Genomic DNA, 72,089 nt, shown 5'->3' on the forward strand with positions numbered 1-72,089 from the left:
CCATAAACTGAACAGCTCGTGTCCTGCAATACTGTCGACTAACTGATCAATTCTGGGAAGAGGAAAGTTGTCCTTGGGATAGGCCTTGTTCAGGTCTGTGTAATCTATACAGACACACCACTTTCCATTAACTTTCTTAACCAGTATGGCATTAGCTACCTAGTCCGGGTAGTAAATTTCCTCAATGAAGCTTACTTTGAAGAGTTTGTCGACGTCTTCTCCAATCACTGCATATCTTTCCGGGCCAAGGGCACGCCGCTTCTGTCGAATGGCCAGTAGGATGGGTCGATGTTTAGTTGGTGCGTGATGATGATGGGATTGATGCCCGGCATGTCCTCATGGGACACTCAAAAATGTAGGCAAAACGTCGAAGGAGGTCGGCTAACCTTTCTCGTAGTGGTGTTGTCAGGGATGACCCTATCTTTATGTCTTGGTTGAACTCATCTAGAGGGATCAGAACAAGGTCTTCCATAGGTCGGCCTCATTCCTGAGATCCCTCTCGCGGATCCAAAGATTTAATCGCCAATGTCTCTCGCAAAGCCCTCAATGTCATTGCATAACACTGTCAAGCTTCCTGTTGGTCACCCTTGACGATTCCCACACCATGCTTGGTTAGAAACTTTATAGCAAGGTGGTAGGTCGACACTGCTGCCCGGAGGAGGTATAACGACGATCGACTAAGGATAGCGTTATAGACGGATAATTGATCAACCACGAGGAAGTTGACCATCATGGTGGTCTGATTGTGGTCATCTTTGGCTATAAGTGGGAGATGGATAGCTCCTTCTGGCATGACCTGATCCCCGAAAAACCCAATCAGGGGAGTTTTCACGGCTCGGAGTGAAGCTCGACCGACACCGATCTTATCGAAAGCTTGGAGGAAAAGAACGTCTGCTAACGATCCCATGTTGACGAGAATTTGAAAGACCCTTCTGTTAGCTATGGTAACAATAATTACTAGCGCATCATCATGAGGGTGGTGGACACCTCAAGCGTCTTCGTCAGTGAAGGCGACATTGTACCTCTCTAACTTTCTCTCCTTCGAGGGTCAGTCGAAGACCATGATTTCCGCCCCGAGGTGACTGATGCTCCTTGTGTGTACCTTTCAGGCATTGTTTGAATCACCCCCGCCTTTATGGCCTCCAAAAATTATTCGGATCTCTCCGGTCAGTAGCTGTGGCCTGGCTCGCCCCTTGATCTATGTGCTTTCTGAGGTGACCTTCCCTGATAAGCCTTTCGATCTCCTACTTGAGGTGGTAACAGTCGCTTGTGCCGTGCCCATGATCCCAATGAAACTAGAAATATTTGTTCTTGCTTCAGGATTGCCTCGCAGCTTATTTGGCCATTGAACAAAGTGTTCATCTTTTATTTCCATCAAGACCTATTCTCGAGGTTTGTTGAGCGAGATGTAAGTAGTGAACTTACTGTCAGGTCGTTTGCTCGACCTACAGTCATCCTGTGACCAATCATCCTTTCGCTTTTTGCTCGTGTTCGTTGAGTCTAGCTCTTTCTTCGCCTATTCTTTGGCCACGAAATTTTTGTTTTGGACAGCGTCTCACAAGATCCGGGACTCCTTGACATTAACATACTTTTGTGATTGGTTCAGGAAATTTGCCAACATGGTAAGAGGGTTTTTATCCAAAGAGAAGAGGAACAATTTGTCTCTCAGCCCAGTCATGATGGCGTTTAGGGCAGTTTCATCCGAGTGTTTTTGCACTTACAGTGCTTCCAGATCAAAAATGTAATCTTTTAAAAGATTGCCATCTCTCTGAACTATGTTCATAAGGTGGTTTGGTGCTTTGAGTCTCTTCTTTCCTCCGATGAAATTAGTAACGAAGGCCTTACTAAGCTCGGAAAATGATTTGATGGATCTTGGTTTTAATTGTTTAAACTAGAGTCGAGTAGTCTCGGCTAGAGTTAGAGAGAATGCTCGGCCTATGACTGCATCAGAAGCATTGTGGAGCTCCATATAAGTTCAGAAAGATTCCATGTGCTCCATTGGGTCAATATTCCTTGTGTAGGGGGTTATTTGAGGCAGTCAAAACCTATCCGACAATCATGCCTGCATAATGTCGACTGTGAACGGGGATTCTATCTCCTCTGGGGCAGTCATATTGCCTCAGTAGGTTTGCTTCATGTCGGCGATAGACTCTGCAACTCGGTCTTCCAAGGTTCCTCACTATTGGCGATGGCCTCAATCCAGGCCCTGTTGTGCCTCCTCCGAACTATTTCATGCCATAGGTCAGACACATGCAATGGAATAGTTCCAGAAACATGGGATGGAGCGGGTTTGGCAGGAGTGCACTGCAGGCTCGGTTGGGAGGCGACCTGCACGATAGAGGGTTGTGGAGGATTAGCGCATGGTCGAACAGAGCTTGATTGTCCCTCTCTTTGGCGATCAGTCTCATGAACATGTTGGGGCTACATGCTTTCCATCGTTCGCTTTAGATAACCTATATTGGCCCTGATATCTCTGACTTCTCTTTTGAGAGCACCTCGCCAGCCGTTTCTACCGTGCCTTTGCTGACTGCGTCGACTCGATCCCTAAGTGGCCTGTCGTTGAGGAGAGCCCAGCGGCTCTCCTCTCGTTTAGGGCGTTCGACGGGGGGCGAAGCCTGGGCAGGCACAGTAGCGATCAGGATAGCCACTGGAGGGGATTGAGCTCTCTTCTTTCCCTTCGCCATTGTTAGACGTGGAATGTTCACTGGTAAGAGTGGAACGACTTAACTTATGTCGATTCCCACAGACGGCACCAAACTATTGATGTAGTTTTCCGATAGACGCTCAGTGGTGCACCTTCCTGATCCTGCAGGAAGGAAGGTGAGAGATAAGGGAGGCCCTAGCTTGTATAAGGGACTCTTCGATGCCAAAGTTAGGCTCGTGGTCTTATAAAATGGGGGAAGATCTCCAGAAAAGAGATCAAACGTAGATTAGGGTTTTTGTGAATGTACCTCTAATGTTGGGAGAAGCTCACTTATTTATAAGGAAGAGAGGATCCTGTTATGGAGAGGGATATCCCCTAATATCTTGGAGATTTGACGTGATCTAGGAGTTCCCTAGCATTGCGAAATCCCGAGATCGTCGGGATCCGCCCTTATCTCTCGAAGATCTCGAGGAGGATTTTTAAGCCTTCGCGAGGACTCCTTAGGCCCATAGTTCAGCTTTAGGTCAAGTCCCAATGTGGTCGCAGAGTTGGAACTGAATGACACTGTCCTGACCGACAGATCATCATTCACCTCTATTCATCAGGTATGCCGGAAGGACAATGTTTCCTTCATCTGGGCACTAGGATTTCTTGACTTCACCAGAGGCGTCATTTAATTTATGGACGATTTATAACCGAGCTATGGCCGGTCTATGATCATCTTGTAACAGATCTGTGATCGATATATGACCAATCTATAACCGAGCTACGATCAGTCTATGATCGTCTTGTGATTGATTTATAGTTAGTCTATGACTGAACTATGGACAGTCTATGATCGATCTGTGACCAAGCTATGGTCGACCCGTGATCGACATGTGGCTGATTTATAGGCGATCCGTAACCGTCCTTTAGCTGACCTATAAATTAAGTCATCCTTTCAACCACTTGTGTGAGCTCTTCAGGTGTCTTTGCATTTGCATCACCCTTCTCAAAGGTCATCCTCCGTTCAGATGTAGAAGCATTATCTGGTTTGGGTCTTCATTGGCTCAGGCTGGTTCAGTAGAGTTGGTCCATTCTATAAGCCTACTCATGGACTTTAGATTTTTCCCCAACAAAGTTAAACCCTTCTCCTTCGTTTTTCCTCAAATCCACCCGCCTATCTAGCTCTTGGAGAGAGGCTCGACACCTCTCTTGATGCTACACACCCTAGCGGATCAGACCTCAACCCCAGCCAGCCCATCCATAAATAGGCCGATCATATCAACGGTTCGAATCAATGAATAATGGCCCCGCTTGTACAAAGTTCTTGACATTGCTGAATCAAGATCCAGCAGATCATTGTACTATACTCCTATAAAATTTTGAGAGCAGATTTGCTGTGTGGAGCCCATAGAGATGTCCGTGACAAATCCAGTCCATCCATCTGTTTCTTAAGACCACAATAGGACGATATTCTCTAAAAATCAAGCACATCCAAAAATCATGTGAGTATACCATATGAAACTGTGGGGATTGAACGCCTAGCGGTGACAGAAGTATTGTATCAGGATGATATTTCTTCATATAGTTTATCTAAGTGGTATTAATTCTATGAACGGTTTGGATGGCATATAAACATCATGGTCAGCTCCAGGAAGGCGGACGTTGTGTTTCCGTTGTTTTGTTGGTATGGTCCACCTGATTGTTGGGCCTGACTGATTTTTAAAATCTTTTTTTTTTCTTTTTTTAAAATTACGCACACAGACCCCCACACACTCACACCGTAGTGGAATTTCACCACCTATGGGTACTCGAACCCATGACCCAGTGTTAAAACTTGGAGTCAACTCAATTATGGTATTTCAAAATAGATGAAGAGAGTAAATTTGTCACGGACATCTCTGTGGACCCCACAACCCTACTTTCAAAAATTTTGTGTCACAAGCTATTAACTCAAAAGAGGAGTATTCCAGAAAGTGTGTGCTCTGATTTTGAGTATTTTTTTAGATATGATCCACCAATTCTACAGTTTATCATGATGAGCAATTTGACTACAATGGCTCAATACAGTTGCTATTGGACATCCAAGATCATCTAATTAGTGTAATTTTCAGCAAGTGGCCCACCCTCTTAATACACTAGCAGTGAACAAACACATTAACATTGGAGAGTATCCACCCACCAAATCATGTCGTCATGTGAACTTTTAAAATGAAACTCTCTTATTCAAATTTGAGAAAGAGCACACCTCTCTAAGACTTTTGCCATCTCTTCTGTATGGAATAATCCCAAATCGAGTATTGAAAAATCTATTTATGACTTGCAAAAGAAACGAATATGAAATATGAGCGAGCAATGATACGATTTGCATGGATGTGGAATTGGGTCTACACACCATCTGATTGCCAGATGATACAAGTTATATTGAGCTCAATGTTGATATATATTTTTTATTATTTGGACGGATTGGCCCTTTTTTTTTAATGGGCCAAAATTGATGGCTGATTGACCATAATTTGTGAATGGAGTAAAATTGATGGCTGGTTGGCCTTAATTTTTAAATGGGCCACGATCACCATACAGAAGTGGCTGCCCCATGACTCAGTCAAGTCCAATCTAGTTTGAAAATAAGGGCTAACTCAACCAATTCACCACTCAATTCAGAACTGAATGAGTCAGGACAAGTCAGTAGGTCTGGAGTCTGCTAAAAGAAGGTTCACAAGCAATAAAACATGGTACACAAGGCATGGATCTTGCTGTAACTGACATGTCACATTCTTAGAAATCTGATCTGGTGTGACACTGAGTCAGTAATATAAATAAGGGTGACTCAGCTGAGTCAAGACACAGCTTGACTTAGAACTGAATGAATTGGTGAAGTCACTGAGTCTTAAAACACTAAAAGATGGTCCACAGATGATAAATCCAGCCAAGACTACACGTGGATATTTTTACCCCTGCAATTAGTCTACTAGAGAATTTAAAAACCTTGCTTATATTTGATGCGTGTCCCTTCAATTATGGGTATTTTAGTCATTTTCATTCTTTTTCTTGAGAGTAGACTGCACCCATCTGTTCTCTTGCGCACACAAATTCTGTCCAACACAAAAGTACATGGGCCCACAATGACGTCTATGTTAAATCCATCCTGTTCATCAGTTGTAGTATCTCATATTAAGATGTGAGCTAAAAACCTAGGCAAATTGCCTACTGTTGAAACTACTTTAGCTGTTCTCTTTTTCTCTATTTGTGTGTGGCCCGCAGTAATAGCACCATCTCCCTCCAATCTCTCTTGACCTTCCTCTCTCTATGTAAAGCTGTACAAGAACCTAAGTTAGCATGGTTAGCTTGCTCGACTCGACTTGAAAAAGTTTGATTCAACTCGGTTCGAAACCGAGTTCAAGCCAAGTCGAGCTGATATTTTGAGCTCGAAAAAATTTTGAGCCAAGATCGAGCATGCCTGAGCTGGACTCAACTCGGATCGAACCTCGACTTGAATCGACTAGGTGGTTCGGTTATTTTGGTGTTTGACGAAATGACTCAATGAAGTGCTATTTCGTGCGCATACATTCTCCGCAGGATTGACAAATGGTGAGGAAGGAATGGATATGAAACAAATCACTACCAAAAAAATATAATAATAATAATAATAACTTCACATTATAAAACTGCCCTCAAATCATGATTTTGATGTTGCCCGCCCAGTGTTTGATGAAATTTATGTATGCTGCTGTTACTGTTTTTCATTCTGTGAAAAATTAAAAATGCGATGTAGGTGTTTGAGAAAATGCCTCATTGAACTCAGGTCAAACTCACCCGAGCTGTTGACCAGACTGAGTCGAGTTGGCCAATCAGGCTCGAGGACCGAGTCAAGTCGAGTTTGAGCTAGGATTAGCTACTGGCCGAGCCGAGTCGAGTCGAGTTTGAGCTGGGACTAGCTACTGGCCAAGCCGAGCTGTGCCAAGCTCGACTCGGTTTGACTCGTGCACAGCTCTATCTCTATGTGTGCCACACAACCCCTTAATACAAATGGGGTGAAATGCTAAGGGGATTCAGGTGAGAAGAGATTGAAGTTGCAAGCTGCGTATATATGCAAATGTGGTAGGTGAAGCATCCATGCCAATTGGGAGGTGGGTCCCACCACAAACATTCCTCATGAAATTAGTTAGGTCCACAATCATAGGTGTGTGTGAAAACATGGAGAATTAATGAAAATAATACGGATGGTTGAGCTTGAATTTTGGACCAAGATAAGACCTGACAAACGGCCAGAATCTCCCAAGTGCTAACTTATCATGTGGAACCATAGTTCCCTGTGAGCATGCCACTGGTGTAGGATATCTGTATCATACAAATGGTAGTTAGAAAACATTCAGTGTTTAAATGAAAAAAAATTACTTTTTAAAAAACAAAAAAAAAAAATCAGCCGCAAAAGTTTATTATATATAGTTTAAAACTTCTCATTAAACGCAGTAAGTCATTTCTTTTTAAAAATTTTGCTGAATTTTGATCGAAATATTTCTGCCAACTTTCAAAAATGATAAAATTACACTTTAGATAGAGTGACGTTGCTTCTCATTGGACGTTCAATGACTCATCTCAACGGGAAAGTTCATGCGCAAGGATGCTAGACGGGCCTACTGTGATGTTTGTGAGAAATCTACCTTGTCTATCCATTTTACTAGCTCATTTTAAGACATGCGGCCGAAGATAAGGTGCATCTAGAACTCAAGTGGCTAGCATGAGTGGAAAAAGTGGGGATTTAGTTACTACTGTCAAAACATTTTTATAGTCACAAAAGTTCCGTACCAGGCTAAGTTTTTTGTGTTTTCACTTCATCCCAGTAGGAATGACCTTATAAAAGGTTTAAGTGGCATATAAACATCAAGGTGCAGCCTGGGAAGTTTTCAACGGTAAGAAACTCTTTCCCTAGGTTTTCCTCAAGTATGGCTTGCTTGGGCTTTGGATCCACCTCACTTTCAGCACATGTACTAAAATAATCTTGCGAAATGGATGGATAGAATAATCTTGTGAAATGGATGGATAGGTTGAATTTCTCATAAACATCATAGTAGGCCAACCTAGCATTCAAGCACAAGAACTTTCTATGAAACTACCTTTCAAGTTTTTGTAAATGCCAAAATCATGGTAAAAACGAATAAAATCAACTTCTCACTAGTAAAATTCATCACTTTTATTTTCTCACCTAATTTGAAAGTTTCTTTTTCACAATTTTCTTCAATTGGATTGTTGAAAGTTTTTTTTTTTTTTCCTACACACACACATACCCCCACACACTCATGCCATAGTGGAATTTCACCACCTATGGGTACTCAAACCCTTGACCAGGTGTTGAAACTCCTAAGAGTCTCCTACCGGATTGTTTGGATTAACTTATTGCCACAGAAAGCTAAGTGGGGCCCACCAAGATGTTTATGAGAATCCACATTTTTTATCTGTCTTTCCAGTCATGTGTTAGGACATGGGCCATGGGCACAATATGAGGCAGATCCAAAACTAAGTGCAGCATGACAGAAAAAAAAAAAATGTATAAGGAAATGCCCACAGTTGAGACTTCCCTGGGTCCACCATGATGTTTATATATCATCCATACCATTCATATGGTTATGTCTACTTTGATGAACTGAAAATTATATATATATATATATATATATATATATATATATTAGCCTAATCCAAAACTTATGGGCCCCACAAATGTTTCAATGGTGCACTTTCAATCCTTACTGTTTCAAGTCATGTAGTCCACTTGAGCCTTATTTTTGGACCCATCTCTTAAACCTGATCCACCAAAATGGATGGACAGAGTAGATATCTGGTAAACATCATGGTGGACCACCTTTCCTACCGCAAGTTCCTGCACCTTGGGGTACCAATGTAGGTGCGGGTCAGTGTTTCACACCTCTCACCTATTTTGCCAACTCTATTTAGGGCATGATACCAAAAATGAGGCAAATCCAAATATCAAGGAAACAATGTGATGTAGAGCGGGTCAGGGTCAGTGTTTCACACCTCTCACCTATTTTGCCAACTCTATTTAGGGCATGATACCAAAAATGAGGCAAATCTAAATATCAAGGAAACAATGTGATGTAGAGCGGGTCACGGACACTTTCATGACCAAGATGGACTAGAGAAGACCTGATCAAAGGAGGAAGTCATCAAGACCGTCAGAACCTTAAAACAAGCATATCTCACAAACCGGAATGAGTTACTAGATGTGCCATATATGATTTTGGGGTAGGACGAGCTACTTTAGCCAACCAACTAGGCTATGCCGGGTTCCCCATGCCGAATTTGTGAGATTCCATCAGATCGACGGTCGAATTCCATGTTTATTTCCATTTTTACTATAAATAGTAAGTTTTAATTTGATTGTAACTCTTCATCCATTGGGCTTTAGGAGTTGTGTCCAACATGAAAAGTTCTTAGAATAATTAGGAGAATAATGTGGTTAAGCCAAAAAGGATACTTACTAGAAAAAGTAAATTTACTATTTATAGTAAGTTACGAATTTCTAGGAGTTTTAGTTTTAGTTTGCTTCTGATTTCTCTTCTATTACTTGGTATCCCTATTTAAAGGGTTGTGAACTTGTTTATTTCATGAATGAATTAAAGTTTGAATTTATTAAAATTTATTTTTATTTTTTTTACTTTCTTTCCTCGTGGATTCGAGAAGTCTCTGTGAGGAGTCCAGAGAAGCTCCGTGGATTTAGAGTAATTATCCTTGAGGAAGACGGTGATCGACCTCATTACGTTCATCTCTACGTCAATTGGTATCAGAGTGAGGACTCTCCTCGAGCCGATGGCAAACAACGAAGGTATGAACAAAAATCATATAGATGGCGATCTAGGAATTCGTTATCTTTCGGAAAGAATGAAATCTTTCCACCAGGAGAGTCAGTTGACCATGCAAGAACTGCAGGCAACCCTCACCCATATTACGGATGCGCTAATTCCACCCCAATCTCAAAGTAATGCTCAACTGCCTGTGTCGCTATATGACACAACCCTGATTTTTGCAAACCACCATCAGATGATGGCAAATTGCAGGCCACCACTTTGATCATTAGGAAACCGTTATACATGCCAAAGATAGAAATAGAATTACAGCGAGACAACATCTTTCGAACGAGGTGCACTATAAGCCAAAAAGTCTATAATGTGATCATCGATTTAAGGAGCAGTGAGAATCTTATGTCGAAAATAATGGTGGAAAAGCTGCAACCGAAAATAGAAAAGTATCCATCTCCATACACAATTAGATGGATCAAGGAGGTCAACAAAATAGAGGTAACCAAACAATGTACTGTCTCGTTTTCAATTGGTAAAAATTATAATGATCAAGTACTTTATGACATAGTCGACATGGAAGTTTGTCATATATTACTTGGTCGACTATGGCAAAATAATATTAATGCTATTGATACGCATAGAGGTCAGGATAACATATTAAAATTTACTAAAGATGGTAGAAAGATTGGCCTCATCTCTACGAGAATGGAGAACCAACCTAAGACTTCTAAAGTTGAGGAACAGTCTCTCACAACTGTACAGGCTTTTGTTAAACAATCTGAGAAAACAAGAGATATATATATATGCATTAGTTAAAAAGAAAGAATATATGGAGCCTGTGATCACCCCAAGAGATTTGAAACTAGTATTGCAGGAGTTCAAGGCGATTGTGCTCGATGAACTCCCTAATGAATTACCTCCCATACGAGATATACAAAACCACATTGATCTTGTCACTGGGATAAGTCTGCCTAATTGCCTACATTATTAGAAGGAATGTGAGATATTGAAGGTAGGAGTGAAGGATCTGATCGATACTAATCAAGTCAAGGAAAGCAAGAGTACATGTATTGTGACAGCTTAAGAGCCTAATGCCAAGTATCACGAACCAAGTCCCTTGAGTAACTCGAGGATGAGTTTTTTCCAAGCAGAGGGGTCTGATGTAGAATGTGTCACAGATACATTCGTAGCATGGTTGGACCAAAAGAAGGTGGACTGTAAATTGATCATAACTTTTGATCCGGGTATCGTTACGGCGCACAAGACAGAATATCATGAACCGAAGCAACACGAGAACTCAAGGAAGGGTTCTTTTGAAGTGGAGGGGAGTGATGTAGAGTGGGTCATAGACACTTTCATGACCAAGATGGACCAGAGAAGACCCGATCAAAGGAGGAAGTCATCAAGACCGTCAGAACCTTAAAATAGGCATATCTCGCAAACCGGAACGAGAAACTCGACGTACCATATATGATTTTGTGGTAGGACGAGCTACTTTAGCCAACCAACCCGGATGTTCCGGGTTGCCCACACTGAATTTGTGAGATTTCATCAGATCGACGGTCGAATTCCATGTTTATTTCCGTTTTTACTATAAATAGTAAGTTTTAGTTTAATTAAAACTCTTCATCTGTTGGGCTTTAAGAGTTATGTCCAGCATGAAAAGCACTTAGAATAATTAGGAGAATAATGTGATTGAGCCACATAGGAAACTTATTATAAAAATTAAATTACTATTTATAGTAAGTTATGAATATCTAGGAGTTTTAGTTTTAGTTTGCTTCTGATTTCTCTTCTATTGCTTAGTATTCCTATTTAAAGGATTGTGAACTCATTTATTTCATGAATCAATTAAATTTCAAATTTATTAAAATTTATTTCTATTTTCTTGCTTTCTTTCCCCGTGGATTCGAGAAGTCTCTATGAGGAGTCCAGAGAAGCTTGATGGATTCAGAGTAATTATGCTTGAGGAAGACGGTGATCAACCTTATCACGTTCATCTCTATGTCACAATGGTGATTGAATGCCCACAGTTTAAAACTTCTTTAGGGTCACAAAAGTTTTTGATCAAGCTGAAATTTTTATTTTCCATTCACAAAGGTCTATGTGACCTAACCTATAGGTTGGATGGAAACTAAACATTACAATAGGCCTAATAAATTTTTTAATGGTCAACTTTCAATCACCACTCGCATGAAAGGAAAAAGAGGGGATTCAGTGACTACCGTCAGAACATTTTTATAGTCACAAAAGTTTCATACGAGGCTAAGTTTTTTTGTGTTTTCACTTCATCCTAGTAGGAATGACCTTATAAAAGGTTGAAGTGGCATATGAACATCAAGGTGCAGCCTGAGAAGGTTTCAATGGTAAGAAACTCTTTCCCTAGGTTTTTCTCTAGTATGGCCTACTTAGGCTTTGGATCCACCTTATTTTTAGTGGCATGTACTAAGATAATCTCGTAAAATGGATGGACAGGTTGAATTTCTCATAAACATCATAGCAGGCCAACCTAGCATTCAAGCACACGAACTTTCTACGAAACTACCTTTCAAGTTTTTGTAAATACCAAAATCATTGTAAAAGTGAATAAAATCAACTTCTCACTAGTAAAATTTATCACTTTTATTTTCTCACCTAATTTGAAAGTTTCTTTTTCACAATTTTCTCCAATTGGATTGTTGAAAGTTTTTTTTTCACACGCACACATACCCACACACACTCACGCCATAGTGGAATTTCGCCACCTATGGAGGTGTTGAAACTCCTAAGAGTCTCCTACTGGGATTGTTTGGATTAACTTATTGCCACGGAAAGCTAAGTGGGGTGTTGGGTTTTTTCAAAATAAGAAGAAAAGAAAATTGGAAAAGAAGGGTTATGGCTTTGGTGATTGTTGGTGTGAATGGTGATGCCTCTTGGTAAAGGGAGCATCTTTTGAATTTGAAATGGAGGGATGCTATTGTTGGAAAGACACCACCATTGATGAAAAGACACCATGGAAGAAGATGTCTTTTCATGAAAGGGCCTTAAGCATCTCTTGTGATTCTATATAAACTTATCTTTGGGTCAATCCAAATTCACAATTTTCCAACAATCTCTTCTCCATCTATTTCTTCTTCTCCATTTTTGTTTTTGGATGTTCTTTGTAAAAATACTGTTTTCAGGCGCTAAACTGCAAATATTTTTTCAAGCAGTAAATTGCAAACAGTTTTCAGGGGGTAAATTATAACAACACAGAAGTCAGGCTTGTACGTTGTAAAAGTGTGTTCGGGGTGTGATTTTTCAGTTTTGCAGGCCGAAACTCACATTTCTCCGGTCTTGGAGAAGAGGCTTATTGTATCCTGGAGGTGGATTTGCTGTAACCCTTTTACAAATTGATTTAATCACAAGTAGGGTGCGAATATCACCTTAAAGATAGCGACATCGTAGCGCGCCTTAAGCCTATCTTTAAGTGATTCATTTTCTATTTTTCTTCCTCAACAATAACAATTTTAAGATGATATTATGGCCTCTTCTATGGGTCATCCTGACTTTGTTCAAATTACGCCGTTCGATGGCTCAAATTTTCTTCGATGGCAATCGAGGGTCCATTTCTTCCTCACATCATTTAAGTTGGATCACATGCTCACTCAAGATCCTCCTTTACCACCATCTGACAATGATACGCTAGAACAAGTTCAAAAAAGACAAAGTTGGGAGCGTAATGACTACCTATGCAAAGGTCATATCTTCAATGCTCTTTCTGATTCGTTATACGTTGTTTACTGTCAAAAGAAGATTGCTAAGGATTTGTGACAGGCGTTGCTCACCAAATACACATCAGAGGACGAAGGCAACAAAAAATTCCTTGTAAGTAAGTTTTTAGGATTCAAAATGTTAGATGAAAAATATGTCCTTAATCAAGTACATAAGTTACAGGTCATCATCCAACAAATTATTGCCAATGGCACTAATCTCGACGAATCCTTCCAAGTATCCACCATTATTGCTAAACTTCCACCTAAATGGAAGGATACTAGAAAATCATTGAAACCGAAAAAAGAGAAAATGTCCTTAGAGGACCTCCTAATGTTTCTTCGAATAGAAGAAGAATATAGGCTCCGTGACAAAAAGGAAGAACAACAAGAGGCCCTAAGTAATGCTAATGTAGTCGAGAATAATGTGAATCAGGAATTAGAGAAGCTACCTTTCAAGAAAGAAGATAAGTTTAAATCTAATAATCAAGGGTTTAAAAAAAAAAACACATCCAAGAAGGGTCCATGCTTCTTTTGCAAAATCTCTGGTCACTTTAAGAAAGACTGCCAAAAATACATAACGAAAATATAAGAAAAGAAACGGCAAGTCAATATGACAGAAGACATGAATCTAGCAACTGTCGTCTCTGAAGTTCATATGGTGAATGAGGATGTTGAATGGTGGGTAGATTCTGGCGTTACCAGACATGTTTGTAAAAATTATAACATGTTCAACTCCTACGAATTAGTGGGGGATAATAAAAAACTATATATGGGGAATGCCTCCACATGCAAGGTTGTAGGAAGAGGGAAGGTACATCTTAATCTAACTTCTAGAAAAGTCCTTACTCTAAACGATTTTCTGCATGTACTGGATATTAGGAGAAATCTTATATCAACTAGTCTACTGACTAAGTTTGGATTAAGACTCCTATTTAAATCCGATAAATTGATTGTGTCTAAAAATGGGGTATATGTAGGGAAGGGCTATGTATCCAATGGAATGTTCAAATTAAATCTTATGAATGAAAATTCTTCTTTCGTTTATATGCGTGATTCACATGATGTTTGGCATGTTAGATTAGGACATATTAGTTATCGTATAATGGATAATATGTCTAATCTTAATCTAATTCCTAAGTATATAAAATCTAATGACAAATGTAGTATTTTTGTACAATCTAAAATAACTAGAAAACTGTTTCTGAGGGTGGAACGAGAATCGCAACTCCTAGACCTAGTTCATAGTGACATATGTGAAATGAATGGTTTAATAACAAGAGAGAGAAAGAGGTACTTCATAACCTTTATAGATGATTTCTCCCGTTATACCTTAGTATACCTATTGAAGAATAAAGATGATGCACTACTAAAATTCAAGATATACAAGGCAGAAATTGAGAACCAATTAGACCGAAAGATTAAAATTCTAAGGTTAGAAAGGGGTGGAGAATATCTATCCTTAAAATTCTTGAAGTTTTGTAAAACTCATGATATAATTCACCAAATTACAGTTCCCTATTCACCCCAACAAAAAGGGATAGCTGTAACGTCCTGTCCAACCTGAACAGTGTCATGAGTCGTCCACGTAGGATTTGTCATAGGGCCGTTCATTTAAACTACTCGTGGTGGGGTACCACCAGTAAATTAACCTAGGATTAACCCATTAGAGTAAACCAGTCTGGTCATGATCGGACCAAGTGCGGGCCGTCAAGCCAGATAGTCGTTTGCACGTATTTAGGGAACCGAATATCTCACTGGGCTTGTGGTCCATCGCAGACCACGGACTCAGTGGACACCTAGAAATTAATCATTCATGCCGTTCCAGCGGCACTTGTCAACCGCAACTCACCCAAGGCCAGAATTGAAATCTGGCACTTATAAATAAAAACTAAGATCCCAGGCATTCTAGCCGTTGGACCTCTTTTACATTTATAGTGAAGGTCTAATGTATTTTTCTAGGCCCGTCTACAAAATCTGGGACCCGATCGTGGAACAATGACCGTTAATCGCAAATCGGACCCGTACAATCAAACCCCACATATGATCATTTTCAAATTTTGCATAGCGCTTCATTGGGCCATGGATCACATATTCCATAAGTTTCATGGCCAGAGGGCTACCAGAACCACCCCAACAACCAGAATGGGCTCGTAGGGCCATTTAAAGATTGGAGCTGTGTGATAAAACTCCGTATCCGATTGCCTTCAATTTTTGCATGGCCCCCCATCGGGCCATGAGACACTTACACACCAAATTTAGTGGCTGAGGGGGTGATAGGGCCACCCCAAAGCAAATAGGGAGTCCTAGAAGGCCATTATGGGAATTTGTGAAAATTAAAGGCCAAAGGACCCAAGTCTAGGGAATAAAGCCCTAAGGCCCTTTTTCTCGTAACTCCCCCATTACTCCAATAACCTAAGGGAGGGAGAGAGCAAAGAGAGTAAAGAGAGAAAGAGAGAGTGAATAAGAGTGAAGGTGGATCATAGCTCTAGTGGGGCCCAAAGGAGACCGATTCTTGCAACTCCTCACCTCTTCTTCAACAAATCCTTCACCCATGACCGAAAGAACCCCTCTCCACCAATTGAGTAGGTAAAACCCTCATCTCTTAGAAACCCCTTTCGTTGAGTGAGGATTTGCATGAAATCCTAACATGCAAATGCATTTCCTCAGGATTCCGGCCGATCGACACCAAACTCGATGCTTCAAGGTCGTTTTCCAAGTCTTCAATGATCCATAGGTGCGGACTATTATCCTAAGGTGGCTTAGCACTAATTTTAGTATGAGTCTAATAATTTTAATTGCTTGGATGATGTATTTGGAGGATCTAGAGAAAATCTAGGAAAGACCTTACCTTGATCTTGTCAATCAACATGGAATAATTAGGGAATGTTCATTGTTGCTCACATGATTGGGTATGAATTGTTGATTGCATGTCCATGTCTTGTTTGATTCGTATATCCTCTCACTCGACATAGAATAGTTATGGAACGTTTGTTGTCTCTCACATGATTAGGCATAAATGTGATGTTTGCATGTTCATGACTTGTTGATTCGTGTAAGATGTTTCAGTATAGCATGTATGATTCATTAACACTTGTGCATTTTGTTCCTATGACATATATATGAAATGCTTAGTTTCCTCACTAACCGACACAACACATATGCACCGTTATTTCATAACATTGATAGCTTTGCTTGGTAGAAAAATTTGAGTTTTATGTTGAGAAGTATGAATGCATGACATTGCATATGATAGTTGATAACCCTGATTGTTGGCATGTTACGAATTACCACCAGGACCCTTGGGTTGGTCAGGAATATGAGGAGGGTAAAGATAGTCTCAACAGTAGGACTATCCTGAGGCTAAACCCGTAGATTTGGGCAGATGCGTGTGGGCGATAGTAGTTAGACTGCATGGGTTGCTTGTACCCGATGTCGTCCATCACGTGTTCGCGTGAACTCGTGTGGTCTAACCTACTTACTGACTAACTTGTTTGCTAACCCTGTCTGCTTACACAAGTATGGAACCTGGAACACCCTTCAACCGTTGTAGCCCATTGATAACCAATTGAGGTCAATCAACCGACTCATGAGCCGGACATAGTGGAATGGGAGACTGTGCCCGAGCTGTCGGCCGACGCTGGGGTGACGAGCTTCCCCATAGAGACGGCAAGCGATCCCTTTTCTTAACACTCACCATGTGCTTAAAGTTAGGGATGGGGAACCCAACAGGATCAAGGATCGCGGAGCCCTGACCTCGCACGTTGAGGGGCCTAGGCATCGCAACCAGTTGAGGGCATTGATACGTGAGGTGTATCAATCTCCCCAACCTGCTGAATGAATGGAATTAACTAAAAACTCAACTAACATTATCATCGCATCGCACTAGCTAAGTTGGCGACTCGGCAGTCGAGGTTGCAATGAGGGAGTATTGTTCATATACGATCGTTAGACGAAGTCGCTCGAGGGAGTGTTGCTGCGAGGTCATGCATTATGTCATTTATCATGCACCTGCATTAATAAGATTAGTTAGGTGTTTGTGAATGTTTGCCTTTCATTAAATTCATAATATAATTGATGTTTGTTACAACTTAAGAATAATAGCACCCACTAAGTTGATCACTCGCTCCCACTCTAGGACGGTGTTTTAAAATACCAACCAGACTCTCCCGTAGATGCAGGTGATGTAGAGTATGAGGAGCCTAGCGGTACAGGTTTTGATGAGGAGGATGAGTTGTCTTACTTCCAGCTGATGGGCAGTTCTCTATCGGCTTAGTAGATGGGATGTTAGATCGTTGAGTAGTGGACTCAGCCCTTTTCTTTTGGACATGACATTCTTTTGTGATTTTGTTGGTCAACGCCTTGTGCGACTCATATATATATATATATATATATATATATATATATATATATATATATATATACATATATATATTCTTTTGGACTTGCATATATTTTATCTCTGTCATTTCAGTAGACTAGTTGTAATTATGTTTCATGTTCTAAGAAATTTTATGCTACCCATTTAAACCTGATTAAACGTAAATTAGTAAAAATCAACATAAGTGATACTCGGAAACTTGAGAGTCGAGTGTATGCACGACCCCCAATTTTCAGGACGTTACAAGTTGGTATCAAAGCAATGGTTTGAAATTAATTGGGTCATGGGTCATGAACTCACTAACGCATCCGCTGACTTAGGAAAGGACGTAATAGCGATACTAAAACATTAGGAACTACCCTAGACGCCTGAATAGTCAAATCTTAGAAGGAAGGTAAGACTTCCAACGAGTTAGAATCGAGGAGCGAGAGAGTGTAGCATCGCTAGGAATCGAGTCCGAGAGTCTTGTCGTATATCGGCCCATTCATAGGAACATGCCGGGAACCAAAAGAATTAATGATCGAAGCCAACATCTAAGTTCGAGTGAGCTAGTTCCGGGCCGAACATGATAGTTTCGACCCATTCGGGGATAGAAACTTAGGGGTGGACGAGAAGTTACCGAAATTGGTGAAACGATAGAAAAGTGGGATTTTATCTCCTAACCGGGAGGAATCTCATGAAACAAATAGCCCATTGCGTAAACCGGCTTCTCCTACCCCAAATTCATGTATGGCACGTCCCTAAGGGCCTTACCGGCCCCTGAGAAATCACCAGAGAAGTGGATCTCGCCTGGGGAATAACTAGCGGGCGCTGACCACGCCCGACCAAGTCCGAGCAAGCGCAGCCCGCTCCTAACTGTCCAGCGCCTCGGCGCCACCATGCCCGAGCGGGCGCTGCCCCTGCCCAACCTCCAGCACGCCGGCCCCATCGTGCCCAGCTAGCGTTGCCCCCGCCTGAGCTCCAGTGCGCCGGCACCACCACGCCCAGCCAGCACAGCCCCTGTTGGATGTTCAAGTGGGGTTTCCCCCTTCTCTTTCAATGTTCACACAAGTGGGGTCTCTCTCTCTTGCAAATTTAAAGGCACAAACACCCTATTTCTTACCCCACAATACCCTCCACTACTCCTAAACCTTAGAGAAAACTCTCTCCTTCTCCAAGTCTCAAATCCATTTTCAAGGAACCCATCCAAGAGTATTACACTTCCATCATTTCTCTCCTTCTTCTCCAAAGCTAGATCTTATTAAAAAAAAAAAAAGAAGAAGAAGAAGAAGAAGAAAAACCCATCCTTTTTTCTTCATATCCAACCCACATTTCCCATCTCCTAAATCCACCTCACAACCCTCTTAACAATCCATCTTGCATTTCCCAAAACCCACTTACTAAAACCCCATTCCATTCTCTCATTCACTCCAAACTCCATTCCCAAATCCCTTTCTTCATCAAACCCACTCTCAATACCTTCCTCTCCAACTAACTCATCTCAAACCCCATCCTCCAAATTCCACTTCCATCCACAAAACCCATTCACCAAAACTCATTCATAAAACTCAACCTCAACCCTCCTTCTCAAATCCCATTTTCAAACCCATTCCAAATCTTTCTCAAATCTCCTTGCCTCTACTCATTTCTAAATCATTCCTCAACTCCCATTCATCAAATCCATCTTTCTTAAACCCATCCAAAATCCCTTCCCAAATCCCACATAAACTCCCCTCCTATTACCTCAACTTCTTTCTCCAACCTCATGGGGAAGAAGAGACCGACTCCCGCTGAGCCGGGATCGAGCTGAGAAAGGTGAAGCAAGCAAAGAGCCGATCCAAAGGGGAAGGTGGTCTCAGAAGTCCGATCCAAGCGCAAAAACGATTCTTAAAGGGCTCCTACGATTCAAGCCTCCCAACCGCCCGTTGAAGATATGGAAAATTTCTGCGTACGCAACGTCACCTTCGAAGCCTCCATGGAGGAGCATCTGTTCGATGAGTACGCCCTACTCGGTCGGCTTATGGGAAAGGAATGGGGTCCAATATTCTATGGAGATTCCCAAGCAGATGAAGGACAAGCTAGGGCTTTCTACGTGCGGATCAGAAACCCTCAATTCAAGACCCTAGGCTTTGATGTCATAGTGGGTGGCAAGAGGTTCCAATTTGGGGTGGAGGATATTGCCGACGTACTGGGAGTGCCATGAGGCGACAAACAGATTGATGAAGGAAATCTAGATACAAGTCGAGCCCGCGATGAGCGGACGGGCTTTTTGTGTGGAGGGGTTGAGGGGAGCGAGGGCAAGGTTTGAGCTCGACCAACTTGACCCCAGAGTGCTGAGTACTTCACTGCATTTGCACCCATAACATGTACCCGAGACTAATAAACCGCACCGAGTGCTCCCACTATATGGTAGAGTTTTTATATCAGGTGGGACAGGGACCAGACGTGTGCCTCCCTAGTGTAGTGCTCCACCAAATTGTGTGGGCCGCAAGAGCGACGAGGAAGAGTGCATGCCTTCCATTTGGTCGCTTGGTCTGTCGATTGGCCCAACAATACAGAGTGGGCGAATCAGATGAAAATCCTGTACCGACACAGATATTGGGCGATGATATAATAAACAAGATGAGAATAAGCCCTAAGCAACGACAAGCCCACAACTACCAATATGGAGACCCTGACGAAGAAGACAAGGAAAGCGATGGAAGTGACGAGGAAGAAAATGAGGATGAAGATGAAGCTGAAGAGGCGGATAGAGCTGAGGAAATTGAAGCAGTCAGTAGGGAGCCACTTACCATCCTAAATATACGCGAGCGCTTGGATGCGCTCAAGGCGAGGTAGCAGAGATCAAGGAGAACCAAGCCAGGCACCAAGCGAAGCAGGAAAATTAGAATAAGAAAATGTATCGAGCCATAAAGACCCTGATCTGCTGCATCAAGGGGGAGGAAGCACCCCTGTCCTTGTCTGACTCAGAAGAATAGTAGCTTAACTCTACGGATAGCTAGTAGTTTGTTTTAAGTCGGTTAGGTCTAATTGCATGTATTGAAGGATAGTTAGAACTTTTGCTTTACTAGGTTGTATTTTTCCTTGCGTTCAAAATATCTAGTGATGTAGGTAATCTATGCTGTAAGATATAACTGGCCATACGAATGGCATTTTGAAATTGATGTGAATGTATGGATTGCCTTGAAATCTTCTTGTTGCCATGAGAATGCTTGTATGTATAGTTGCTTATGTTCATGAATAGAATATATATGGATTCTGTATATTTACGCATGACCTTGGTATAGGCAATGTTCTAGTACCTAACCTATCAAAGGACGTTTTTCCAGAAAATGCCTCTGCGGGGAGAGGGTCAATATGTCCGCCTACCTCATTGTGGCCTAGTCGAGAGGGACCAAATCCCAGATGACCAGCCAGGCCCCTAAGGGGCGACTGGTTCCCAAAATACGGGTAGTACTACCCAGGAGGTGGTCTCGGATGAGCCGCCACCACAAGTCATGGCACCCGCACCTCCCACCGCGCCAGCTATGGACTAGATAGGCCAGATGTTACTTCTCATGCAACAACAGCAACAAATGATGCCCACTATGATGGTAGCTATGGCCCATAAAATGGGTGTGCAACAGCCAGAACAACCCGGCATGGTCGCCCCCGCAACCAACACAGGCAACTTGTTTGAGCGGTTCCAGAGGTTCAGGCCGCCCACTTTCGCCGGTACCCACCGCCCAGAGGAAGCAGAATACTGGCTCAACCGAGTTACTAAGCTACTTCGGCCTCTCCACTATTCTAAAGCGGAGATTGTCGAGCTCCTCTCGTACCTCTTCGCAAAAGGAGGCAGACCTATGGTGGAAGAGCGTGCTTAGGTCCGTTCCCGAGAACCATGTATGGTCGTAGGAAGCGTTTGAGAGCCACTTCAATTAGAAGTACCTCCCTCAAACATACCTGCACGAGAGGAAAAATGAATTCCTATGCCTCTAACAAGGAGGGATGTCGTTGGCGCAATACGAGAACCGCTTCACCGAGTTGTTACGCTATGCTTCCCAGATAATTACCGATGAGGTGATTAAAATGAGGCGATTCACGGAGGAGTTGAGGAGTGGCATTCGCTCAAAGATGTGTTGTACTATCATCAGGACATATGCCAAGCTCGTTAAGATGTCAATACAGGTGGAACAGGATGAGGAGCAAGTCTCACGGACCCATTCACAGCTAGGGCTATGAAACAGGATGGAGGGACCGTCCTCTTCTTTTGCCAGGAAAAGGCCACGCCCAAATTCCCCTCCTAAACTATCCACCACACCGGCCCCTTCTGCACGACCTACTCAAATATGTAACTATTGTAGGAGGACAGGTCACTCGAAGCCGTATTGTTTTACGAGAATGAGGGACCTCGACTTCACGCCACCTCAGCGCAACAACAGACCCCCATAGTAGGCATGTAGATTCTGCCTCTACGGACGATGGGGCCTAGCCAGCAGTTCTGTCATCCTCCGCTACCTCAAGTTAGTCCGCCATAATGGCCTATGCAGCGACCAAACCTCACACAGCAAGCTCAGGTCCATGCATTAGCGACAGAGGGCCAAGATGCAGTCACCCCCACTCCTACGGCTTTCGAAGTGACAGCCCATATACAAGGTACTCCCATATTTCTCTTAGTGGACACCGGGTCTACTACTTCCCTCATATCACATACGACTGTCAAGCATCTAGGGCTGCACCCTACCCCCTTCATGGGAGTAAAGATCATTACCGCCATTGGTATTTTCTCAGAAGTGACCAAGATATGTCGTGATTGCCCCATAAACTTGGGATGCAAAGTGGTCTTCGTAAATTTAATAGTGACCAAGATCTTCCATTACGACATCATCCCAGGCATGGAATGATTGATAGTGATGAAAGCAGAAATCGATTGTGAAATAATAATAGTGAAAATATATGAGAGCAATGACGTTCCCTTCACCTTCCCAGTCCAGGTCAGCCACGAATGAAGAATTTTGTGTTATGCTTCATTGGAGGAGGATTATGATGGACCCTCACTAACATGCACCCCCGTAGTCCAAGATTTCATCGATGTATTCAAAGCCATACACAGACTTCCCCCTCGACGTGAGATAAACTTCACGATCGATCTGACTCCAGGTACCACACCCATTTCCTTGCCAACTTACCGCATGCCCCATGTGAAATGGAAGAGCTAAGGTCTCAAATTGACAAATTGTTAGAATCAGGCTTCATCCGACCCAACATCTCGCCGTGGGGAGCCCCAGTCCTATTTGTGAAGAAGAAGGACGGCTCATTGCGATTATGCGTAGACTACAGGAGATTGAACCAAGTGACGATTTGAAACAAATACCCGTTGCCCAGAATTGACGACTTGTTCGACCAGCTGAGGGGTGCTCAATACTTCTCAAAAATCGATCTACAATCAGGGTACCATCAGCTGCTAGTTAAGGACGAGGATATACAGAAAAAGGCCTTTAGAACCTTCTTTATCCATTATGAATTCCTAGTTATGTCATTTGGGCTCACCAATGCTCCAGCGATATTCATGGATCTCATGAACAGAGTCTTCAGGCCGCTCTTATATAAATTTGTCATTGTATTCATCAACGACATATTGATTTATTCAAAGAGTTATGAAGAGCATGAAGGACATTTAAAAGCAATCCTTGAGACCCTTAAGAAGAATCAACTGTTTGCGCAATTTTGGAAATGTGACTTCTGGAAGGAGGAGGTCAAATTTTTGGGACATGTAGTGTCTAAGGAAGGAATATCTGTGGATCTCGCCAAGGTGGCAGCCGTGCAAGATTGGAAGCAGCTGAATTCTATTACAGAAGTGAGAAGTTTCTTCGGTCTCGCCAGCTATTATCGAAGATTCATTAGAGACTTTTCAAAAATAGCCCGGCTACTATCCCAGCTTACACAGAAGGACCTCAAATTTTCCTGGAATGAGAAGGCGAAGGCGGCCTTCTAAGAGTTGAAAGATAAACTGACGTCAGCACCTGTACTCGTGTTACCTGAGCATGGGGTCAAGTACACTATCTATACTAATGCCTCTCGTGTGGGCTTGAGTTGTGTACTCATACAAAAGGACAGGGCAATTGTTTACGCATCTCAACATCTAAGGAAGCACGAGGAGAACTACCCTACCCATGACCTCGAATTCATGGCAGTAGTATTTACATTAAAGATATGGAGACATTATCTCTATGGTGAGGAGTTTGAGCTCTTTTGTGATCATAAGAGCCTTAAATATATCTTCACTCAAAAGGATCTGAATATGAGACAGCGTCGCTAGACGGAGACGTTGAAGGACTTCAAGTTCGATGTCTCATACCACCCTGGCAAGGCCAATTTGGTGGCGGACTCCTTGAGCCGCAAAAGGGCGCTCGAATTTGGGGCCCCGCTAATGGTGAGAGAGTGGGACATAGTGGAATTTGTACAGGACTTTGATATGAAGCTAACCGTGGAGGATCCGTATGAGGTGATAGCCAACATTCATGCCCAGCCAATGATTAACAGTAAAATCATTGAAGCCCAGTAGGGCGATGAGCTATTGGGAAAGATGAGAGAAAGAGTAAAGAATGATGTGGAGTCCGAGTGGAGAGTCGGCACTAATGGGGGATTATGGTACTAAGGCCACCTTTGTGTCCCAAATCTTCAGAGACTACAAGAAGAAGTCCTAAATGCCGCTCACAACTCCAAGTTGGTGATGCATCCTGGTAGTACCAAGATGTACCGGGATCTGAGGCGAAACTATTGGTGGGACAACATAAAGAAGGAAATAACGGAGTATGTGTCTCGATGCCTCACGTGTCAACAGGTCAAAGCCGAGCACCGCCGACCACTGGGCCTTTTGCAACCCATGCCCACAGCAGAATGGAAATAGGACTTCATATCAATGGATTTTATTTCCGGTTTGCCCAAGACTAGGAAGGGTCATGACTCAATATGGGTGATTGTGGACCGATTAACCAAATCAGCCCATTTTCTGCCGATAAGGACTTCTAACTCCACTGATGATTTATCCAAGTTATATATCAAGGAGAAAGTGTGACTCCATGGCGTTCCGATGAAAATTATGTCGGACTGGGACACTTGGTTCACGTCGATCTTCTGGACGCGAATCCAAAAAGCCATGGGAGTAAAGTTGAAATTTAGCACCGCATTCCACCCGCAGACAAATGGGCAAATCGAGCGAGTGAATCAGGTATTGGAAGACAATAGCTTGTGTGTTGGACTTTCAGGAAAGTTGGGATGACTGCCTCCCGTACGCCGAGTTCGCTTATAACAATAGCTTCCACGCTAGCATCGGTATAACACCTTACGAGGCTTTTTATGGGCGTCCGTGTCGAGCCCCACATTGTTGGGAAAAAATTGGCAAGAAAAGTTTGGTAGGGCCGAACTTGGTACGAATTAGGACCGAGAAAATTGGGATTATCCGGCGCCGCCTCTTGACAGCCTAAAGCAGGCAGAAAAGCTAGGCCGACAGTAGATGGAGGGACTTGGAATTTGAAGCTGGGGACCACGTATTTCTCAAAATCTCTCCGATAAAGGGGGTTGTATGCTTTGGTAAGAAGGGAAAGCTCACGCCATGATTCATTGAGCCCTTCTAGATTTTGGACTACGTAGGTACAATTGCTTATTAATTGGCCCTGCCTACGCTGCTCGCCGGGATGCAAAACGTTTTCCATGTATCAATGTTGAAGAAGTACGTCCTCGATCCTTCACATATCATCAAGTAAGAACTCGTGGAGCTCAAGGAAAATGCCACATATATTCTCCGACCCACTCGAATACTTGATAGGAAGGAGCAAGTCTTACGCAACAAGGTCACCCCATTGGTCAAGGTACTATGGACCCACCACGACGAAGAAGAGGCCACTTGGGAGACGAAAGCAGAAGTCCGTAAGCATTACCCAAGCCTACTTCAGCAATACGAATAGGTACAAATTTCGAGGATGAAATTTATTTATAAGGGGGTAGATTGTAATGTCCTATCTGACCAGAACAATATCTTAAGTCGTCTACGTAAGATTTGCCACAGGACCGTTCGTTTAAACTACTCTTGGTGGGGTACCAAAAGTAAATTAACCTAGGATTAGCCCATTAGAGTGGACCAATCTGGTCATGATCAGACCAAGTGCGGGCCGTCAAGCCAAATAGCCATTTGCACTTAGTGATAGCCCTATGGGCCATGCAACGAATAGGGGAGGTTAGAAAAATATAAAAATTTAGGGAACTGAAGATCTCACTGGGCTTATGGTTCATCACAGACCACGGACTCAGTGGACACCCAGAAATTAATCATCTACGCCGTTCCAGCGACACTTGCCAACCGCAACTCACCCAAGGCTAGAATTGAAATCTGATACTTGTAAATAAAAATTAAAATCTCAAGCTTTCTAGCCGTCGGACCTCTTCTACATTTACGGTGAAGGTCTAACGTATTTTTCTACGCCCGTCCACAAAATCTGGGACCCGATCGTGGAACATTGACCATTGATCACAAATCGGACTCGTACGATCAAATCCCACATCCGATCGTTCTCAAATTTTGCATGGCCCTTCATCGGACCATGGACCACCTATCCCATAAGTTTCATGGCCAGACGGCGACCATGGACCACCTATCCCATATATATCGTGATAAACTATATATATATATATATATATATATATATATATATATGGGAAATGGTACTATGCGTTCAACCTCACGATAAGCTCCCGTGAGGTGTGGGCCCCAACGTGATGCGTGTCGACCATCAACACCATGCATTTGATGGGTCCCCTCTAAATTATGGGATATCCCAAAAATCAGCCGTATACGGAACTCAGGTGGGCCATACCATCTAAAATCATGTGAAGACATGCTAAAAACATATAAAAGCACTTGGTGGGGCCCACCTGAGTTTTGAATGCTGCAGAAACTTGGTCTGAACCCTCATCCAAGTGGGACACACATAATGGATGGGCTGGATTGGCAAACCACATCTCGGTGGGCCCAAAAAATGATTATGAATGTTTTAATGGTGCACGGTCCCTCCCCACTTCTGTATGTGGTGTGGCCCACACAAATCACGGATTGACTTGATTTTTGAGAACTAGGCCCACGATGGAATGGTGCATCTGACTAATGGGTAGATGTTCGATTCACGCCACCTCAGCGCAACAACAGACCCCCACAGCAGGCATTGCAGATTCCGCCTCTACGGACGATGGGGCCTAGCCAGCAGTTCTGTCGTCCTCCACTACCTCAAGTTAGGCCGCCACAACGGCCTATGCAGCGACCGAACCTCACATAGCAAGCTCGGGTCCATGCATTAGCGGCAGAGGGCTAAGATGCAGTCACCCCCACTCCTACGGCTTTCAAAGTGACAACCCATATACAAGGTATTCCCATATTTCTCTTAGTGGACATCGGGTCTACTACTTCCCTCATATCACATACGACTGTCAAGCATCTAGGGTTGCACCCTACCCCCTTCGTGGGAGTAAAGATTATTGCCGCCACTGGTATTTTCTTAGAAGCAACCAAGATATGTCGTGATTGCCCCATAGACTTGGGATGCAAAGTGGTCTTCATAGATTTGATAGTGACCAAGATCTTCCATTACGATGTCATCCTAGGCATGGAATGGTTGATAGTGATGAAGGCAGAAATCGATTATGAAATAATGACAGTGAAAATATACGAGGGCGACGACGTTCCCTTCACCTTCCCAGTCCAGGTCAGCCACGAACGAAGAATTTTGTGTTATGCTTCATTGGAGGAGGGTTATGATGGACCCTCACTAACATGCACCCCCGTAGTCCAAGATTTCGTCAATGTATTCAAAGCCAAACGCGGACTTCCCCCTCGACGTGAGATAGACTTCACGATTGATCTGACTCCAGGTGCCACACCCATTTTCTTGCCAACTTACCACATGCCCCATGTAAAATGGAAGAGCTAAGGTCTCAAATTGACAAATTGTTAGAATCAAGCTTCATCCGACCCAGTATCTCGCCGTGGGGAGCCCCAGTCCTATTTGTGAAGAAGAAGGACGGCTCATTGCGATTGTGCGTAGACTACAAGAGATTGAACCAAGTGACGGTTCAGAACAAATACCCGTTGCCCAGAATTGACGACTTGTTCGACCAGCTAAGGGGTGCTCAATACTTCTCAAAAATTGATCTACAATTAGGGTACCATCAGATGCGAGTTAAGGACGAGGATATACAGAAAACGGCCTTTAAAACCTACTTTGTCCATTATGAATTCCTAGTTATATTGTTTGGGCTCACCAATGCTCCAGCGATATTCATGGATCTCATGAACAGAGTCTTCAGGCCGTTCTTATATAAATTTGTAATCGTATTCATCGACAACATATTGATTTATTCAAAGAGCTGTGTAGAGCATGAAGGACATTTAAAAGCAATCCTTAAGACCCTTAAGAAGAATCAACTGTTTGCGCAATTTAGGAAATGTGACTTCTGGAAGGAGGAGGTCAAATTTCTGGGACATGTAGTGTCCAAGGAAGGAATATCTGTGGATCTCACCAAGGTGGCAGCCGTGCAAGATTGGAAGCAGTTGAATTCTATTACAGAAGTGAGAAGTTTCCTCGGTCTCGCTGGCTATTATCGAAGATTCATTAGAGACTTTTCAAAAATAACCCGGCCGCTATCCCAGCTTACACGGAAGGACCTCAAATTTGCATGGAATGAGAAGGCGAAGGCGCCCTTCCAAGAGTTGAAAGATAAACTGACGTCAGCACCTGTACTCATGTTACCTGAGCAGGGGGTCAAGTACACCATCTATACTGACGCCTCTTGTGTGGGCTTGGGTTGTGTACTCATGCAAAAGGACAGGGCAATTGCTTACGCATCTCGACATCTAAGGAAGCACGAGGAGAACTACCCTACCCATGACCTCGAACTCGCAGCAGTATATGGAGACATTATCTCTATGGTGAGGAGTTTGAGCTCTTTTGTGATCATAAGAGCCTCAAATATATCTTCACTCAAAAGGATCTGAATATGAGACAGCGTTGCTGGATGGAGACGTTGAAGGACTTCAAGTTCGATGTCACATACTACCCTGGCAAGGCCAATTTAGTGGCGGATGCCTTGAGCCGCAAAAGGGCGCTCGAATTTGCAGCCCCGCTAATGGTGAGAGAGTGGGATAGTGAAATTTGTACGGGACTTCGATATGAAGCTAACCGTGGAGGAGCCGTACGAGGTCATAGCCCACATTCATGCCCAGCCAATGATTAACAGTAAAATCATTGAAGCCCAGGAGGGCGATGAGCTATTGGGAAAGATGAGAGAAAGAACAATGGATGATGTGGAGTCCGAGTGGAGAGTCGGCATTGATGGGGGATTACGGTACCAAGGCCGCCTTTGTGTCCCAAATCTTCAAGGACTACGAGAAGAAGTCCTAGATGCCGCTCACAATTCCAAGTTGGTGATACATCCTGATAGTACCAAGATGTATCGGGATCTGAGGCGAAACTATTGGTGGGATAACATGAAGAAGGAAATAGTGGAGTGTGTGTCCTGATGCCTCACATGTCAACAGGTTAAAGCCGAGCACCACCAATAGCCGGGCCTTTTGCAACCCATGCCCATAGCAAAATGGAAATGGGACTTCATATCAATGGATTTTATTTCCGATTTGCCCAAGACTAGGAAAGGTCATGACTCAATATGGGTGATTGTGGACCGGTTAACCAAATTAGCCCATTTTCTACCAATAAGGACTTCTAACTCCACTGATGATTTAGCCAAGTTATATATTAAGGAGATAGTACGACTCCATGGCGTTCCGATGGAAATTGTGTCAGACTGGGACACTCGGTTCACGTCGATCTTCTGGACACGTATCCAAGAAGCCATGGGAGTAAAGTTGAAATTTAGCACCGCATTCTACCCGTAGACAGATGGGCAAATTGAGCGAGTGAATCAGGTATTGGAAGACATGTTGCGGGCTTGTGTGTTGAACTTTCAGGAAAGTTGGGATGACTGCCTCCCGTACGCCGAGGTCGCTTATAACAATAGCTTCCACGCTAACATCGATATGACACCTTACGAGGCTTTTTATGGGTGTCTATGTCGAACCCCACATTGTTAGGAGGAAATTAGTGAGAAAAGTTTGGTAGGGCCGAACTTGGTACGAATTACGACAGAGAAAATTGGGATTATCCGGTGCCGCCTCTTAACAGCCCAAAGCAGGCAGAAGAGCTATGCCGATACTAGATGGTGGGACTTAGAATTTGAAGCTAGGGACCACGTATATCTCAAAATCTCCCCAATGAAGGGGGTTGTATGCTTCGGTAAGAAGGAAAAGCTCACGCCATGATTCATTGGGCCCTTCCAGATTTTGGACTGCGTAGGTACAATTGCTTATTGCTTGGCCCTACCTATGCTGCTCGCCGGGATGCAAAACATCTTCCATGTATCAATGTTGAAGAAGTACATCCCCGATCCTTCACATATCATCAAGTGGGAACACGTGGAGCTCAAGAAAAATGCCACATATATTCTCTGACCCACTCGAATACTGGATAGGAAGGAGTAAGTCCTACGTAACAAGGACATCCCATTGGTCAAGGGACTATAGACCCACCACGACGAAGAAGATGCCACTTGGGAGACGGAAGCAGAAATCCGCAAGCATTACCCAAGCCTGCTTCAGTAATACGAACAGGTACAAATTTTGAGGATAAAATTTATTTATAAGGGGGTATATTGTAATGTCCTGTCCAACCAGAACAGTACCTTGAGTCGTCCACATAAGATTTTTCGTAGGACCGTTCGTTTAAACTAATCGTAGTGGGGTACCACAAGTAAATTAACCTAAGATTAGCCCATTAGAGTGGACCAGTCTGGTCATGATCGGACCAAGTGCGGGCCATCAAGCCAAATAGTCGTTTGCACTTAGTGACAACCCGTGCGGGCCATGCAACGACTAGGGGAGGTCAAAAAAATTTAAAAATTTAGGGAACCGAAGATCTCACTGGGCTTGTGGTCCATCGCGGACCATGGACTCAGTGGACACCTAGAAATTAATCATCTACGCCGTTCCAGCGCCACTTGCCAACCGCAACTCACCCAAGGCTAGAATTGAAATCTGGCACTTGTAAATAAAAATTGAGATCCCAAGCTTTTTAGCCATCTGACCTCTTCTACATTTACGGTAAAGGTCTAATGTATTTTTCTACGCCCGTCCACAAAATCTGGGACCCGATCGTGGAACAGTGACCGTTGATCACAAATTGGACCTGTACGATCAAACCCCACATTTGATCGTTCTCAAATTTTGCATGGCCCTTCATCGAACCATGGAGCACCTATCCCATAAGTTTCATGGCCATAGGGTGACCAGAACCGCCCTAAAAATCAGAATGGGCCTCGTAAGGCCATTTAAAGATCGGAGCCGTGTGATAAAATCCCATATCCGATTGCCTTCAATTTTTTCATAGCCCCTCATCAGGTCATGAGACACCTACACACCAAATTTGGTGGCCAAGGGGGTGATAGGGCCACCCCAAAGCAAATAGAGAATCCTAGAGGGCCATTGTGGGAATTTATGGAAACTTAAGGCCAAAGGGCCCAAGTCTAGGAAATAAAGCCCTAAGGCCCTTTTTCTCATAACTCCCTCATTACTCCAACAACCTAAGGGAGGGAGAGAGTAAAGAAAGTAAAGACAGAAAGAGAGTGTGAAGAAGAGTGAAGGTGGACCATAGCTCTAGTGGGGCCCAAAGGAGTTCGATTCTTGCAACTCCTCACCTCTTTCTCAATAAATCCTTCACCCACGACCGGAAGAACCCATCTCCACTGATTGAGTAGGTAAAACCCTCATCAATTAGAAATCCCTTTCGTTGAGTGAGGATTTGCATGAAATCCTAACATACAAATACATTTCCTTAGGATTCCGGCCGATCGACACCAAACTCGATGCTCCTAGGTCGTTTGTCAAGTCTTCAACGATTCATAGGTGTGGACTATTATCCTTTGGTGGCCTAGCACCAATTTTAGTATGAGTCTAATGATTTTGATTGCTTGGATAATATATTTTGAGGATCTAGAGAAAACCTATGAAAGAACTTACCTTGATCCTTTCAATCAACATGGAATAGTTAGGGAATGTTCATTGTTGCTCACATGATTAGGTATGAATTGTTGATTGCATGTCCATGTCTTGTTTGATTCGTATATCCTCTCATTCGAAATAGAATAATTATGGAACGTTTGTTGTCTCTCACATGATTGGGCATAAATGTGATGTTTGCATGTTCATGACTTTTTGATTCGTGTATGATGTTACAATATAGCATGTATGATTCATTAACCCTTGTGCATTTTGTTCCTATGACATATATATGAAATGCTTAGCTTCCTCACTAACCCACACAACACGTATGCACCGTTATTTCATAACATTGTTAGCTTTGCTTGGTAGAAAAATCTGAGTTTTATATTGAGAAGTATGAATAAATGATATTGCATATGCTAGTTGATAACCCTAATTGTTGGCATGTTACAGATTACCACCAGGACCCTTGGGTTGGTCAGAAATATGAGGAGGGTGAAGATAATCCTATCGGTAGGACTATCCTGAGGCAAAACCCGTGGATTTGGATGGGTGTGTATGGGCGACAGTAGTTAGTCTACATGGGTCGCTCGTACCCGATGTCGTCCGTCACGTGCTCACCTGAACTCGTGCTGTCTAGCCTACTTACTGACCAACCTTGTTTTCTAACCCTATTTGCTCACACAAGTATGGAACCTGAAACACCCTTCAATCGTTGTAGCCCATTGATAACCAATTGAGGCTGATCCATCGACTCGTGAGCCGAACATGGTGGAATGAGACACTGTACCCGAGCTATCGGCCTACCCTGGGGTAACGAGTCTCCCCGTAGTGACCGCGAGCGATCCCTTTTCTTAGCACTCCCCATGTACTTAAAGTCAGGGATGGGGAACCTAATGGGATCAAGGATCGCCAAGCCCTAGCCTCGCACGTTGAGGGGCCTAGGCATCGCAACTAGTTGAGGGCATTGATACGTGGGGTGTATCAGTCTCTCCAACTTGGTGGATGAATGAAATTAACTAAAAACTCGGCTAACATTATCACGCATCGCACTAGCTAGGTTGGCGACTCGGCAGTCGAGGTCGTAATGAGGGAGTGTTGTTCATACACGATCGTTAGACAGAGTCGCTCGAGGGAGTGTTGTTGCGAGGTTATGCATCATGTCATTTATCATGCACCTACATTAATAAGATTAGTTAGGTGTTCGTGAATGTTTGTTTTTCATTAAATTCATAATATAATTGATGTTTGTTACAACTTAAGACTAATAGCACCCACTAAGTTGATCACTCACTCCCACTCTGGGACGGTGTTTTAAAATACCAACCAAACTCTCCCGTAAATACAGGTGATGCAAAGTATGAGGAGCCTGGTGGCGCAGGTCTTGATGAGGAGGACGAGCTGTCCTACTTCCAGATGATGGGTTATTCTCCATCGGCTTAGTAGATGGGATGTTGGATCACTGAGTAGTGGACTCAGCCCTATTCTTTTGTGATTTTATTGGTCAACGCCATGTGCGACCCATATATATATATATATATATATATATATATATATATATATATATATATATATATATATATATATATATTCTTTTGGACTTGTATATATTTGATCTCTGTCATTTCGGTAGACTAGTTGTGATTATGTTTCATGTTCCAAGAAATTCTATGCTGCCCATTTAAACCTGATTAAACGCTAATTAGTAAAAATTAACATAAGTGATACCTGGGAACTTGGGAGTCGGGTGTATGCACGACCCCTAATTTTCAGGGCGTTATAATAGCAGAACGGAAAAACAGGTCTTTCATAGACATGATAAACTCTATGCTCAATAATCCGGGTTTAAGTTCAGGATTTTGGGGAGAAGCCCTATTGACCGTCTGTCATATCTTTAATAGAATACCTCAATCTAAGACTTGTAAGACTCCATATGAACTATGGAAGGATAGGATTCATAACATCACATACTTCAAGGTATGGGGTTGTAGACCCTTACTTAGGCTTACTAATCCTAAAAGGCCTAAGATAGGGTTGACATCTCTTAAGTGTATTTTCATAAAATATGCAAAAAATAGTAAAGTTTATAGGTTTCTAGTTATAGAGTCTAATCATACAATCCCGATAAACACTTTAATAGAATCTAGAGATGCCGAGTTTTATGAAAACTCATTCTCTTCTATAACTAGAAAAGAGACAAGATCTCAAGATCCTAGTACAAGCAGTAGTTCTCAAATACCTGATCAAGATATCAGCAGTCTCGATAAAGAGGACATAGAACCTAGAAGGACCAAGAGAATCAGAAAAGGTACATCTTTCGGACCCGACTTCTACCTTCTGCTAATAGAAGAAGATAAAGATAACATAACAAAGGAAATCATGTTGATTTGTAACATAGAAAATGATACAGTAACAATAGATGATGCACTTAAATCTCATGATGCTTCCTTTTAAAAGGAGGCTATAAACGATGAGATGGATTCTATATTGCAAAATGGAACATGGAAACTTGTGGATCTGCCCTCATGATTAAAGCCAATAAGCTATAAATGGATTTTCAAAAGGAAATTAAGACTAGATGAAACTACAGAAATATTTAAGGCTAAATTAGTGGCTAGAGGATTTATACAAAAAGAAGGTATTGATTTTTTCGACACCATGCTCCAGTAGCAAGGATATCTACTATCCAAGTTTTAATTGCTCTAGCATCCATTCATAAGTTAGAAATCCATCAGATGGATGTAAAGACAGCTTTTCTAAATGGTAATCTCGATGAAGAAGTTTATATGGAGCAACCAGAAGGTTTTATAATTCCAGGACAGGAAAATAAAGTGTGTAAATTGATCAAATCGCTATATAGACTTAAACAAGCACCTAAACAATGGCATGAAAATTTTGATAAAGTAGTCACCTCATATGACTTTAAGATTAATGAATCTGATAAATGTGTATATTTAAAATTATCTGATAATAAAGGAGTAATTATATGTCTCTATGTAGATGATATGCTAATCTTTGGTACATGTTCAGAAGTTTTAAATAACACTAAAAGATTCTTATCATCTAGTTTTGACATGAAATATATGGGTGGAGCTAATGTGATTTTAGGTATCAAGTTATTAAGAAACAATGATGGTATAACTCTATCTCAATCACATTATATTGAAAAAATATTCAAAAAGTTTGATCACTATGATAAGAACATAGTTTCTACTCTTTTTTTTTTAAATTCTAATATCAAGTTAATTAAAAATGAAGGTCATAGTATATCTCAGTTAGAGTATTCCAAGGTGATTGACAGTCTTATACATACCATGATTTCTACTTGACCTGATATTGCTTTTGCAGTAGGTAAATTGAGTAGATTTACAAGTAATATAAGTTTAGATCATTGGAATGTTGTTTCTAGAGTAATCAGATTCTTGAGAAAAACTATTAACTATAGTTTACATTTTTCTGGTCACCCTAGTGTACTTGAAGGGTATAGTGATGAAAGTTGGGTCATTGATTCTAATGAATCCAAGTCTACTAGTGGATGAATTTTTACACTTGAAGGAGCTGTCATTTCTTGGGGATCCAAGAAGCAAACTTGCATATCTCACTCTACCATAGAATCTGAATTCATAGCTTTAGCAGCTAGTAGTAAAGAGGTAAAATGGGTAAGAAATCTGTTATTGGAAATGCCATTATTGGTAAGGCCTTTACCACTGGTCTCTATCTACTATGATAGTGAAGCGACACTATCAAAGGTATATAACAAGACTTATAATGGAAAATCCAAACATATTAGTCTAAGGCATAGTTTTGTGTGGTAACTACTTGGTGACGGTGTTATAATAATATAATATGTAAAATCTATCCAGAATCTAGCGGACCCGTTCACCAAGGGACTAGTAAGGGATGTTGTTAGTAAAACATCAAGAGGAAGGAGACTTAAGCCAATTTCATAGACACCGGATGAGGGAAACCCAACCTAAGTTAATAGGTTCAATGGGCAAAGTACCTCACAAGAAGTGGCTGAAGCAATACTGTACGTTTTCTATCTGTCTCATTCCTGGATGTATGTATAGTGCTGGGTACCTGTAAAGATAAAAAGGAGGATGAGCTACTACTCTTAATGAGTTCTTTCAAGGGTGCTATAGTTACAGGGGCATTCATAAGGACTTGCCTATATGAGTATTGGAAGTGGGGCCACTTCCTGATGTTCAAGAGTTTTTAGCTACTCTCATGAACTCATGAATTCAGGACAGAGCACAAGGCCGTTAATATGCTATAATTTTAGAACACATGACAATTGAAATATATGTATGTGTAACATATCCAGTTGTGTCATATAGAATACTTAGTTCAAGACCATAGTCACTAAGGATTCTGATTCAACTTTGATTTGTTTACACTAAGTGAAGGTTCAAGTCCATAAGACACCTTTTCCTGTACACATATTTTTCTTATATACCCTAACCTCTGTATTTTGAAAAAATAGTGGGAGATTGTTGGGTTTTTTTAAAATAAGAAGAAAATAAGGGTTGTAGCTTTAGTGATTGTTGGTGTGAATGGTGATGCCTCTTGGTAAAGGGAGCATCTTTTGAATTTGAAATGGAGGGATGTCATTGTTGGAAAGACACCACCATTGATGAAAAGACACCATGGAAGAAGATGTCTTTTCATAAAAAGGGCCTTAAGCATCTCTTATGATTCTATATAAACCCATCTTTGGGTCAATTTGAATTCACAATTTTCCAACAATCTCTTCTCTATTTTCTTCTTCTTCTCCATTTTCGTTTTTGAATGTTCTTTGTAAAAATACAGTTTTCAGGCATTAAAATGCAAATATTTTTTAAAATGCAAATATTTTTTCAAGCAGTAAATTGCAAACAGTTTTTAGGAGGTAAATTATAACAACACAGAAGTCAGGGTTGTACGCTGTAAAAGTGTGTTCGGGATGTGGTTTTTCGGTTTTGCGGGCCGAAACCCATATTTCTCCGGTCTTAGAGAAGAGGCTTATTGTATCCTGGAGGTAGATTTGTTGTAACCCTCTTGCAAATTGGTTTAATCACCAGTAGGGTGTGAATATCGCCTTAAAGATAGCGACATCATAACGTGCCTTAAGCATATCTTTAAGTGATTCATTTTCTATTTTTCCGCCTCAACAATAACATGGGACCCACCAAGATATTTATGAGAATCTACATTTTTTGTCTGTTTTTCCTAGTCATACATTAGGACATGGGCCATGGGCACAATATGAGGCAGATCCAAAACTAAGTGCATCGTGACAGGAAAAAAAAAAAGGATAAGGAAATGCCCAGAGTTGAGACCTCCCTTGGCCCACCCTGATGTTTATATATCATCCATAACATTTATATGGTTATGTCTAATGTGATAAACTATATATATATATGGGAAAAGGTAATATGCGCTCGACCTCACGATAAGCTCCCATGAGGTCGAGCTATGTGGGCCCCACCGTGATGCGTGTCGACCATCACACCGTGCATTTGATGGGTCCCCTCTAAATTATGGGATATCCCAAAAATCAGCCATATACGGAACTCAGGTGGGCCATACCATCTAAAATCATGTGAAGACATGCCAAAAACATATAAAAGCACTTGGTGGGGCCCACCTGAGTTTTGAATGCTGCTGAAACTTGGTCTGAACCCTCATCCAAGTGGGACACACATAATGGATGGGCTTGATTGGCAAACCACATCTTGGTGGGCCCAAAAAATGATTATGAATTTTTTAATGGTGCACGGCCCCTCCCCACTTCTGTATGTGGTGTGCCCACACAAGTCACGGATTGACTTGATTTTTGAGATCTAGGCCCACGATGGAATGGTGCATCTGACTGATGGGGTAGATGTATGGACAGCATGCATAAAACACATACATCATGGTGGGCTCACAACTTTTCCAGCACGGCATCCATGTGATGCTGTAGGGTTACTATTGCATCAGCTCATGTCCACTTTTTCTCACAAGGAAGTCGGCTACAACTTTCTTTAGCTGGCATATCTTGCTATCTATGTCAAATCCACTCCGTCCATCAGAATTTTTCCTCAATGTTGATCACTAATTCCAAAAATCAGTCTGATCCATAACTTAGGTGGGCCACACCACAAGAAATTATTTGGATGGATGAACATACATATGCGCAGCTCAGTATGCCACTTTTAGGCCCTTCATCAAGTTCCCCAGAAAAATACTAACAGAATATGAAGTAATTAATATTAATTATTAAATCCAGGCATCCCCTTGAGCCGCTTAACAAAGGCACCAAAGGATATGAAAGTGGCACTTATTGATACAACAATCAATGCAGTGTAGCCTAAAAACTCTCAAGTTAATTTTCACCGATGAATTACATATGTGAGAGAAATATGAAATAAGAAGTTAAAGAACAACATGGGCCTAGAATTCGAAGTGGCGCACATGCCAGCATGAGGTTGTAACTAATATAATTTCTAAAGAAAATTTTATTTTGTTAAACATATGATTTGGAATTATGTTTCAACATTTTTGAGAAAATATGATTGATAAACAAACATGAGAAATTGTATTTCATTTCCCATGCTTTTTTCGAAACAAGGTTTCTAACACAAGGAATAGTGTAAAAAAGTGAAGAGAGATTACTTTCTTTCTTAAGTGATTAAAATCTTAAATCCATAAGATACTTTCTTAAATTTATAAGAGAAAAAAAAAAAAAGAAAAAAATAAAAGAGATAAAACTCAAATATTTTATTGAATAATATCTGTATAACTCTCGATTACACCACTAATAAAGGAAAAAATAAATCCTAATACGTAATTATTAAAAATAGTAAAATTCTAATCTTAATAAAAGTTATCCAAAATAATAAAACTCATCGAAAGCCTAATTTGTCAAAAATAAAAAGTCTAGATAAACCTAATTAGAAGAGTCCTATCATAATTAAAAGTAATTTCTAATATATATATATATATATATATATATATATATATATATATATATATATATATATATATATATAAAACTTTAAAAATAAAAAATACTACAAAAATTGAAAATATTAAAATAATAATTTGGCCCGTTACGCTTATACCATAAATAGGCCAGGCTTAAATTCTTCCTAAGCTCCCGCGAGAGAATAATATATTAGCAAGGCATACTTGCTGCTCTCGAGAGTTGAACATAGGACCTTATATTTTGATACCATGTCAAACGACCATTTACTCTAAAAGTTTAAGTTATCAAAATATGGTGTATTAATGTATATCAAGGAACTTTATCACTTTAACAACAGGTGCAACATTTGTGCCAGTCGATGAGGTGGGTCCCACCACAAACATTCTTCCTAAGAAATTAGTCAGGTCCACTCATCAAGAGGCCCACGTGTGTGTGAAACATGGAGAATTAGAGAAAATAATATGGGTAGTTGAGCTTGAATTTTGGAACAAGGAGGGTAAGACCTTAGCTGTTCTCTTTTTCTCTATTCGTGTGTGGTCCCCCCTAATTGCATGTACTATTTTCCACCCATCTCTCTCCCTTCCTCTCTTTATGTGCACCACACATGCATCATACCCTTAATACCAAGGAAAAAAAAAATGCTAAGGGGATTCAGGTGAGAAGAGATTGACATTGCGACGCCACACACAAATGCAAATGTGACAGGTGCAACATCTGTGCGAGTCAATGAAGTGGGTCCCACCACAATTATTCCTCTTGAGAAATTAATCAGATCCACTCATCAAGAGGGCCCACGTGTGTGTGTGAAATGTGGAGAATTAGAGAAAATAATGTGGTTGGTTGAGCTTGAATTTTGGAACCAGGAGGGTAAGACCTGACAAATAGCCCGAATCTCACACCTCCTAACCTGTTATGTTGGCCCATAATTCTCTACATAGCCTGCTACAGGTTTAGGATTTGTGTATCATGCAAATGTAGCCCACTCAATGACCAGTTGATGCAAAATTCATTTTGATCCCACTCATAAGCTAGTTGTGACCTGTATATGGAGTCATGCCATCGGTGTCCATTAATTCCAAAGGGGTGGCCCACTCAATGTGCCAACTTTATTACCGTTTTGCCTAATGTGGGGCCTATTGTCTAGAGGTTGGAGATGTCCTACACGCGTCATTTTCATGAAAAGGATGGTTTTCTGCCCCACCCCACTATGATGATTCTCACTTTCGCATTTCTCAGCTACTTTTCTTTCATGCCATGGGAATGTAGGAAATAAAACCAATACAAAATGTATAAATAATTTCATAATTTTTCATCATGTACATTATTTTCAAATCTATTCCAAAAAACTAATGTATGGGTTTTTTTTTTTTTTTTTTTTCCATTCTACAGTGTAAGTGATTGTAAGTGTTTTTATTTAGCAATGGTTTCATTGCGTTACTAAAGACTAATATTGATTCAGTAAAAGCTCGAGCTAGCAAAGTTATATTTTTCTGCATTATTAATCTATATTTGACACTTCAATTTGTTATATATTATTTTTCTATTAATTATATTGGATATTTGCTTATTTGTCATGTATTGTTATTGGTTAATAATATTAACTATATTGTATATTGTATATTTTTTATTTTTATATATGATTTTTGTTATTAGTGGTATGTTCATAGGTTAAGAAACAAGCATGTGAAGAATAATTGGAAGTACTAAGAACATGAGATATTGGAGGATAATTGATAAAAACAGGTAAAATAATTAAATTTTAAATTTATTTTTTTTAATTTACAGTTTTTATTACGTATATTTGTTTGCAATTTCAATTGAGCATTCCATTATATGCACACACACACACACACAAGTTAATTACATTGCTGATTTAGGGTTATTTCTGCTCTTTCAATAGCTTTTTTTAAGATTTTTTATTTACAACCTCATCATTTGGAGTTATTGAATAGTTTTCAAAATGTGAAAGAGATTTTTGTGGTTATACCCATTGAAGGGGATAAATGAGTAGTCATTCAGGTGGTGTAACCTTATGGATATTTAAATCATTGCCTGTCAAGATAATACCAAACATGGCTACCGGGCAACCTTACCGGGTTCTGAGTGGGTAATTTTTGTTTTTAGTTCCCTGCCTAGGGCCATATCCAACCGACCCGTTGTTTTTAGTTCCCTGGCTGGGGCCATATCCAACCGACCCGTACTTTTCCTTGAACAAATTGCCGGCTCCAAACAAACTCGAGTGTGGAGTTTTAGGCGATCATTTTTCCTTTATTCATGGCTAATATTTTAAGTACACCCCCTTTAGAGGGCGGACCACTGAACTAACGGTTCCGATTGCCCTGGAAGTGGCCCCGAGTAAGAGGATAGGTTAGTTCCACGACACGCGTGTAGTTTACGAACGGCCTCCTAAGAATACCGCTCGGGCCTAATGCGAACCATCACAGGGTTCCTTACATTAAATTTCTTGAAACGTTTATGTTGGTCTGCAGAAAAATTGTAATGTTCATTACTAGTAGTGATCTTTCGCCTGATTTTTTGATGCAATAAATGAATGTGATACACAAAGGACTCTGTAGACTCTGATAGCTTATGGGACAGTGACATAGGAACAAGATCAATAGGCTTTCAAGGCTTATAACCAGTAACGAGTTCAAAAGAACTTAGACCACTAGACCTATTAACAGAACTATTGAACGCAAACTCGGCTATAAGTAGTACGGTGCCCCATGTCCTGGTGTGCTCCCCCACTAAACATCTTAGTAAACTCCCTAAGCTCCTATTGACCACCTCAGTCTGACCATCGGTCTAAGGGTGGTAGGCAGAAGAAAATTGGAGCCTAGTATTCATCATGTGTCATAGTGTCTTCCAAAAGTAACTCATGAATCGCACGTCACGGTCAGACACTATGGTTTTTGGTAACACATACAGTTTGACGACCTCACTAAAGAACAACTTGGCAACATGAGATACGTCAGAGGTTTAAAACAAGGAATGAAGTGGGCCATTTTAGAAAAATGGTCTACGACAACAAATATGAAATCGTGTTTCCGAATAGTCTTAGAGAGTCCAAGTATGAAGTCCATATTGATGTCCTGCCAAGGGATGAATGGAACTGGCAAAGGTGTGTATAATCTTGTATTTTGTTTCTTTTGCTTTGTCAGTCGACAAGTACGACATTGCCCTATAATTCTGGCCACGTCTCGCTTGAGGCTTGGCCAATAAAACCTATCTTCCACTAGGGTAATGGTCTTGTCTCGACCGAAATAACCCACAACCCCTCCTAAATGTAACTCGCAGACAAGAAAATCGCAGAGGGAGGTGTGCGGTATGCACAAGTGGTCACTCCTAAACAAATATCCGTCTAAAATCAAGTACTTACTGCTAGCTTCTGATGGACTCTCTAACAACGACACGTACACAACTCCAAAATCTAAACACTTAGAATAATCTTCTTTGATGCGCTCGAGGCCCATGACTTCGACACTAATAGAATTGGGTAATGCGACTCGATGACTCAACACATCAGCAGACTTATTCTCTACACTGGCCTTGTGCTTAAGTACAAAAGTGTACTCTTGAAGGAATTGAACCCACTTGGCATGCATGGGGTTTAATTTCTTCTAAGAGTTCAGATATCTCAAGGCCTCGTGATTTAAGAATAAGACGAATTCTTGCGGCAATAGGTAATGACGTCAATGGTACAGTGATTACATTATCGCATAAAACTCTTTGTTATAGGTGGAATATTTCTGTTTCACCTCATTCAATTTCTCACTAAAAAAGGCGATAGGTTGTCCTTCTTGACTAAGTACTCCTCCTATGCCGACTCCTGATGCGTTACATGTGACTTCAAAAGCTTTTGAAAAATCTAAAAGTCCCGTAACTAGAGCTTCGGTCATCTTGACCTTTATCTCTTTGAAGGCCTTTGAGGCTGCCTTTGTCCATTGAAACTCTTCCTTTTTTATGCAATCGGGAGCTATAATGGAACTAGAACCTCAAATGAACCGCTTATAGAAGGTAGCTAAGCCGTGAAAGTTGCGCACCTCATGAATATTGTGGGGTTCAGGCTAATTGACAATGGCCTTGACCTTCTCAGGATCTGCCGATACACCCTTAGTTGACACAATAAAACCTAAGAAGATAACACTACTAGACAAAAAATGTACACTTCTTTAGGTTGATGTACAATTTCTTGGCTCTAAGGATCCCACAAACCTACCTCAAATGGTTGAGGTATTGTTCATTGGCTATGCTATAAATCAAAATATCATCAAAGTATATGACCAGGAACTTTCCCATGAAGGGCCTCAACACTTGGGTCATCACACGCATGAAAGTGCTTGGGACGTTAGTTAACCCAAAAGGCATAACTAGTCACTCGTATAACCCATCCTTCGTCTTGAAGGCCGTCATCCACTCACCAGGGCGTATACGGATTTGGTGATAACCACTTTTGAGGTCAATTTTTGAGAAGATAGTAGCATGGGTCATTATATTCAACATGTCATCAAGACGCGTTATGGGAAACCGATACTTGACTGTGATTTTGTTGATGACCCTATTATCAATACACCTCCTCTATGTGTCATCCTTCTTAGGTATAAGAAGGGCGAACACGACACATGGTGTAACACCCCGTACCTCTGGTACACAGGTGTTACCTTATCTTAAAACCTACATCAGCCAAGCCTAAAATATTGGGCGACTTAAAAATTTTAACATGCACAGGATGAGACTTCCAGCTAATATCGAGGCCATCCATTAGAGTCAATCAGAGCCAAACTTAACCTAACACCAAATAATGAGGTAAGACTAAACGAACGCCTCAAGTTGAATTTATAAATCAATCTATCTAAGTCATGTTAGGGGCAAGGCATCCACTAACGACCCTTGGGGGTTAACTAGCAACCAACCAAACCATTGTTGCACTACAAAGCCCCATTTAACCGTTGAAACCTGTCCTCAGATTGATCCAACCATCGGATCAGCATATATTGGGCCAAATAGGGCCTGAAGTGTGTGATACGACTCACCTGGGCCTCACCTCCACCCCAAACCGGGTCGGGCCCCCTGGATACGACTCATGAGGTGAATGGACGGAGTAGATCTATCACAAACATCATAGTGGACCCCACACAGTGTGTGTGTACATCACATGCATTCATGCATGACGTGCACTGGAACGACGGGCTCAGTCAAACAACCCTTGACGGAGCCCCTCTCAAAAAATCAGAAATTTTCATTTTCTCCCGCCAAAATTGGATTCAAACTGGAAATCTTTAGGCCTCAAAGTGGCCCACCATGGCCACTTTTCGAGCCATCCGATCTGTTCAAGCTTTCTGTAGGGCCCATACAATCAAAACCGTAAAGGCTTTTGGGCCTTGTAAACGGACAAAAGAAATGGGTCGCAACCATCCGTTGTGTTACACGTGGCGGATATCCGCTAGGTGGGACCCATCTGGGATTGCTTGGACGGTTCACAATCGGCCCGATCGTGCCATCCTAGTCGTCCAACTTCAAAGGAGAGGCGTGCTCTCTCTATTCCAGAAATGGCCAGGCAAGGCCTGAGCTAGGAAAGGCAAAAAGGAAAATTCCCACTTCAGGAAACTGCTGCTGGTGCGATTCCAGCCGTCCATGAGACCACGTGGCCTCATCCCTACCCTTGGTTTTGGGCGAAATGAGATAAAGACGAGAGTGCAAGTTATCTCAGGAGAATGGGAGATTCTCGTGAGATGTGTTGAAACTAATGTTTGGGACCCGAGAAGTGGGCCCCATACTGATCTTGGGCCTCATTTGGACCAACCAGACGAACTGGATCATGACCATGCACATCGGATTGTAATCCGCCATTAGAGGCCGGATCATCTTCCCAGTTAAAAACCCACACAAAATGACGAGATGGACCCCACTAAATCAGGAAAGATGCTTTTCTAGTGGGCCTTGGGGCCAGTTTCCCATCCAAGTCAGTGGATGGACCCCATGCACAACTAATCTCTGATCTCAGCCGTGCACAGGAAGGGCATTCCTAGCCGTTGGTGTCCTCCTTCTCCCTTTATATAAAGAGCCCTGTAGCTCTTGGGATTCGCACCAACAAGAGGAGAGAGAGAGAGAGAGTAGAGGAGAGAAAGAGAGTGTGGACTGAGAGGGCCGACTGCCCTGTTGCTGCCTGACGCAGCTGAGGAAGAAGAGGGGTGGGCCGTGCCTTCTCCCAGAGCTAATACCAGGTGACCACCTATCAGCTATACCTATCTGTAATCGGAAAGGGCAAGGTCCGGTTCAGCCCTTACCATGGCTGTGTATTGGGCTGAGCCTCTATTATAATCCATGGAAGGGAAACAACCTCAAATCAGGCCCTATTGGAAGCTTAAAGTAGCTCTCAGGCAGGGCGTAGATGAGGGTCGAACACAGCCCAACAATGAGCATGATTTAGACCAAGACGATGTCAAGTAATGGCTACGTTTTGGGTCGAAACAATGTTAAAGCAGCAGCTCCGTTTCAAGTCGGGAGTAGGCCAAACGATGGCTGAACTCTGGACCAGAAACGTGGCAGGAAACGGACCAAACAGAAGCTCTGTTTGAACTAAAATAAGCCATGATTGGGGCCATGCTTTGGGCCAGCAATCGGTTGGAGTAGGGCCATTAGTCAGGCTGTAAATGGGGCTGGAGCCGGGCCGATCAACGTCTCCACAACAAGCTGAAAATGGGCCAAATAATGACCCTATTTCCAGTCAGATATCAACTGAGTTATCCCAACTAGAGCTAGAATAGCGACATTTTGAAGGCTGGGATAAAGGCTGTTTAATGGCTCCGAACTAGGCCAAAAAACTGACCTCAGCAAGACCTTTATCTAGACTCTGAATCATAGCTGAAAGCAGGCCAAGGTTGGCCTTCAAACTGACTGTGTCCAGGTCCAAGCTCGGCCCCACATTTGGACCAAAAGGAAGGTCTGGTTCAGGCCGAAAGCTAAGCCTAGAGGCGTGCCGGAATCAGCCAGTCCAGTCCCTGCTCGTTGCAGGTGAACCACGCCATCAGTAGGGCCCTAAACCCAAGTGTAAACGGGCCTAGAAATGGTGGTGGGGATCAGTCCCAGCTGGGTTGAACTCGAGCTCCATCAAGCCCCGTTTTGGCAGAGAATCGACACCTAAAAGGAGCCTGGGTTGATCTCTCGGTAGAGCTTTGAAATGGGCCCCATTGGGTCGTAATCGGATGCAAGTCAAGGCCTGTTCCAGCCCTTGCTACCATGGCTGTGAGCGACCTTCGATCTGCCCTCAGGTCAGGCTTTGCAATGAGCTGCAAACTCAACCAGTGTTGTGTTTTTCACTAGCCTCTAAGGCAAGCTGCAGTCGGTCCTTTATCTGGGTTTTGCATTGGGCTCAAAATAGCCCTGATTTGGGCTCTGAAATTCAACTAGAACATGCCCTGGATTGGGCCACACCATGTATGATAGTGGGCCCCAGATAGCCTCAGTGGGCCGCACCTATGCTTGTAGCATCGTGGGCCGTACACCCTGTTTGAGAACAGATGGGCCGCACCATATGTTTTGGTGGGTTGCACCCTCCCCTGGCCCAACCATCAGATGCACCTGGGCTTGTAGCTCAGTGGGTTACACCATGTAAACCAGCCATGTGGGCCGCACCTGAGACCCATCTTAGTGGGCCACACCACAACTATAATGCAGTGGGCCTCACCATTATGTGCATCGAGCCGCTCCCCGGAAATCAGATGGGCCGCACCCTGAAATGTCAGGTGGGCCACACTCTGAAAATTAGATGGGCCGCACCCTGAAATGTCAGGTGGGCCATACTCTGGAAATCAGATGGGTCACACCCCATTCAAAAGGCCGTGGGCCTCACCAGAAATGTACAATGAGCCTCACCTTCCACAGGTGGCTGCACTTTGCAATGCATGTGGGCCATACTCAAATGGGATGTTGGGTTGAGCCATGAATTGATGGGCCAGGGACGGCCTAACCTAGCTTCATCTTGGGTCGTGTTAAGCCCTATAGCTGGGCCAAAACGAATGACCAGTTCGGCCTTTCGCTAGGTGTGAATTTGGGGCCCAAATTGGGTCCTTACTAGGTAAGAGGTTGGTGGGCCTGGTCATCATGAATCAGGCCCATGTACCCCAAATCACCAAGTCCTCCCTAGCTGTATTTATTTTATAGGTAGGGACGCCTTCTAACGTTAGTTATTGTATTGGGAATGACTCCAAGAGATTACCCTCATGTTGTTGGGCAACTAGGTACTCGTGATTACTCGGATCAAGGGGCACACTGCAAATTGTCTGGTGATGATTTTTCCTCCCCTAAAGCTTTACATCCCTAACTAGACCAGGAATAGCAATTTTACTAATTTAATGGTTAGTTGAACTAATGATAAATTGTGTGTGGAAATGGATTGTATTCACTTGACCTATCTATTTAACAAAATGATTCACATGCTTACTATCATTTAGACTCTTGATTTCGTACTCTGAACTGCCTAGATGAATAATTCAACCATTCATGTCATGTATCTTATGTTAACTCAGTTAGTGTGTTTTGATAGAAATATATGTATAGTTCTATTTCCCATTCATGATAAGATCTATGTTGCTGATATGATAATGTGATACACATATTGCTGAAATCTCTCCATGGAGAATCCTAGCAAAGGAGAGTCTGTGCTTAGGGTGTTAATGGACTAGTTGTGATGAGCATAGGCCCCCAATATGGAGGTTTTGGGTGTTGACATTTGACCATGGGGCTTACCATCTATGTGTGGTTTCACCTAACTGATTTGGGATGAATTTCACAATCTTTCCGATACCACTGTTTATCCGTCTTTGAACCATCCATGCTGTCATGCTTTAATCGCCAAATTTAGTGATTTCAACCTTTCATTCCCAGTCAGCATTGGTGGTGGCCCCTTTACATTGAATTGATTGACCACATGTTAGCGGGTACTATATACACGTTAATACGGTAGCCTCATGGATCGGGGATGGTAGTCATGGGATACTATGCCCAAGCCGTCGACCTACGCTGGGCCACGCGCTCCCCATAGTGACCATGAATTTATTTAAATTGGCTGGTTACAATTAGACTAATAATGGACCGGCAAATCATGCATACATGACATATTACGATGGCTTGGGTTATTATGCCCATGCGATTACGCTGAGTGTTGCGCTAATGACCAGTCGATGGATTTATGATGATGACTCGGATCCTCATGCCCATGCGATTGCGCTGAGTGTTGCATTGATGACCAGTCACATCCATGGGTGACGACCCCAATGTCCATCCGAATGTTTTAACTGGGACACAGGCCGTCTGGATGTTTTCCTCGGGCCAACGATTGCATTCATATATCCATGCATTTAAGAAGACTGCATTTATTGTGTTTTGGATTGTTTGTATGTCTTTATGCTATTACTTGTTTAGGGCGGCGATGTGTAATCTTGAGGAGAAATCACACTGATCTAGCCACTCATTCATCAATGTTCAACCGTACAGAGGACATAGGTGCAGGAGCTGATGAGTATGCGACAGACTTGGAGGGTGTGGCGATCGAGGAGGAACTTTATGATGAGGGGCCGCAGCAGGAGGCGGCCGCCTATTTTGGGCCGAATCAGTAGATTAGCCATTTATCTTTATTTCAGTACATTTAAAATTTGAGAAACTTGAGGTTTTGTAATTGGCCCCTAGCTGCGTGGGCCAGAATATTGTTCGTATGTTGGTTCATATATTATGTTTCTTTTCCCACTATCTGCACTTTGATTTACTCATTGGTTACCATTACCTTTAGCTAACTCCTGGGTTCTCGGAACTCGAGTCGTGTACTCGGGTTCTGAAAACCGGAGCATTACACATGGGCTCATGCTCTCTCGAATCCAACCTTTCTTTAGGAGTTCGTCAATCTGTCTCTTCAACTCAGCGTGCTTCTTTGGGTTCATTCTGTAATGCGGGAGGTTTGGTAAAGTCACCACAAGGATTAAATCAATGGCATGTTATATATCCCTCATAGGGAAAAGCTCATTCGGTAGATCATCAGGAAAGACATCACGAAACTCATGAATTACCTGAATTGCCTCAATGGGTAACTCTACGCTAGCATCCGGTACACTCTCCCTAGCTACAAAGGCATATACCATCGAGTCTGTCTTCGTTTCTCGCTCAAAGTCCTTGGCATTTAGAATATGGAGTGGTTTGGACTTGGATTTCGACTCCTTCAATTCTTTTGAACTGCTCGCACCACTCTGTGTGGTGGACTCCTTTCCAGTCGTGTTCTTGGTGGTAATGGATTTAGCTTGACCTTCTTGCCCTCGAACCAGAATGTACACACATTCGAAAAACCAAATATGGTAACAACCCTATCATAGAGCCACGGTCTACCTAGAATGATATGGCCAACATCCATGGGAACAACATCACACCAAAGTGTCTTTATATGATCTAAACTGAATAGGAACAAGACAACGGTGCGAGACTAGAATGGGTGTTTCATCAACCCAAGAGACTCTATAGGGTTGAGGATGGACTTCCATCTTTAAGCCCAAATGGCTCACAGTGCTAGTCGATGCCACATTAGCACAACTACCACTATCCACGATCATCGTACAACTCTTTTCCCCACACTTTGCATAAGTATAGAAGATCATGTTGCGGCGCCAATGGTCAATATTCTTAGCTTGAACAAAGGCGCAATGCATAATTGCGAGGGTCGCAGACTCTTGCACTCCCTCTTCCTCATCACTAGGGGTTTCTACTGGTTCATATTCTTCATCCTCATCATCACTTTATGGGGGTACGACTTCTACTTGCCCATCAATAAGGAATACTTTGGTGCCCTCTCTTGTGTTGCATTGGTGGGCAAAGTGACCAAACCCCTGACACGTAAAACACCTAGTTGCCCCACTTCCACGCGAGCTAGACCCGACAATTTCTTTACCCTTATCATCCTTGGGCCTAGGTTGAAAATTGTTGAAAGATTTGTTTTTATACCTAGTGTTAGGTTTAGCCCTAGAGGAGTTGGCTTTAACACTAGAATCGCGAAAGTTAAACCACCTTCCCATAGATGCTTTGAGGTATTGTTCGACGTCTAACACTACTTGATACAACTGTTCAATAATCTCTATGTTTTTTGTGAGTAATTCTCTCTTAATGTTAGGACGGAAGCCCGTTTTAAAATGAGTAAGGGTGAGTATGGGGTCTTCATCAACCTCGCAGCGGGTCAAGTACTCTTCGAACTTCTCAATATATTCATCGACACTCATGGAACCCTGTCGAAGAGACTGTCATTCCTCAATCAACTGTAAGCGATAAGAGAAAGGAAGGTACTTCTCCTTAAGTGTTTCTTTCATTTTTCCCCCAATGGACTATTAGGAGTTCCCTCGCTCTTTCTTTCTTTTGCTCTACCTCTTTGCTTGGCCCAATTTTATCTTGACGAATCGGACTCGATGAGCATCCGACATGTCATACCACTCAAAATAGTGGTTCATATCCGCCAACCAATCTAAAAAGGCTTTAGGGTCCAAGTGACCATCAAACGTAAGGGCATCTACTCTAACTCCCTTGAGGAGTTGCGCATCTGGGTCATATTGATCATGATGTCTTTCGCGGGGTGGGTGCACGGGTGCATGCCCATGACCAATTCCTTGGCCACCTCCAATCCTTGGTCTAACCTCCTAACCACCTACCTAAGATTGGGCATCTTCCCCAATGGTGGGGTTTGCCCTAAAAGAGGCCTCTAGTTGGGTAACGCGCTCGTTAAACTACTCAAGGCGTTGGTCCATACGTTGTTTCAAGCGCTTACCCAAATACTCAAACTGCTGGGTTAACTTGTTCACTGATTATTGTAATTGCTCCATGTTTAGTATGGGGTACAAGCCAAAACCACGACCCGTACATGTGGGCATACAACTACTAACTCAACCTAAGGACCTTCTACTATGACTATATACATCTAAATGAGACTAAATGATCTTATGAAACTCTATATGAGGGAAACTACACAACGTCACCAAAATTCAGCAATATAGCTGTCAAAATAAAGGGATAACAGAAAATTTCAACAATGTGAATTGCTAACTTTCTAATAACAAAAATTTCAGCAGCTTATCTCAGGATTTATGGACCTCTAAATAGCTATATATAATGACACTTGATGCATAATGGACATAAACAAACTAAACCCTAAATATGTAATGCATTCTCCTATAAGAACCCTAGGCTTTGATACCAAATTTGATGCAAGACATGAAATTCAAATATGATGTGCAAGATTTTCAAGCTTAAGATCACGTTAGTTCAGAAACAATTACACGAATTCCATATCCCACACAAAAGTTCAAACTTTCAATCAAGGGGAATCTATGCGGGTTCATATCTATACATGTTAGGGCTGGATCAATAAAAATTATGAACCAAACAACACTCAAAGGGAAGTATATGCATCCACACATGCACAACAATTTGTCCCTAATCCAAGGGATTCACAGGTTTCAGTTCAGAGATTCCTAGGATTAGAAAAAAAAAGGGCAAACAAATTGAAAATAATGCAATTTAGGGTTAAGGTTATGGAAAGTAAGTATGAGAGGGATGAAAGAAATGGGAAATCTGAACATTGCGATAGTCCACGCACGTGGACAGCGGGCTAGACCTGACGCACGTGCGCAGGGGCCTGGCCGCACATGCAAGAGGGCCCCGAATCTGGAAACCAACTCCTTGAGTCTGGTCGGCAAGGGGTGTGCTCCAAAATCCCCGATTTTTGGGCCAATCCGATGTATGGTCTGTGCGTGGGCTCCAAAACTCCCGATTTTCAGCCCTTCTGCAGGGCCAGATTCTAGAATTCTGCTGTAGAGAGAGAAATTGCTATAATAAAGGACGGATTTGAAAGGTAGATGATTGTAGGAGATGGGAAGTATGGATGGTAGAAAATGGGAGCGAATCGGGATAGATGTGGCTTCGCACCATAATAGTCAGCCTTTTGAGGAAGGGAGAGTTTCACACCCAATTGGATTTCCACAACTCAGAAGCTCAGAGGAGTAGAAAAATACAGAAATTTTTATTAATCTTCAATAATAAAAAAAGACTACAAGGGCTGCCTATTTATAATAAAACCCTATACCCCAAAACTCACACCATGTGCGCAATCTATTACTTGGCGATGAAGTAATCAAATAATAACTAATAAAAGTAATCTAAACGGTCCATGATACTCTTAATGACAATAATAAGCAAAACTTAAAATACGAGATTAATTAGACCAGTGGGCCACGATCATGAGAACCGATGGTGGGCTTTACATGGCTATCGGGTCCACTCCAACGAACCAAAATGCAGTCCTCTAACTAGGAGGCCCTCTCTGGACGTCATCATCAATCCAGATCGATGGTGGAGCCCTCCTCCTTGCATACGTGCGTACGGAGGCATGTGTGCGCGCGTGATGTCCCCATCACAGTTCCTCCCTAGATAATTTTAATAGAGTTCAATGCAATATAGGTGACTAGTAGAATGTGTTGCGATAAATTCACATGGCGGCACTATAACTATGAGTATAATTTGAACTGTGGTGCTCACCATCCATCAATGCAGCATTAAATGTGTATTTAGCAAAATGTATAGCTTACCAAGCAGATGTGATTTTGAAAAGAATAAAAAAAGGGCTATAGAGTTGGCACTTAGTTTTCTACTTTGAAGGATCCTTCTTTGAGCAATTTGAGGCTAAGGGTATTTAAAAAAGCCCTCGAGTATTGCCGCGTTGCATTCCTCCAATCTGTACCAGCTTTCATCATTGAAGCGAATTCCGGGTAGCTGATACGACCGTCCTATGGAGAAGAAAAGAAGAACAAAATCAGTGGCGGAAATTGAGTTGGAAGGGTCGAAATTTTGATACTGATTGACAGAGTACCCTAAAAAAATTACTGGATTTGCAGGGTGGTATGAAATTTGAGCTATAAATCTTGTGGGGTCCACGTGAAAACTTGCCCTGACCCAAAAATAGGCCAGTTCACTGTTGTATCAGCCACATGAATCTTTCAGTTTTTTTCAAAATTCCATTTTTAAGTACATATGGCCCACCTAGTGAACCCAGGCTGATTTATTTTTTATTTTTTATTTATTTATTATTATTATTATTATTTTATCGAAGCACATCATGGGGCTGATAAGACAGCTTGTCTTGCAGATTTGTGACATTGCCATATGAGGCAAGCATGCCCAGTCAATACCCATAGCAGGCTCTCCCAGGCTCTCTTTTAGTTCCTTTCTTCCCTTTTCTTGGCATCTTCTTATTTATTTTCTAAATTTCCAATTTCAATTAAAAATAGATGTTTAATTATCAGCATTATGTGAAGCCGATAAATTAGAATGCAACATGTCAGTAGAAACCCACTGTGTTTCATTCAAATGCTATTATGATGTGTTTTAGGCTGATATTATTTCAAAGAAAATGCCTGGATATGATTAGTTGATTGGCTCTCACCTTGTCAGTATCGACATGGCAGATGATATCTGCAATCACCTTCTCATTATCAGGACCCAGGTCGTCCTCTAACAATGCTTCTCTCAGCTCCTCCAACTCAATAAATCCACTCTGGTTCTTGTCAAAGTACTTGAAAGCTTGGCATAGATGGTTGTCACTGCCAATCCTTTTCAAGTGAACGGAAACAGTTACAAACTCCTCACAGTCCAAAGTGCCATTACCGTCTGCGTCAGCCTGCCAAGATAACAACAGAGAGCTTGCTGAGAATGAAAATGGAGAATTGGAAACAGTGCAGTTTTAGTAAATTTCATGAAAAACAATGAAGTGGAATATGTAATTTACAAGGGCATTTTGTTCACTTAAAGGGGAATATTGCTTGCTTAATTTTCTCGATGAAAGCAATCAATGAAGGTGAATGACTGAGTAGAGTCGGATCTATTGTTACTCCCACGCAACCTAAATTGCAACCTATGAGTGAGAATCTGGGATATCTATCTCCCTACAACCAAGTGAGCACAAACAGAAAAGGAGTGAGTGGACCAACTTTTTGGTGGATTGGTTAAGATAATTGATGAACAAGGGCAGAGCTGTGGTTGGAAGTGTCTATAAGATGAAGATGGTGACCCTTCATGTTGACCCTTCAAGGTGGGTATGCTTATTTTCTAGTCAAAGAGTTTTGCTAGATGGTCAAGGGAGCTTGTCTATAGGGGTTTCCTGCCGTAGTTGGAAAGCAGATTGGTCATGACAGATTAGTGCCAGTCCTCTAATTGGAGGATATCCAAATTCCAATAAATGGGCACAGTTGCTGAACATGGCAAGGATCGGGCACTGTAGATCATTCAAGTTCTCAGACTTTTCATAACAATCTCACAAGTTAGGTTTGTAGCCAGTCAGCACAATTTGCTCTTAAATTGTAAACAGCTAAGAGGCCTAGAGTTTCAAAAGCCTAGTCAATCTAGAGTTGAAGTCTCATGGAAGAGAGATCCCTTATCCATTCCCATGTTGAGTATCTAAGGTGGATACAATGGATTTTTGAGGGATCTGAGTATCGTAACTTTGTATGGAGGCACATCAGGCTCTAGAGTGGTCTAGTTTGTTGGGAGAAGGTTATCTGATTATTACCTCAAACTCTTACCTGATTCTTTTGATATAAAATTAGCAAGGATCCTATAAATTGGCCTGATAGGAAAGAGATGTATAAAAAGGCTATATTATGCTTTGTTTTTCTTGATGTAGACTATCGATTGCCAGCCCCAAGTAGTTACAAGACAATCAAGGGGTAATCCTTTCCCTGAGATTTATGACCTTCTTGGCATCCCTCCCGATTTATCTCCTGTCTTTATTCAAAATTCCCGTGGAGGTGGCTTCGAAGATTAACTGCATTCAAAGGGATTTCTTATGGGAGGGATGCCAAGAAGGTCATAAATCTCAGCTGGTCTGATGGAAGGAAGTGCAGAAACCTGTCGAGTTTAGGGGTCTCAAGATCGGCAATATCAAGGAAAAGAATTGGGCTTTACTTTGCAAAAGGTGGTGGAGATTTCAGGAGGAACCAGATGTGTTGAGGAAAGTACAGGGAATCACATGGCAGATGTCTTGCAGGGATGGGGGATAGTTGGAATAGGTCAGCAATCTGGAAAGATGTGATCAAAGCTGGAAGGCAGACTAGAGATGTGGACGGATGCACAACATGAAGAATGGGTGTGGAAATTGGTTGCGGCATTCGATTCTTGGCTGGCAAAGGCAATAAGATTAGATTTTGGACAGATGCATGGCTAGATGAAAGCTCTGCTGGCAGTGTCATATAAGCTCATGTTCATGATTGTGACGAACAAGGAAGAATTTGTTAGTAGTTGCTATGAATTCTTGGGAAATACTGTTGTATGGGACATTAGAATGAGAAGAAATCTGGACAATGAGGCGGCTGTCCAATATGAGTTGCTTTTGAAAATAACTCTCAGCCGTGTGAATCGACAGACCTGAGGAAGACAGGAGGTTTGGAAATGGTCTCCGGATGGGCTATTTTCAGCAAAATCCATGTTAACAAATCATCCTATAGAATAAATTAACCATGAATCCAGACTTTTCCTTATTCCATTTCAATGCTCCTTGACACTCGGATTAGGAGTAATGCCTTGGAGCTGCTTTGGTAGACCAATGAGTTCATCTTCTTCCCCGTCCAATGGGTTTCTCCCACATGGGGGAAACCACGCCAGCTCATTACCAAATATTGAGAAGCACTGAAATGTTTGCTTCCGGGGATAATCTAGCTAGCCTCGGAAACTCCTCATGGATTGGCCTCTCAACCAACCAAACATCCTTCAAAAACTAAATCCTCCTCCTACCATCTCTAAAAGAGAATCCTGTCCCCTCTTTAAACCTGCTCCCTAGCCTAAATATCGACTTCCATAACGTTGAGGCCCTGTAGAGAAATGAGTCTTTCATCCGCCACTCTCCTCCTTAACATTGTATTCCAGAACTATCACCTCTCCATAGCCAATTCTCTTCCATACCAAACCTCCATAACCATTTACCTAGCAATGCTTCATTCATAGACTCCAACTTCTTTATGCCAGCACCCCCTTCTCTACACGGTTTGCAAACCACCTCTCACTTCAACAGATGGAACTAATGGGTCTCTTTTGCACCCTGCCAAAGGAAATCGTGCCTTAGCTTTTCCAACCTATCCAAAACTTCTTTCGGGCATCTAAAAAGGGACATGAAGTAAACTGGGAGATTCGATAATGCGGCTTTGATACTTGTCAATCTGCCTTCCAAGGAGAGGCATTGACTTTCCAACTTCCTCTCAACTCTTTTAATAGACTTGTCTCACAAATTCTTCGCAAGCTTGCCGATGAATAGAGGAAGCCCCAAGTACGTCGAAGGAAATGACCTTGCCCTACATCCAAACACCCCGCAAGCTTCTCCAGTTCCTCATTTGAGATCCCAATACCCTATATCTCACTTTTGAAAATGTTAACCTTCAAATCCAACACCACTTTGAAGCACCTTATAATCTTCCTCGGATTGTCCGCCTTGAGCTCTTCCACGACACAACATAAGATGGCATCATTGGCAAATTGGAGATGGGAGACTTGGGACGCTGTTTTATCCACTTTAAACCCACTTATAAGGCCCGCCTTCAACCCTTTGTCCAATATCTTACCTAAAGGTTCTGTTACCACCACGAACAGAAAGGGGGAAAGTGGGACCCCTTGTTGGAGGATCTCCACCTGAAACTGGAGGTTAGAAAACCTGCCACTTCGGGCGAACCGGCATTCAAAGGAATACATTGGATGTTAAGAAGAAGGAAATGGCCAACAAGAAGCGGAGGCTGTGATAGAGAGAATAGGAATCAGTAGCAGTAGCTGCAAAGGAAAAAGATATAGAACTTGAGAAAGTTAAGGAACAGGGTCAAAGATAATATGAGAAGGCATTGACAACGAAAAAATGTATAAGGAAAAGGGAGAAGGGGGAGGGAAGAGGGAGAGAAGGGTCCCCTTTAAGCCTTGAAGAAGCCTTTTGGAGATACGTTAACCAATATTGAGAACCTAGCAGACCTAATGCAGTCTCGAACCCACTTTCTCCATCTTTTGCCACATCCCATCCAGTCCAACGTATAGTCCAGGAAATGCATTCCTACCCACTTCCTCTTGTGTTTTCTGTTGGTGTGAATAAAATTCAGTCATCATTTAACAAAAAAAAAAAAAAAAAATGCTTGTGGGATACAGTAGCCTTACAGATGTTAAGGAACAAGAGGACACTTCCTATATGCCTTTCTCCCTTCTAAGGATTCTACAGGAAATGGAATGAGTCTGGTATTTCCTCTATAAAGTCATTTTTCAAAGTGGTATTTGAGGGATTGAACATTTCCAGTTTGGGAATCCGTTAAGCCCTCCAGAGTTGTTGCTTTTGTATTTACAGCATCGGTGGATAAAAGTCCGACCTTGGATCATTTTAAAAATAGGGGGATCAACCTCCCTAACCAGGGCAAAAGGGAAGATGAGACTGTTCACCATCTTTTCTTCATTAGTCAGTGCTTAGATCGATGTGAAATGTTTCTTAAATCTTTTCTGGCAGCATGTTCTTTCAAGGAGAAGCTTGGCTATGTATTTAAAAATTTAGGGAAGGGGCCATTGAAAGAAAAGGAAAAGGAGTTGTGGTGGTTGCTTCCCTGTTCATTGTGTTGAAAATTTTGGAAGGAGAGGCTATAGTCGTATTTCATAAGATAATTTCTGGATTGAAGTTGCAAGAAAAACCAAAAGTAATATGGAGAGCTTTGCTAAGCCTACACATGTGCAATAGAGCTCATTTACATGCCACATGTGCCGGCATGGCAAGATAAGTCCGAGATCCAATCCATCCATGAGAAAGGCACTGCTATATTGGTGCCCTAGCCCAAGAATCAAGTTGATCCACTGATCAGGTGGGCTACAGTTTGCAAAAAAAAAAAAAAAAAAATTATGGGTCTGAAAAACTTGGCTGAAGTCTTCTGGAAATCGGATTGTATAATTACTCAGTACACTTTTATCATACTGAGTAAACTCTGTTGGGCCCACCATGAATTTATGTGGTTTATCCATGCCGGCCATCTGTTTTTCCAGCTCATTTTAGGGGTTGAGCCCAAAATTGAAGCATATCCAAAGCTCAAGTGGACCACACCACAGGAAATAGTGGGAATAATGATTTCCACCATTAAAACCATGCTGGTGCCCTCAATGATGTTTATTCGTCAGGAGGAACCAGATGTGTTGAGGAAAGTACAGGGAATCACATGGCAGATGTCTTGCAGGGATGGGGGATAGTTGGAATAGGTCAGCAATCTGGAAAGATGTGATCAAAGCTGGAAGGCAGACTAGAGATGTGGACGGATGCACAACATGAAGAATGGGTGTGGAAATTGGTTGCGGCATTCGATTCTTGGCTGGCAAAGGCAATAAGATTAGATTTTGGACAGATGCATGGCTAGATGAAAGCTCTGCTGGCAGTGTCATATAAGCTCATGTTCATGATTGTGACGAACAAGGAAGAATTTGTTAGTAGTTGCTATGAATTCTTGGGAAATACTGTTGTATGGGACATTAGAATGAGAAGAAATCTGGACAATGAGGCGGCTGTCCAATATGAGTTGCTTTTGAAAATAACTCTCAGCCGTGTGAATCGACAGACCTGAGGAAGACAGGAGGTTTGGAAATGGTCTCCGGATGGGCTATTTTCAGCAAAATCCATGTTAACAAATCATCCTATAGAATAAATTAACCATGAATCCAGACTTTTCCTTATTCCATTTCAATGCTCCTTGACACTCGGATTAGGAGTAATGCCTTGGAGCTGCTTTGCTAGACCAATGAGTTCATCTTCTTCCCCTTCCAATGGGTTTCTCCCACATGGGGGAAACCACACCAGCTCATTACCAAAGATTGAGAAGCACTGAAATGTTTGCTTCTGGGGATAATCTAGCTAGCCTCGGAAACTCCTCATGGATTGGCCTCTCAACCAACCAAACATCCTCCAAAAACTAAATCCTCCTCCTACCATCTCTAAAAGAGAATCCTGTCCCCTCTTTAAACCTGCTCCCTAGCCTAAATATCGACTTCCATAACATTGAGGCCCTGTAGAGAAATGAGTCTTTCATCCGCCACTCTCCTCCTTAACATTGTATTCCAGAACTATCACCTCTCCATAGCCAATTCTCTTCCATACCAAACCTCCATAACCATTTACCTAGCAATGCTTCATTCATAGACTCCAACTTCTTTATGCCAGCATCCCCTTCTGTACACAGTTTGCAAACCACCTCTCACTTCAACAGATGGAACTAATGAGTCCCTTTTGCACCCTGCCAAAGGAAATCGTGCCTTAGCTTTTCCAACCTATCCAACACTTCTTTCGGGCATCTAAAAAGGGACATGAAGTAAACTGGGAGATTCGATAATGCGGCTTTGATACTTGTCAATCTGCCTTCCAAGGAGAGGCATTGACTTTCCAACTTCCTCTTAACTCTTTTAATAGACTTGTCTCACAAATTCTTCGCAAGCTTGCCGATGAATAGAGGAAGCCCCAAGTACGTCGAAGGAAATGACCTTGCCCTACATCCAAACACCCCGCAAGCTTCTCCAGTTCCTCATTTGAGATCCCAATACCCTATATCTCACTTTTGAAAATGTTAACCTTCAAATCCAACACCACTTTGAAGCACCTTATAATCTTCCTCGGATTGTCCGCCTTGAGCTCTTCCACGACACAACATAAGATGGCATCATTGGCAAATTGGAGATGGGAGACTTGGGATGCTGTTTTATCCACTTTAAACCCACTTATAAGGCCCACCTTCAACCCTTTGTCCAATATCGTACCTAAAGGTTCTGTTACCACCACGAACAGAAAGGGGGAAAGTGGGACCCCTTGTTGGAGGATCTCCACCTGAAACTGGAGGTTGGAAAACCTGCCACTTCGGGCGAACCGGCATTCAAAGGAATACATTGGATGTTAAGAAGAAGGAAACGGCCAACAAGAAGCGGAGGCTGTGATAGAGAGAATAGGAATCAGTAGCAGTAGCTGCAAAGGAAAAAGATATAGAACTTGAGAAAGTTAAGGAACAGGGTCAAAGATAATATGAGAAGGCATTGACAACGAAAAAATGGATAAGGAAAAGGGAGAAGGGGGGAGGGAAGAGGGAGAGAAGGGTCCCCTTTAAGCCTTGAAGAAGCCTTTTGGAGATACGTTAACCAATATTGAGAACCTAGCAGACCTAATGCAGTCTCGAACCCACTTTCTCCATCTTTTGCCGCATCCCATCCAGTCCAACGTATAGTCCAGGAAATGCATTCCTAGTTTCCTACCCACTTCCTCTTGTGTTTTCTGTTGGTGTGAATAAAATTCAGTCATCATTAAAAAAAAAAAAAAAAAAAAAAGCTTGTGGGATATAGTAGCCTTACAGATGTTAAGGAACAAGAGGACACTTCCTATATGCCTTTCTCCCTTCTAAGGATTCTACAGGAAATGGAATGAGTCTGGTATTTCCTCTATAAAGTCATTTTTCAAAGTGGTATTTGAGGGATTGAACATTTCCAGTTTGGGAATCCGTTAAGCCCTCCAGAGTTGTTGCTTTTGTATTTACAGCATCGGTGGATAAAAGTCCGACCTTGGATCATTTTAAAAATAGGGGGATCAACCTCCCTAACCAGGGCAAAAGGGAAGATGAGACTGTTCACCATCTTTTCTTCATTAGTCAGTGCTTAGATCGACGTGAAATGTTTCTTAAATCTTTTCTGGCAGCATGTTCTTTCAAGGAGAAGCTTGGCTATGTATTTAAAAATTTAGGGAAGGGGCCATTGAAAGAAAAGGAAAAGGAGTTGTGGTGGTTGCTTCCCTGTTCATTGTGTTGAAAATTTTGGAAGGAGAGGCTATAGTCGTATTTCATAAGATAATTTCTGGATTGAAGTTGCAAGAAAAACCAAAAGTAATATGGAGAGCTTTGCTAAGCCTACACATGTGCAATAGAGCTCATTTACATGCCACATGTGCCGGCATGGCAAGATAAGTCCGAGATCCAATCCATCCATGAGAAAGGCACTGCTATATTGGTGCCCTAGCCCAAGAATCAAGTTGATCCACTGATCAGGTGGGCTACAGTTTGCAAAAAAAAAAATGTATGGGTCTGAAAAACTTGGCTGAAGTCTTCTGAAAATCGGATTGTATAATTACTCAGTACACTTTTATCATACTGAGTAAACTCTGTTGGGCCCACCATGAATTTATGTGGTTTATCCATGCCGGCCATCTGTTTTTCCAGCTCATTTTAGGGGTTGAGCCCAAAATTGAAGCATATCCAAAGCTCAAGTGGACCACACCACAGGAAATAGTGGGAATAATGATTTCCACCATTGAAACCATGCTGGTGCCCTCAATGATGTTTATTCGTCATCCAACCTGTTCATAAGATCACACTCACATGGATGAAGGGAAAATAAAAATATCAGCATGATACAAAACTTCTGTGGCTCCAAGAAATTTTCAATGGTAGACATTCAATTCACACTGTTTCTGTGGTATGGTCCACCTGAGCTTTGGATATGCTTCATTCATGGGCTCAAGCCCTAAAATTATCTGGTAAAATGGATGGTTGGAATGGATAAAATACATAAATCACGGTGGGCCCCATAGAGTTTACTTTACTCAGTAGGCAATCAACTTCCAATTTTCTGACCCATCCACCCATTTCCAATATTGGGCCCACATGCTGAGTGGACCAGATTTATTTTTGGGAAATATTCTTCATTGGAGTTTTGGCAGGGCTGGAGACTTTTTGTGCAAAGAAACCAGAGTTTATCCTGGGAAGTGTTCATGTGGCTGAGGCACTTTTAAGAGAGGCCTTCCACATCTTCAGCCAGAAGTTTACTTGGGAGGTCATCATAGAAGAAGACTTAACTACATCACTGATTGGGTAGAAGTGTAGGAATCAAGTCAGGGGGTTTAAGGTTTTGCTCTTAATGAAATTATAGATCTTGTCTCCCACTCATTAGATGAACTAGTAGAGAGAGTGTAGTGTGTGTGAGTAATCCAGGGTTCAATCCCTGGTAGTCTTACCTTTCAAAAAGAAAGAAATTAGAGATGTTGGTGACAGTCACGGATGATGGTATAGTATAGACCCTGACTTTACATAGGAACCTAAATGATGAAGAATTGAAAACTTCTCTTGCATGATGGGTCTTATCCATGGCCAGATGATAGCCCTAACTGAGTCAGATGTTTTTACAAGGAAGGCCAATTGATCAGGTAGTTCTACATGATGGCGAGACATCAAAACCAGCCAGCTTCATTTGACTCTATTTCCATCACTTGGAAGCATTAAGAAGTAACACCCCCCTCCTCCTGCGTCTTATGGCTGGTGGGCAAAACAAAGGTTGCTGACAATGGATAATCCTACAAAGAGAGGGATGCATATTTTGAATGGATGCCCCATGTGTGCCAAAAGGATGCGGAATCAATGCACTATTTTCTTCATTAATTGTCCGTGCTTGCAAGCCATTTGGCAGAATATTCTATCCTCTCTAAAGGTAGCATGGGTTATGCTTCTCTCAGCAAGGGAGCTTCTGGGGAGCTGGTATGGAGAAAGAGAAGGATTGACTCTGTGGAGATTGTTCTTGCCTGCAGCTTGGTGGGCTTTATGGTGAGAAGGCAATGACAGGATATTCAGAAATTGTTTGAGCCCTTTGGACATTGTATTCCTTTAAGTGAAGCACATTGTGTTTGACTGGGTCTCCTCTTTTAATTTCTTCTTGGGGAGCATTTGTAGTTTGCTCTTTTGTGTTTGGATGACTCCGTGTCATCCTGTCTGGGTTTTGAATAAAATTTGCATTATTCTTCAAAAAAAATAAATTAAAGACCTTGCCTCTAGCCTAAACATATCATCTACCCTTGTAGATAGAGCGGCAAATTGCTTAGCCACTGCAGTGGCTAAGATAGCGCTGGTAAGGCTCTGTATTGGGAACTCATTCCCCTTCACCCTAGCTTAACAAATTTTATCATTATCTTTTAAAAGAGGAAGATGAAGAGGACATTTCGAAGTGGAAGCAGGTGGTACACCCTAGTTAGAAATTTGCTACTACTAAGCTATACTCAACAGAAACATTCACTGTATTTATGTTTCATGTGGATATCACTTTGCTAATGCTTTATGTTTCCAATCAGTGTCATCCAAGCTATGATTTTTGACACAACAAAAAGAAGCGTTTACCAAAGTCATGGTCAGTGTTCAAAATATCGGTATCGCACAATGTATCGCACCCTTGGGATACGGATACGTATTGGTTATCGCATGGGATATATCGTTTGTATCGCATAGTTTATCGCACTTTTTGGGAAACATGGGGAAACATTAGCAAAATTGTTGAATTTTTTTATGAAACTTTGGGGATTATTTAAAAAGACCTTAATGCACACTTTTAAATCATAAAATATCAAAAAAGAAGTGCACATAATAAATTTCCTTTGTATAAGGTACTAAGTTATGCGTTATCTGATTAAACTAAGGTAAATATATTTAAATATGATGCATACCATTTATAAATGTATAAAGATATGTATGAAAATGAGTCACATCCAAACATCAATTGGAATTCATTTTAACATGTCATTTTAGGGCATGGGCTGAAAAATAAGGCAGATCTAAATCTGAGGTGGACCACAACACAAAAAATAGTGTTCATTGAATGATTACCATTGAACTATTTTGGGCCTATAATTTTTTTTTGGATAAAGCTAATATTTATGTTTTCCCATCCAGGTTTGTCAAACCTCATGGATAGATTGGATGGCAAATAAACATTACGGTGGGCCCTAAAAAGCTTCAATGGTGGACATCATTGCCACCACATTTTCTTGTAGTATGGTACACTTGATCTTTCATCTGTCTCCTTTTTGGGCTCATGCCTTAAAATTACTTACGAAAATGGATGGAGGGTGTCGATTGGCTGGTGTACCATACAAGGTATGGGCATGTGTCGTGCCAAGATGGGACGCAGATTTCCTACTAAATCCTTTCGCAGGAGTGCGGCACACTGTGATGTTTCTGAGAAATCTACTCCATCCATCAGTTTTGTGAGATTATTTTAAGACTTGAAGCAAAAATTGAGCAGGATCCAAGACTCAAGTGGGCCGCACTAAAGAAAAAGGTGGGTAGGGAAATTCCTACAGTTGAAACCTTCCTGGGTCGAGAGTGATGTTTACATTCCATCCATACCATTCATTACGTCATCACTACTGGGATGAATTGAATACCCAAATATTAGACTGATTCAAAACCTATGGCCCCACGAATATTTCAACTGTGGACCTTCAATCCTCACATTTTCAGCCTACTTGAGTCTTGGATCCGGCTCATTTTTGGCTCTATTTTTTAAAATGTGTTCAAAAAACGGATGGACGGAGTGGATTTCTCACAAACATCACGGTGGACCCTACCTAAGTTTTCAGCGCATGAACTTCATGGGAAGCCCAGACGTCCACGAAATCAGACTGCGTACTGAGTCACTCTGCGCTTTTATCGTACTGAGTAAACTCAGTTGGACCCACTGTGAATGTATGTGGTTTATCTACACCGTCCATCCACTTTTACTACTAATTTTAGGGGTTTATACCAAAATTGAAGTAAATCCAAAGCTCAAGTGGACCATTACATAGGAAACTGTGTGGAATAATGATTTCCACCGTTGAAACCTTCCTAGGGTCCAAAGTAATTTTTATTTGTCATCCAACCTGTTCATAAGATGACAAAGACATAGATGAAGAGAAACCACAAACATTAGCTTGATCCAAAACTTCTTTGGCCTCCAAAAAATTTTCAATGGTAGAGGTTCAATCAAATTGTTTCCTATGGTGTGGTCCAGTTGAGATTTTAATTTGCTTCATTTTTGGGATCGAGCCATAAAATTATCTTTTAACATGGATTAGCGGAGTGGATAAAATAAAAAAAATAACAGTGGACCCCACACAGTTTACTCAGTACGCTAGGGGTACTGAGTTACTCAGTACGCAATCCGCTTCCGTAGTACACGTTGTACAAACAGTTCAAAGGAGATCAGAGTTACATGGCCCCCCCAATAATGTATTTATTATATCCACACCGTTCATCCATTTGGAGAGATCATTTTAGATCACGAACCCAAAAATGAGTGACATCCAAACCTCAATTGGACCACACCACAAATAGTAGTGAGGACAATGATTCTCACCGTTATAACATTCGTAGGGTCCACCATAACGTTTGTTTTCCATCCAATCTGTTCATGAGGTCAAAAAGACCTTGATGAATAGGAAAAAAAATATCATACGATCCAAAACTTTTGCGACCCCAAAAGGGTTTCAATGGTGGACGTTCAATATCCCGCTGCTTTTTTCCAGTGTGGTCCACTTGATCCTTGGATCTATCTTATTTTTCAGATAAAGCCTTACGAGGAGCTCGTCAAATGGACGAACGGTTTGTTTATAATATATACCTCATGATGGGACCCACATAACTTGGTGACGTCAACACGTCGATGACATGCGATGCACCAGCCCGTCCGCTTCTTCTACATAAGGGCTTGGGGCCCTTTTTTTTCGAAGCACAGAGGGTTCCGGTGTCCGGAACCCTAAAATCTCTCCCAAATGAGGATTATTTCAACGATTTCGGCGGATTTCGCGGCCAAATCTCTCCCAAATCAGAGGCTTCGATTCAAATGGCCCATCAAACACAGCTTCCGATCAGGCGATCTTCTTTACAGGTACCGAAATCTACCGTTGAAAGTTTTTCTTTTTTCTTTTCTTTTTTTCCTTTTCATTTTTTTCGGATAATGATGCTCCCAGGTGCGATATCGACGATAATATCGGCCGATATCTGAAGTTTTGGATTTTCGATATCTTCCGGGGGTTATCGGAGGAGTTTCGTCTCGCTAGGGCCCGATACCAATAATATCGGCCGATAGTATCGATATTTCGAACACTGGTCATGGTTACCGAAGCTCTTGTTAGGTTCTGAGAAACAAGAGTGAAAGGGAAAGAAGAAAACAGAAGACTTACAACATCCATTAACATCTGAACATCTGGATCAGGAACAGGCTCCCCCATCATCTGCAGGCCCTCTTTGAGTTCTTCAAGAGTCAAGTTACCATTTTTGTTAGTGTCCATCATATGGAACATCTTCTTTATTTCTGCTACTTCCTCCCCAGACAAGTGTTCAGCCACCACCTAAAAAGTAGAAACACAGCAGATTACACAATCTTAAGCTTTCAACATTCAGATAAACAATCAATCTGTGGTGTTCTGGTCACATGTCATGTGGATGGCCCACCATAGGGGGAAAAAAAGTCACATGTATTTAGAAGCTTAATTACTCTTAAAACTCTCTTCTTGAGCTTGTTCATTGCTGAGAACTGCTTCAGCCTCGCTTTGACGGTTTCGCCAAGAGGAGTATCTGGAGCCTTATTCACATTCTGCATCCACGGATGCTCTTCATACATAGAGGAAGACCAAAGTATTAGTTAATATCCCGGCTCAGATGTAAAGGTTCTGTAGACAGTTTGATTCTGATTCTGCTATAGCATATATGACAAATAGAGAGAATAACACAACCAAGATCAGAGGATTGTTATGAAAAGCCTCTGAAACCAAATCTGTGACAAAAGTGGTGGCCACTATTTTCATTTTAAGTGCATCAAGTTGCATATACAGGCTCCATTAACCAATTCCCCTCGTTTTCCTCCACACAGTAAGATGGTATATTAGATGGCTTCCAAAAGTACATGGAAAACATCTTCTCGCTGAATAACAGAACACAAAATTGGAATAAGAATGGCTTCTGGGGTGATGGACAAGAGGAATAATGTGAAAGCGGCTACTTTTGCTTGGTTAGCTGGCAGAAATTGTATATTAACTTTGGACAATTTGCGCAAAAGAGCCATGATTCTCCCCAACACATGCCTTTTATGGTACAAAGATGAAGAATCAGTAAATCACATTTTCATTCACCATGCCTTCTCTAGGGGGGTCTGGAGCATCATTTTGCAATTGCTCAATGCGTTATGGGTAATGCCGGCAATGATTGAAGATTTGTTCAGATCCTAGTGGTCGAAAGGGACCAAGGGTAAGAAGCAGTCTGTTTGGGATTTTTTTTGGTTCTAGCTGTTTTATGGAGCATTTGGGCAGAACTGATCCCCACAATTAGGTGTATCATATAGAAACAAATGACCACTGTTTCAAGGACAAAAGTAGCTCTATTTCTGGGGTTTCTGGTAGAGTCATGTCTTTCATGAGGGATTGGATGTCTTGACGTTTGGTTGGGTTCAAGATGTCTCCCGCCTGTTGTATTTTCTCGCTTTTTTGGTTTGTTCTGTTTCCTTTTCCTTCGGACTTTAATAAATTTCAGTATCCTTCAAAAAAAAAAAAAAAAAACACGTGAAAGCATCTTTCTTCGATAAAAAAGAACTCGGTCAGGACAGCAACTAACAAATCACCAAGTGTTAATCAAGCCAAAAACTAGTATGGATTCTAGCATTATATTATTGAACCTCAAAGGGATAAATGTTATTCGGGACAAGTAACAATTGAAAGCCTAATTTGCAAAACTTAGCTTGTTAGGGTTCTCCACCTGATCTCATTAGAAAACAGCTGCAAACATTCAGTCTCATCCAATGGCCCATTTGACATTCACTTGTACGCGCAGCAGTGGAAAGGAGAACATACCTAGAACTTCTTGAGCTGTCAATCTGCTGTAGGGGTTTGGATCAAGCATAGACTTCACAAGGTCTTTTGCATTTTCAGAAATCTTTGGCCAGGGTTCCCTTTCAAAATCAATATCTGATTGGTCTGACTCAACAATTGCTTGTGCAATTTCCTCTTCACTTTCTGCACTAATTATACAAAAGTCTCCACATCAGAAATCGCTACAAAGAATCCATTTAACACAGTTTGAATTTGAATGACTAGGTCCATCAAACATTGCTCCTAATAACGAAATAAGCTAAAGCACCTCTGACTAGACACACATTTGGTTTCTAAGCAAGACCAGCATCCACGTTTGAGGTCTTTAATGCATCAATCTTCTCAGTGCATGTTTATGACAAAAATAAAAAGTTCTGATACAGTGCAAGAACACAAAAAACTTGCCTGCCCAAAAAGGCGGTACTCCACACAGCAAAATGTAAAGAATAACTCCTGCACTCCATACATCTATTTCTGGGCCATAATTCCGTCTCAAGATCTCTGGAGCCATGTAATATGGACTCCCGACGATTTCACTAAATCTTTCACCTACAGCAATGTACAAATCCTAAGCCATATAAAAATGTTATGGAAACAATAATGCATTTAATAATTAATACACAGAACAAAGAAAAATATGGTTCTTAGATATCTAGTAGCCCAGCAACTCGGAGGTTTACCGGGCTTGAAGAACATGGATAGACCAAAATCAATTGTCTTCAGGGGTGAAGTTTCCGATTTGTCTGCAAATAAGAAATTCTCAGGCTTTAAATCCCGGTGCATCACGCCATGCTTATGGCAGAGCTGCAAACCAATATAAAAATGTTTAATTGAATTAAAAAGAAACATTATCCGTGACATCATTAATCAAACTGAAAAACAGCAAGAAATTTCAATGTGCAAGAGTGATTCTCATCCAACAACCATTTGTACGTCCAACTAGTTGGTGTGTGGGGCCCACCATGGTGTTTGTGTCATATCTCACCTGTCCGACAAGGTTGTCCCATCATGAAAATTGGATTCCTCAAAAATTAGGTCGATCCAACCATGAATTGGGATGCCCCACATGAATGTGGAGTTTTTTGAGGAATCCCACTTTCATGGTTGCATCAACCTGATTTTTTAGTAAGAAGTTTAACATTTTAAATCAACTCAGACTATGCTAAATTATAGTGCAAATCCTTAAGGTTGTGAAGATGTGGATATAAGATTTTCCATGATATGGCTGATGTGGAACACCAAAACCCAAATGAAACAAAGGAAATAAAATAAAATCTAACCAGTTATTCTTTATTCAAAATCACTATCCCACTGTGTATGGAACATCCCATGTCTTTGAAGAAGATGCCCTTCTAAACTAATTCAAATTCCACTATCCCAATCAACTAGAAGATCTCTCAAAACCAGTAACCTCAAGACCATGAAAACTCTTTGAAACTTCAGGTAATTTCACTGCTAGAGTTAAAACTCCTTATTTTGGATAAATATTTATAAAGTCTAATTTCTAATCAACTTCCAAGTAATGTGTGGAATAGGCTATAAACAAGAACATCAATGCTTAAGAAAAAATAAAAATAAAAAGAATTCTTCCCAGTTCTATTGAACATGCGCTATTTATTTCTGAATTAAAAAGGTTGTCTTGGTCTGACCAGAGTTCCTTTCAGGCTCTAAACAGGTGCTGCTTCCACTTTGAACCATGCTTTGGACTTGCACCCTTGCTCCCACTTCCTAGCTGTTTATACTTGCTAGAGAGGGAGGGAGGGAGGGAGGCGACATGAAGCAGGGGCAGGTGCAGAAGCGGCTTCGACAATGATAAGAAAACAAAAAAGAAGAAGTTAAAAATAAGTTGTTTTAGGATATCATGTGTCTAGGAATGGAATATTCTTAAGTAGGAGCCTTGTATGTGGTAGAATTTTCATTTTATTATAACAAAGATTAGCTTACCCTTCAAAACAGAAACAAAAATAATAACAACAAGATTAATTGGCAAATTCTTTAACTGATACTTGGGTTATAGTTAGGCAATGTTTCAAACCCCAGACCGGACCTCGATCTATTCCAACCAGTCAGACCCACTCTGGCCCATTTGTCCTCGAAATCCACTTAATCTAAAATAGCAAAAAAAAAAAAAAAAAAAAGGATTTAAGAAGCAATCTTGTGTGTTTGATTTTCAAGTCCAAGTTATGGGGTTTGAGTTTCAATTGATTTGGTTGCATTTTTCACAAAAAAAAACAGTCATCAGTTAAATTGGCAGGGTTTCGTAGTGACCTAGCCCATTTAAGTGGCCCAGATTTTATGGTGACCCACCTGTTTCCGTGGGCTGTTTCAGGTCCAAAGAATCGCACCATCCAGTCCCATCCAGACTTCAGCTGAGGCAGGGCAATTGTGAAACCTAGGCAAGATTTTTTATTTTTCTTTTGAATGCTTTGTAAATCAATTTCCTTTCTATCAGTGAATTATGGAATTTATGGTTAAAAGATACTGATAAGTCTCTAGAAGACAAAAAATTTTAAAATTGTAACAGGGAAAAATGTTACCATTAAAATGAAGGAGAAAAAAAAAAACTCTGAACCCTATATGCTGAGATTCACCTGGACGACCTCTACCACCGTCCTCACAATGACCGCAGCAGCCCGCTCTGTGTAATGTCCCCGTGCGACAATCCGGTCGAAGAGCTCCCCACCCTCGCATACCTCCATCACGAGGTGGACGGCCTCCTTGTCCTCATAGGTATCCTTTAATCGAACAATGTTGGGGTGCTCTGGCAAGTGCCGCATGATCTCAACCTCCCGCCTCACATCCTCAATGTCGACCGCCGTCCGGAGCTTCTCCTTGGAGATCGATTTGCAGGCTAGGGTTTCTCCTGTTTCGATGTCCGTGCATTGGCGTGTGATCCCAAACTCCCCCCGCCCGAGCTCCTCTCCGAGGCGGTATCGCTGGAAGATACTGGTCCCATTGAGGTCTTTCAGGACCGAGGCCCTGGTGACCGACGATCCACGGTTCTTGCCTTCAGTGGCAGGAATCTCAGTGAATGATCCGAATTTCCTGGATCCCCTGGAGAGAGAGCCGATGTTTTCAGGCGCCGGAAAGCAATTCCCCATGGGAGAAGAGAGAGGGAGGGAGGAGAAAACCCTAATTCGCCATGATGTCAGGCACCAGAGGTTTGGAGGAAGGAAAGAGCCGGTTTCAGTTATATCTCCCGCCTTTTTTTAGGAATGTCGTTATCTTCTTACCGTTAGATTCTACGGTTTCGATCCCATCGCCTTAGAAGCTGGATGAATGACACGTGGATGGTGTGTTTCCGAGCTCAGCAAGATTTAAAATGGCGAGATTGAACCGTTGGCTCGCGTCCACCGCTCACGTTAGCCATGTCCACGCGGTTCGAACTAGCTGATGTACGTTTGTGTAAATAAGCCACAGATCACGCATGTGGAGCCCTTCACCTGCACACGTGCCCACATCGTACGCGTGAGGCATCCGAACTATCAATGTGGTGGACCGCACTATCTACATATCGGGGCATAAAAATAAGGAAACGGATTGGCTACTCCCCTGGTGGTCGGTGCTCAGTGGGCCCCACCATGATGTATGTGTTTCATCCATGCCGTCCATCTAGTTTTCTAGATCATTTTAGCTATAAGAGAAAAAAATGAGGTATATACCTGTCTCAAGTGGACCACATTACAGGAAACAATGTTGAATGAACGTCGACAATTGAAAACTTTTTGGGACCCATAAAAGTTTTGGATAAAGTCGATATTTGTTTTTTCCCTTCATCCAGGTATGTATAACTTAATCAACGGATTGGATGTCAAATAAACTGTACAGTGGGCCTTAGGAGGATTTTAATGGCGAATATCCAATCACTATTGTTTTCCTGTGGTGTGGTCCACCTGAGATTTATAACCCTCTCATTTTTTTCATTAAGCCTAAAATTATCTGTAAAAATGGGTGAACGGCATAGATGAAACACATACATCATGGTGGGGCCCACGGAGCACCGACCACCAGCCACGGGGCTAGTGGCAGGGGGAGTAGCCAATCTGTTTCCTAAAAATAAGGCCGTTTCACTCCTAAGGTGGGCCACACTGTACAATATAAATAAGTGGCAAGAAAAGGATTTTTTTAATCCATTCGTGAAAATTGGCCCTGTTGTATCATATTTCTTTCCTATCCTAAAATAGTCAATCAGGAAAGTACACGTGTTGTAGCATGGGAAATATAAATGTAAAAGATTTGTAAAAGTATTTGGAGTATTGTTTTACAAAAGTAGAGCTGATTCTAGCTGGACAACTGTAGAGAGTAGAGAAACGATTAAAATAATACAAAGGGACGGACGGATTAGAAAGACCGACGATTCAGCTATCATGACAGTCTAGATACGTATATAAATATTCGTGCGGGTGAGTCTCTCATCTAAGCTCAACTCGGCTCCACCTCAATGGCTTAGGGAAGCTGCTTTGTCGATTATTTGCCATGTTTCCCACGTTGCGTTGCTGGCTAATTCGGTTTTTCTCGTAACAATTGCGTGGCTATGAGTTCAACATTTATGAGCTCGGGAAGTAAGGGATTAAATTGATTTACAAACGTGGGAGATTAGAATGTCAAATTGTGAGTAAATAGCTAGGTTTGTCTCTCTTTTTCGATTTTGTTACCTGGTGATAATGGCAGGAATTGTAAAGGACGACTCCTATCATGGGAATCAAAAAGGGCATAATGGTAGTTTCATTGTACAAGGGGTCATGCATTGAGTGGCGAGCGCCATTTCTTCTTCCAAACGACTCACGGGCGGATATTTGTCTCTACCATGTGGTGGAGCTCATGGA

At 41.9% G+C, this 72,089-nt stretch overlaps 2 protein-coding genes across 2 annotated transcripts; one reads left to right on the forward strand and one right to left on the reverse strand.

The window, feature by feature from the left end:
- Nucleotides 1-21,519: 21,519 nt before the first annotated feature.
- LOC131247112 (uncharacterized) lies at nt 21,520-48,178 on the forward strand. Its single transcript, XM_058247552.1, has 6 exons — nt 21,520-21,720; nt 24,780-24,846; nt 28,050-28,489; nt 28,591-28,689; nt 28,817-29,069; nt 47,985-48,178. Exons 1-6 carry the CDS (start codon nt 21,520-21,522, stop codon nt 48,176-48,178), a joined length of 1,254 nt encoding a protein of 417 aa, XP_058103535.1.
- A 3,921-nt stretch (nt 48,179-52,099) lies between these two features.
- On the reverse strand, nt 52,100-70,465 carry LOC131246362 (calcium-dependent protein kinase 8-like). The gene is made up of 8 exons (XM_058246413.1): nt 69,855-70,465; nt 67,944-68,067; nt 67,669-67,812; nt 67,246-67,407; nt 65,898-66,013; nt 65,584-65,751; nt 53,026-53,259; nt 52,100-52,369 (listed from the first exon to the last, which is right to left on the reverse strand). Exons 1-8 carry the CDS (start codon nt 70,362-70,364, stop codon nt 52,223-52,225), a joined length of 1,605 nt encoding a protein of 534 aa, XP_058102396.1. The 5' UTR covers nt 70,365-70,465; the 3' UTR covers nt 52,100-52,222.
- Between the last annotated feature and the right edge of the window lie 1,624 nt (nt 70,466-72,089).

Source organism: Magnolia sinica, chromosome 5 (assembly GCF_029962835.1).
Source record: "Magnolia sinica isolate HGM2019 chromosome 5, MsV1, whole genome shotgun sequence".
Taxonomy (NCBI): domain Eukaryota; kingdom Viridiplantae; phylum Streptophyta; class Magnoliopsida; order Magnoliales; family Magnoliaceae; genus Magnolia; species Magnolia sinica.

What these genes read in the sequence shown, in the direction of transcription:
- LOC131246362 (XM_058246413.1), bottom strand. Translation starts at nt 70,364, where the DNA reads ATGGGGAATTGCTTTCCGGCGCCTGAAAACATCGGCTCTCTCTCCAGG. An exon ending in TTCAGATGTTAATGGATGTT is followed by an intron (nt 53,260 to 65,583) that starts GTAAGTCTTCTG and finishes TTATCTTGGCAG; the next exon opens with GCTGACGCAGACGGTAATGG. An exon ending in GCCATGTCGATACTGACAAG is followed by an intron (nt 52,370 to 53,025) that starts GTGAGAGCCAAT and finishes TCTTCTCCATAG; the next exon opens with GACGGTCGTATCAGCTACCC.
- LOC131247112 (XM_058247552.1), top strand. Translation starts at nt 21,520, where the DNA reads ATGTCGTTGGCGCAATACGAGAACCGCTTCACCGAGTTGTTACGCTAT. An exon ending in TGGAACAGGATGAGGAGCAA is followed by an intron (nt 21,721 to 24,779) that starts GTCTCACGGACC and finishes TTGGACTTTCAG; the next exon opens with GAAAGTTGGGATGACTGCCT. An exon ending in ATGGAGACATTATCTCTATG is followed by an intron (nt 28,490 to 28,590) that starts GTGAGGAGTTTG and finishes GAGACGTTGAAG; the next exon opens with GACTTCAAGTTCGATGTCAC.